Below are 72,089 nucleotides of genomic sequence, written 5' to 3'. Positions count from 1 at the left end.
AGGTACCACCAATGCTGCCTCCGCAAGATCCTGCAAATCCATTGGCAGGATAGGCGCACCAACGTCTGTGTTCTTGCTCAGGCCAGCATCGAAGCTTTGACCACGCTCGATCAGCTCCGATGGACGGGTCACATTGTCCGCATGCCCGATACGAGACTCCCAAAACAAGCGCTCTACGCGGAGCTCTGGCACGGCAAGAGTGTCCCAGGTGGGCAGAGGAAACGCTTCAAGGACACCCTCAAAGCCTCCTTGAAAAAGTGTAACATCCCCACCGACACCTGGGAATCCTTGGCCCAAGACCGCACAAAGTGGAGGAGAAGCATCCGGGAAGGTGCCGAACACCTCGAGTCTCTTTGCCAGGAGCAAGCGGAAGCCAAGCTCAAGGAGCGCATGTCACCCCACCCACCCGCCCCTTCAACCACCATCTGCCCCACCTGTGACAGAGACTGTAGGTCCCGCATTGGACTCATCAGTCACCTGAGAACTCATTTTAATGTGGAAGCAAGTCATCCTTGGTTCCGAGGGACTGCCTAAGAAGAATTGTGGCCTCCTGCTCGTCCTCCTCCTCCTGCTCCTCAGCTGCTCGCTGTAGTTGCTGGCAAGGGCTGTGCCCTCATGATGGCGAGGTTGTGCAGCATACAGCAGACCACCACAAATCTTGACACCCGTACTGCAGGGCTCCTCCAGAGCAGTCCAGGCAGCAGTCCGTTTCAGCACACCAATGGTCTGCTCTGTCAGATTCCGTGCGGCAGCATGGCTCTCATTGTACACATGCTGCCCGCGTGTGGTTGGGTTGTGCACCAGAGTCATGCGCCATGTCATCAGCGGAAAGCCCTTGTCATCCAGTAGTCACCCTCTGGTTTGCCATGGTGGCTCAAATGCAGATGGTACAGTGGATTGCCGCAGAATGAAGGCATCATGACTGTTGCCAGGATACCGGGCATTGACCGGCATGATGCGCTGCGTATCATGCCAGCTAAACGTTGAGGGAGTGGAATCCCTTTCGGTTGCGGTACATCTCAGAGTTGACATGTGCCTGCAAAGTGAGTGCAGTTAATAGCACCCTGCACCATGGGGAAGCCTGCAGTCCTCGTGAAGCCACGTGGTCGCTCCGGCTGCTGCTCTCTGGCAGGATAGAATGAAATGTATTCAGTTCTCTTGGAATACAGAGCCTCGGTGACCTCCCTTATGAAACAGTGCATGGCAAACTGGGAGATGTTGCAAATATCTCCTGTTCAGCCTGGAAGGAGCCCAGTGCATAAAACTTCATGGCCACGGTCACCTTAGCGGCCACTGGCAATGCGGTCCTCGCCCTGCTCCGAGGTTGCAGCTGTGGCTGCAGCAGGTGGCAGATTTCAGTGAGGACGTCCTTACTGTCTTGTTTTGCACACGTTGTACAAAAATAATAACTTGCAGGACAACGGAGTATTACAGTTTAACTCTTTTTTATTAAGCATTAGGTCTGATCTTACTCATAGCAGCACAGTGGGTGAAGCCTGATTTGTATTGAGGGGCCATTGTCTGAGACTAAAGTCTCTACCATGCCATGCCTGGCAAAGGCTGCCTTTAGCTTGTGGATCACAGCTGCAGATGTGGTGCTGTGAAGCTTGTTCAGTTCAAAAAATCTGCTGTAGTAATCAACAGTCACTATGTAGTCCTCGTTGTTCCATGTGAACAGATCCGTTGCCGCGACCTGCCAGGGCCTGTCTGGGATACGGTGAGGTATCATGGGCTATTTGACATTTGATGGGCGGCGTTCTAGACAAATGGAACATTTTCCGACAATGTCCTCAATGTGTTTGCATGTTCCGGGCCAAAACATAATGGCCCAGAAATTCGGGTCGGGGGCTTCCCGTGGGTGCAAGCCCCCGACCTGCACTTACCTTGCGCGCCGGCAGTTGAGCTCTGGGCTCCCGTGGAATTCCGCTCCGGGGCCTGCTCCAACTCCCGGCGCACTGTGCTTGTGTGTCCCAGGGGCATAGTTAGTGCGATGCGTCCCCTGGGATCATGTGAGCCATGGGCAGCCAATCAGAGGAGGGAAAAGCCCATTCATAAGATTGACAGGAAGACCTGTCTAAACTTATGAATATACAGGCCCCAAAATAACAGTAAACCTTCAAATAATTTTTTTAAATCACACTTTTTAAATAAACTATAAATGGCATTAAATAACCATTTTAAACAATAATTTAAATTTTTGAAAAAATAATTTTATAAAAAAACGGGGCTAAAAATAAACTTACCTTGCTTTAACGTATTTAAAAATAATAAACCTGTGGAAAAAATGTTTTCATTTTAATTAATTGACCACTTACCTTTTAAAATGTAGGCCTTACGCCTGGTTTTTACATTTCTAAAATCTAAAGACTTACCCTCACGGAAAAACCTGTTTTAAAAAAAAAAAGAACATAAGTTCAAAGCGCACGCGCAGACCCCCGCGCACACGCGTTCGACCTCTGAACCCCTTCATTCAGAGGAACGGAAGTGCCGGTTTCCCACGCATGCGCAGTGCATGCAAGAAACCGGCACTTCCACCGGGTCCACGTGTGAGTACCCCGTGCGTACTCGCGCGTTGGGACCCGAATTTCTGGGCCATTGTCACGTGCTCTTTGTTTGCATTTTTCCATGCCCATATGTCCAGCATGAATTTTTGTCAACATCTCTTCTCTGAGACTGAGGAATGATGATTTTCTCCCCTTTGAAGACGATTCTGTTGATTTGTGATAGTTCGTCTCTGTGGTTCCAGAATTCAGATATTCTGAGGGCATTTCCTCCTTTCCTCAGGCCATCCTTCATGTATGACTTTGCTCAGCAGTGTGAGTTGTGCATCTTTCTCTGTTCCTGCTCGGATCTCCTTCAGTTTTGAGTCACTCACAGGTAAGCTGTTGTACACCATGTGCACCTGCACATCCATGCCTTCACTGAGGCTGCTGTCTTGGTAGCTAAGAGACTTTCTGGAGAGCGTGTCTGCGACAGGAATGTCTTTGCCTGGACGGTGACTGATGTGAAGTTGTACTTCTGTAGCTGAAGGATCATTCTCTGTAGCCTTGGGGCTGCAGCTAGTGGTTTCCTCATGATTGACTCGAGGGGCTTGTGGTCGGATTCCACAATAACTTGTCGGCCATAGACGTATTGGTGGAAAAGCTTACATCCAAACAGAATTGCATATAGCTCTTTCTCGATTTGAGCATAGTTGATTTCACTGTCTGTGAGAAATCTGGAAGCGTAGCCGATGGGCTTTCCTTCTTGCAGTAATACTGCGCCTAGTCCGTACTTTGACGCGTCCACTTGTAGTCTGAGCTCTTTGTTGGGGTCGAAGTAGGCAAGAACTGGTCCTGGTTCTCTGGTGATTAGGTCTTTCATTTTCTGAAATGCTGTGTCATTGTTTGTCCCACAGGAACTCATTGGATTGTTTGAGCAACTGACACATGGGTGTGTTGATTTCGGAGAGGCTCGGGGCAAACTTGGCTAAGTAGTTAACCATGCCTAGTACTGTCTCTAGCTCTGCGCGGTTCTTCGGCGGCTCCATCTTCTTGATGGCGGAGATTTTCTCTGGATCCGGCTTAATGCCATCAGTTGAGAGGCGATGCCCGAAATAACTGATCTCGGTGGATCCGATTATGCTTTTCTTGGGGTTGAGCCAGATACCTTTCTCCCGTGATCTTTGTAGCATCGCACGGAGGTTCCTGTCATGTTCCTCTCTATTCCTGCCATAGATGAGGATGTCGTCTACGATTGCGACTACTCCATCGAGGCCTTCGTAGGTTTCGTCTATCTTCCACTGGAATTCATCCTGAGCTGAGATAAGACCAAATGGTAAATGCAGAAATCGGTAGCGTCCAAATGGTGTGTTGAACGTTGTTAGCTTAGATGACTCTTCCGTGAGCTTGATAGTCCAGTATCCTGATCGTGCATCCATTACACTGAAGTAACGTGCTCCCACTAGCTTGGGTGTGATGTCATCTAGCGTTGGTAGAGGGTAGTGAGGGCGTTTGATAGCCTTGTTCAAATCTCTGGGGTCGAGACAAACTGAGCTTGCCTGTACGTGGTTTCTCAACCACTACTAACGCGTTGACCCACTCTGTCGGTTCTGTTTCCTGGACGATGATTTCTGTATTCTTCCATGCTCTGCAGCTCCTCCTTCAGGCGACTACGTAGAGCAAGGGGTATCCTTCTTGGTGGGCAAACCACAGGGGTTGCTGCTGGGTAAAGGTGAATAGTGCACTCGCCTGGGAATAGTCCGATCCCTTTGAAAACATTAGCAAGCTCCTCCATGACTGGTTGCTTCTCAACTGGTGCTGTCAATGATAGCACTAGCTTGACGAGATCCATGTCTAAACATGCCTTTAAACCTAGCAGTGGAAGTGCTCGAGTTTCAACAATGTAAAAGTCCAACATCATGTCGCTTTCTTTGTACTTGCATTTCATCACGCATGTGCCTTTTACAATGAGCTGCTCACCCCCATAGCTGGTCAGTCTGCGTGAGGTGGACTGTAGCTCACACTCATCCTTCAAGCTGTGATACTCACTCAGGAATTAACCTGAGCTCCAGAATCGAGTTTAAACTTAAGCTCTGTGCCCTGTTTTCCTATCTCAATATCTGCAAAGGCTTGCTCAGTCTCTGAAATCTGTTTTTTCTGTGACACAGAATCAATAAACAGTTCCTCTGCATTTGGCTCTCTATCTGGCATTTGGCTGTCACTCACTGTGTACTGCTATTACAAAAACAGTCCTGCAAACTTTAGCAAAGTGGTTCCATTTACCACATTTAGCAGATTGCCTTCCTTTGGCAGGGCAATGCTCCTTTTCCCCATGCACCTTGTTTCCACAATATCCACAGTTTATGAAGCGTTTTATGCCTGTGTCGCTCATTTTTAGAACTCTCTCTCTTTCTGTTCTTAAACACGCTCTCTGGGCGGTGTTCTTTGGTGTGTGTCTATTAACTGCGTGCGCTGTCTGTTCACGCGAGCTGCTCATGGTGCCGGTTATGGTTTTCAACTGTGCTTGGGCTATCTCGTGCGATCTAGCTATGTCCATAGCTTTGTCCAGCGTTAGCCCGGACCCAACATTCAAAAGTTTCTCTCTCACTTTAGCTGAATGTATTCCAAACACGATGCGGTCTCTGACCATCTCATCTTTATCTGCATATTCACAGTCTTTTACCAGCAGGTTTAACTCAGTCACGAACTGTTCAAACGACTCACTAGCTCCTTGTACTTTCTCCTGAAACTTGTACCTAGCGAATATCGTATTTGTCTTGGGCATCACATATGATTCAAAACGGTCAAAATAACTTTTCAGTATCTTTGCTTCATCCGCGGTGAGAGACCATGTGTTAAAAATGTCTCTCCCTTTTTCTCCGATCCACAGGAGTAGGTAGCTGCATCCATCTTCCTCCCCTTTGCTTTTCAGCGGACCCGAGAACATCAACTCCACGTATTGCTTGAACTTGCGCCATTCTCCACGTAAGTTCAAAGATCCCCAATCCATTTGAGGCACGGGAGCTCCAACGATGTCCATTTCAAATCCCTTTTCTGACACCATGTCTTGTTTTGCACACTTTGTACAAAAATAATAACTTGCAGGACAACGGAGTATTACAGTTTAACTCTTTTATTAAGCATTAGGTCTGATCTTACTCATAGCAGCACAGTGGGTGAAGCCTGGCATTAGGACCCTTAGCCTGGGTCTTCAAAACAATAGTAGTCCTTACAGATGCCTGCAGGCCAATGACAACTCAGCATGTGATCGCATGTGAATATAATAGGTATTCCTTACAGATGCCTGCGGGCCAATGATAATTCAGTATGCAAATGTTACACTTACTGAAGCACAGATGTGTCTCACACACTGTTTCTCGCTGAGGTTCAGATAGGTGAATTGCTCTCTGAACACTCTGGGTGGATATGGCCTCCTGTTGAGCATGCTTCTCCCCCTCCTCTTCTCTCAGCTTGTTCTGCTCTATGTTGCGTCTGCTCTTTCTCCCAGTCATGCTGTGTTCCAAATAGAATGTCTACTACTGCACCCATGTCTGGGAGCAAGTGGTTTGTGCAAAAGCCTCGAAGTCAGGACCAAGTCCTTCAGCACCTGCCACACCACTCCCTGTAGACTTTAGCAACTTGAAAGAACTCTGGAAACCACCAAATACTCCTACAATCTCAGCAAGAGCCAGTAGAAATCAATCAGCAACTAACCTGTATGTATTTGATGACCCCTTTAAATAGCGCTGCTGGGGCTTCCGCGCTGCTGCTGAACACTTGTTCAGCTGTGTTAGGTGGAGCGTCGAGCTCCAAAATGGTAGTGCTGGCGTCAAATCAGTGTCTATGTCACGATCTGCCTGCTCTGCATACTTCCACTGGATGCTACCTGCACGCGTGCTAACGCCCTCACCAAAATGGCGTAGAGCGCGGCTCGTACCAGAAGTGTGTGCGCGTGGCGCAGACGCCATTTTGAAGCCAAAACGGCGCTCGCAGGTAAGGAGCCGAATTTTGCGGCTGCTCCCTTTACATTCAGCACAGCAGCTTGGCCACAGTTGTTGCTTGGTCAATATACAAGTAGAGCTGATGATCTGAGACTAGAAAAAATGAAATATTGGCCGTGGAAGTAAATGTAACTTCTCTGCAGCACTAACTGTGGAAAGGCGGCGGAGCCAGTTTCAGTACAAAGTAACAGATTCTGCACGTTTCAAGTAAATTTAAAGAAACTTTACCGAATTAAAAAGTAAACAATCGCTTTAGATCTCAAATCTCAAACAAAATACGACATAGTCCTGTAACTGAAATTCTACAAACTCCCTTTACTCTTGATTCTTTTCTTGTGCATTTATCAGTGGTACAATGGGCCAGAATTTGCTGTCAAAAATAACAATGAGGTGAATGGCAATCGCCACTATTTATGCGTAAATAGTACGGCAGCTTCAGGCGAGGGTCAAATACATGGCTAAACTCAAATAGCCAAAAGTTGCTGTCCACATTGCGTCGCTACACCTTTAATTTTGTGAAAATGGCATCTCGCTGTCTGGCTCACCATTGACATGCATTGAATGGCGTGAAGTTGCTGTATTTGCGCGGCAGATACAAACTAAACTCACCACAGAAAGTTAAGTCTTGTCTGAAGTGACACGAGGCTTGGTGTCAGTTCAGGTCAGTGCGTATTTAATTAGGCCTTAGTTCAGGCAGAGGGCGCTCTTTAGCTGTGAGATCCTTTGTGGAAACGTCTGTGAAACCTAGGGTGTCAGAGTCAAGCCCTGCACGTGCTTAAGGAGGCCTACGAGACAAAAAAGGAGTGAAAAAGATGTCTTTTCCACTAGGCATCCTACTGTTTGTGTATTGACTGTACAGTAGGTAGGCTGACCCAGGGAACAATAACAAAGAGTCGGGCACTGTCTAGAGGCTCACCAGGAGGAACAATCACCCACCCCCGAGAGTCTACACGGAGAGGCTGTCTATCCAGAGAATGTCGGAGGAGCTGTGTGTGAGGAGACTACGCTTTTGTAAAGAGGCAATCGGCTGACACTGAAATGTTAAAAGAGGACCTTCCGCCACGTTCTAACTCCGCAGGACCTTGGCAGTGGCCATGAAGATAATCACAGCCCTTACTTTTTATGCATGAGGGTCATTTCAGTCAGGCGCCAGTGACATGTGCAACATCACCCAGAGCGCTGGGATGGCCTGCATTCAGCAGGTCACGGATGCCATATTCCGCAGGGCTTCTGAGTTTATCAGCTGTGATATGTCCCAGCGCAGCAAAGGGAGAGGTCCATCGCATTCCACAGGATCGCTGGATCCCCCAGAGTACAGGGGGCCGTTGATGGAACACATATGTCATTGAAGGCACCCAGTAATGCACCTGTCACATACATCAACAGGAAGGGGTTAGATTTGTTAAATACGATGATCCTTTGCGATGCCCAGCTGGATCATGAATGTCGATGCAGGTCACCGGGGAAGTGCTGCTGATGCTTTCGTCCTTCGACACTCAAACTTGCACGATTCATTCAACCGAGCAAGCATCTGGATGGATCTTAGGCGACGAGGCTTACCTGCTAAATCAGTGTCTGGTGACACCTTACTGCAGCACCAATAGTGCAGCACACGAGCGGTATAACCGTGCACACGCCAAGTAGTGGAGAAGGTAATCTGGAGGTGGAGGCTGAAATCATGCTCCCGGTGCCTGGACAGGTCAGGGGGCATTTTACAGTACTCGTTTGTCAAAGTGGCGAGGATTGCGGTGGCCTGCTGCACTTTGCACAACTTTGCCCTGTGGAGATGGAGGATCCCAACCCGGATGTCACTGGGGTCATTTAAAAAAAAAAAAAAAAAAATTATTCATTGATGGGATGTGGGCGTCGCTGGCTAGGCCTGCATTTAGTGCCCAGCCCTAATTGCCCTTGAGAAGATGGTGGTGAGCTGCCGCCTTGAACTGCTGCAGTCCATATGGTGTAGGTACACCCACAATGCTGTTAGGAAGGGAGTTCCAGGATTTTGGCCCAGCAACAGTGAAGGAAAGGCGATACAGGTCCAAGTCAGGATGGTGTGTGGCTTGGAGGGGAACTTGTAGGTGGTGATGTTCCCATGCGTCTGCTGCCCTTGTCCTTCTAAGTGGTAGAGGTCGCGGGTTTGGAAGGTGCTGTTGAAGGAGCTTTGGCGAGTTGCTGCAGTGCACCTTGTAGATGGTACACACTGCAGCCACAGTGCGCCGGTGGTGGAGGGAGTGAATGTTGAAGGTGGTGGATGGAGTGCCAATCATGTGGGCTGCTTTATCCTGAATGGTGTCGAGCTTCTTGAATGTTGTTGGAGCTGCACTCATCCAGGCAAGTGGAGAGTATTCCATCACACTCCTGACTTGTGCCTTGTAGATGGTGGAAAGGCTTTGGGCAGTCAGGAGGTGAGACACTCGCCGCAGAATTCCCAGCCTCTGGCCTGCTCTTGTAGCCACAGTATTGATATGGCTGGTCCAGTTCAGTTTCTGATCAATGGTAACCCCCAGGATGTTGATAGTGGGGGATTCAGCGATGGTAATGCCATTGAATGTCAAGGGGAGATGGTTCGAGTCTCGCTTGTTGGAGATGGTCATTGCCTGGCACTTGTGTGGTGCGAATGTTACTTGCCACTTGTCAGCCCAAGTCTGAATGTTGTCCAGGTCTTGCTGCATACGGACACGGACTGCGTCAGTATCTGACGAGTCATGACCCCACCCCCTGAGGAAGCCACGGCTGCGGCGGGCAGGACGGCTAGAGAGAAGCTGGTGGCTTTGTCATTGGACACTGATGGAAGTGACAAGATGTCTCCTCCCACTCTTTTCCCCCCCCCCCCCCCCCCCCCGCCTCCCCAGGAAAAAAACACAAGGAGAGATAAGGTTGAAAGGCAAGCAGCGAACTTTTATTGCAGCAGTGTGAACAACACGAGATATTTAGTGCAAAACTTTAAATAAACAGTGCGATACTTAGTCATGTTCAACTTTGGAAGCAATTGTAACGTGGTTAATAGTAACAATTTTCACAGTTCCAAATGACCTCTGACGAAAGATTTAAGAACAGCAGCAATTATAATACTGTAGGAATGGCTAGATTCCTAGCTAAAGGACTGAGGTCGCGTCAGTCTATCAAACAAATGATGTTTAATATTAATCAACAGAGTTTAAAACGAAAACACAGGAGAACTACATTACAGGTCTGTACTCTTTGCTGGCTCCACGAGGACTGGCTAGGGCGGCTCCCCAGCCTGGCGTCATGACGTTCTCCCGTCGCTGGAGGATCACGTGATCAACGTGATGACGTCATAGCGCGGTCCCTTTAAGAATGAGACCAAACGCGATGTACATGCAATGATATGAACAAAGATACAGATTCATTCTGTAGCTAATAATTTGTTAAAGATAATTATGTACATTAGATCAGAGTCCCCATGGTGGCTCTGCCACAATACAATCATAAAAAAAATATAAATATCAATAAATAACACACCAACAATTGAGCGAGCACTGATTTAAAATACTGCTCATTCACTGCCTTTTTATAAAACATTTTTAATAGAATCTTTATAATTAAGCTGCCATCCTGCAGTTAATGACATTTCAAGACACATCTTTTTACTCACCTCTCTATAGCCATTGAGTAAGACTTTTTCTTGGTCAACATCAGACGCACTGTAGAGAGCACTGCACCTCGCAAGTTCCAGTAACTTGCCACCAAATACCTTCAAGATTATACAGGCAACGGCGAGTCTAACTAAAGCCTGGCGCCGTTCATCGCGATTAAATGGGCAAATCTAACAAAGGCCGTGCACTATTCATCATTATTAAACAGGCGCGGACGAGTCTAACTAACGCCGGGCACCGTTCATCATTATTAAACGGGTGAGGACGAGTCTAACTAACGCCGGGCGTTGTTCATCATTACGAAAGGGGCGAGGACGACTCAAACTAATGCTGGGCGTTGTTCATCCTTATTAAACGGGCGAGGACGAATCAAACTAACGCCGGGTGTTGTTCATCCTTATTAAATGGGCGAGGACGAGTCTAACTGACGCCGGGCACCCTTCATCATTATTAAATAGGCGAGGACGAGCCTAACTAATGCCGGGCGTTGTTCATCATTATTAAACGGGCGAGGACGAGTCCAACTAATGCCGGGCGTTGTTCATCATTATTAAATGGGCGAGGACGAGTCTAACTAACGCCGGGCACCGTTCATCATTATTAAATGGGCGAGGGCGAGTCCAACTAACGCCGGGCGTTGTTCATCATTATTTAACGGGCGAGGATGAGTCTAACTCACAGCGGGCACCCTTCATCGTTATTAAATGGGCGAGGACGAGTCTAACTAACGCCGGGCACTGTTCATCATTATTAAACGTGCGAGGACGAGTCTAACTAACGCCGGGCACCGTTCATCATTATTAAACGGGCGAGGATGAGTCGAACTAACGCCGGGCACCGTTCATCATTATTAAACGGGTGAAGACGAGTCTAACTAACGCCGGGCACCGTTCATCATTACTAGACGGGCGAGGACGAGTCTAACTAACGCCAGGCGTTCATCATTTTTAAACGGGCGAGGGCGAGTCTAACTAACGCCAGGCGTTGTTCATCATTATTAAACGGGCGAGGACGAGTCTAACTAACGCCGGGCACCGTTCATCAATATTAAACGGGCGAGGACGAGTCTAACTAACGCCGGGCACCGTTCATCATTATTAAACGGGCGAGGACGAGTCTAACTAACGCAGGGCACCGTATATCATTATTAAACGGGCGAGGACGAGTCTAACTAATGCCGGGCGTTGTTCATCATTATTAAACGGGCGAGGACGAGTCTAACTAACGCCGGGCGTTGTTCATCATTATTAAACCGGCGAGGACGAGTCGAACTAACGCCGGGCACCGTTCATCATTATTAAACGGGCGAGGACGAGTCTAACTAACGCCGGGCACCGTTCATCATTATTAAACGTGCGAGGACGAGTCTAACTAACGCCGGGCAGCCTTCATCATTATTAAACGGGCGAAGACAAGTCTAACTAACGCCGGGCACCGTTCATCATTATTAAACGGGCGAGGAGGAGTCTAACTAACGCCGGGCGTTGTTCATCATTATTAAGCGGGCGAGGGCGAGTCTAACTAACGCCGGGCGTTGTTCATCATTATTAAACGGGCGAAGACGAGTCTAACTAACCCCGGGCGTTGTTCATCATTATTAAACGGGCGAGGACGAGTCTAACTAACGCCGGGCGTTGTTCATCATTATTAAACGGGCGAGGACGAGTCTAACGAACGCCGGGCGTTGTTCATCATTATTAAACGGGCGAGGACGAGTCTAACTAACGCCGGGCATTGTTCATCATTATTAAACGGGCGAGGACGAGTCTAACTAATGCCGGGCGTTGTTCATCATTATTAAACGGGCGAGGGCGAGTCTAACTAACGGCGGGCACTGTTCATCATTATTAAACGGGCGAGGGCGAGTCTAACTAACGCTGGGCACCGTTCATCATTATTAAACAGGCGAGGACGAGTCTAACTAATGCCGGGCACCATTCATCATTATGAAACAGGCGAGGACGAGTCTAACTAACGCCGGGCACTGTTCATCATTATTAAACAGGCGAGGACGAGTCTAACTAACGCCGGGCACCGTTCATCATTATTAAACGGGCGAGGGCGAGTCTCACTAATGCTGGGCACCGTTCATCATTATTAAACGGGCGAGGACGAGTCTAACTAACGCCGGGCACCGTTCATCATTATTAAACGGGCGAGGAGGAGTCTAACTAACACCGGGCGTTGTTCATCATTATTAAACGGGCGAGGATGAGTCTAACTAACGCCGGGCACCGTTCATCATTACTAGACGGGCGAGGGCGAGTCTAACTAATGCCGGGCGTTGTTCATCATTAATAAACGGGCGACGACGAGTCTAACTAACGCTGGGCACCGTTCATCATTATTAAACGGGCGAGGACGAGTCTAACTAACCCCGGGCGTTGTTCATCATTATTAAACGGGCGAGGACGAGTCTAACTAACGCCGGGCACCGTTCATCATTATTAAATGGGCGAGGACGAGTATAACTAATGCCGGGCACCGTTGATCATTATTAAACGGGCGAGGACGAGTCTAACTAACGCCAGGCACCGGTCATCATTATGAAACAGGCGAGGACGAGTCTAACTAACGCCGGGCACCGTTCATCATTATTAAATGGGCGAGGACGAGTCTAACTAACGCCGGGCACTTTTCATCATTATTAAACGGGCGAGGACAAGTCGAACTAACGCCGGGCATTGTTCATCATTATTAAACGGGCGAGGACGAGTCTAACGAACGCCGGGCACCGTTCATCATTATTAAACGGGCGAGGACGAGTCTAACTAACGCTGGGCGTTGTTCATCATTATTAAACGGGCGAGGACGAGTCTAACGAACGCCGGGCACCGTTCATCATTATTAAATGGGCGAGGACGAGTCTAAATAACGCCGGGCACCGTTCATCATTATTGAACGGGCGAGGACGAGTCTAACTAACGCCGGGCACCGTTCATCATTATTAAACGGGCGAGGATGAGTCTAACTAACGCCGGGCACCGTTCATCATTACTAAACGGGCGAGGACGAGTCTAACTAACGCCGGGCACCGTTCATCATTATTAAACGGGCGAGGATGAGTCTAACTAACGCCGGGCACCGTTCATCATTACTAAACGGGCGAGGATGAGTCTAACTAACGCCGGGCACTGTTCATCATTACTAAACGGGCGAGGACGAGTCTAACTAACGCCGGGCACTGTTCATCATTATTGAACGGGCGAGGATGAGTCTAACTAACGCCGGGCACTGTTCATCATTATTGAACGGGCGAGGATGAGTCTAACTAACGCCGGGCACTGTTCATCATTATTAAATGGGCGAGGACGAGTCTAACTAACGCCGGGCACTGTTCATCATTATTAAATGGGCGACGACGAGTCTAACTAACGCCGGGCACTGTTCATCATTACTAAACGGGCGAAGAGGAGTCTAACTAACGGCGGGCACTGTTCATCATTATTAAACGGGCGAGGGCGAGTCTAACTAACGCCGGGCACTGTTCATCATGATTAAACGGGCGAGGGCGAGTCTAACTAACGCCGGGCACTGTTCATCATGATTAAACAGGCGAGGACGAGTCTAACTAACGCCGGGCGTTGTTCATCATGATTAACCGGGCGAGGGCGAGTCTAACTAACGCTGGGCACCGTTCACCATTATGAAACAGGCGAAGACGAGTATAACTAACGCCGGGCAGTGTTCATCATTATTGAACAGGCGAGGACGAGTCTAACTAACGCCGGGCGTTGTTCATCATTATTAAAATGGCGAGGGCGAGTCTAACTAACGCCAGGCGTTGTTCATCATTTTTAAACGGGCGAGGGCGAGTCTAACTAACGCCAGGCGTTGTTCATCATTATTAAACGGGCGAGGACGTGTCTAACTAATGCCGGGCACTGTTCATCATTATTAAACGGGCGAGGACGAGTCTAACTAACGCTGGGCATTGTTCATCATTATTACATGGGCGAGGATGAGTCTAACTAACGGCGGGCGTTGTTCACCATTATTAAACGGGCAAGGACGAGTCTAACTAACGGCGGGCGTTGTTCATCATTATTAAACGGGCGAGGACCAGTCTAACTAACGCCGGGCACCGTTCATCATTACTAGACGGGCGAGGACGAGTCTAACTAACGCCGGGCACCGTTCATCATTATTAAACGGGCGAGGACGAGTCTAACTAACGCAGGGCACCGTTCATCATTATTAAACGGGCGAGGACGAGTCTAACTAACGCAGGGCACCGTATATCATTATTAAACGGGCGAGGACGAGTCTAACTAATGCCGGGCGTTGTTCATCATTATTAAAAGGGCGAGGACGAGTCTAAGTAACGCCGGGCACCGTTCATCATTATTAAACGGGCGAGGGCGAGTCTCACTAACGCCGGGCACTGTTCATCATTATTAAACAGGCGAGGACGAGTCTAACTAACGCTGGGCACCGTTCATCATTATTAAACGGGTGAGGACGAGTCTAACTAACGCCGGGCACCGTTCATCATTATTAAACGGGCGAAGACAAGTCTAACTAACGCCGGGCACCGTTCATCATTATTAAACGGGCGAGGAGGAGTCTAACTAACGCCGGGCACCGTTCATCATTACTAGACGGGCGAGGGCGAGTCTAACTAACGCCGGGCGTTGTTCATCATTATTAAACGGGCGAGGACGAGTCTAACTAACCCCGGGCGTTGTTCATCATTATTAAACGGGCGAGGACGAGTCTAACTAACCCCGGGCGTTGTTCATCATTATTAAACGGGCGAGGACGAGTCTAACGAACGCCGGGCGTTGTTCATCGTTATTAAACGGGCGAGGACGAGTCTAACGAACGCCGGGCGTTGTTCATCATTATTAAACGGGCGAGGACGAGTCTAACTAACGCCGGGCGTTGTTCATCATTATTAAACGGGCGAGGACGAGTCCAACTAACGCCGGGCATTGTTCATCATTATTAAACGGGCGAGGACGAGTCTAACTAACGCCGGGCACAGTTCATCATTATTAAACGGGCGAGGACGAGTCTAACTAACGCTGGGCACCGTTCATCATTATTAAACGGGCGAGGGCGAGTCTAACTAACGGCGGGCACTGTTCATCATTATTAAACGGGCGAGGGCGAGTCTAACTAACGCTGGGCACCGTTCATCATTATTAAACAGGCGAGGACGAGTCTAACTAACGCCGGGCACCGTTCATCATTATTAAACGGGCGAGGGCGAGTCTCACTAACGCCGGGCACTGTTCATCATTATTAAACAGGCGAGGACGAGTCTAACTAACGCCGGGCACCGTTCATCATTATTAAACGGGCGAGGGCGAGTCTCACTAACGCTGGGCACCGTTCATCATTATTAAACGGGCGAGGACGAGTCTAACTAACGCCGGGCACCGTTCATCATTATTAAACGGGCGAGGAGGAGTCTAACTAACGCCGGGCGTTGTTCATCATTATTAAACGGGCGAGGATGAGTCTAACTAACGCCGAGCACCGTTCATCATTACTAGACGGGCGAGGGCGAGTCTAACTAACGCCGGGCGTTGTTCATCATTATTAAACGGGCGAGGACGAGTCTAACTAACGCTGGGCACCGTTCATCATTATTAAACGGGCGAGGACGAGTCTAACTAACCCCGGGCGTTGTTCATCATTATTAAACGGGCGAGGACGAGTCTAACTAACGCCGGGCACCGTTCATCATTATTAAATGGGCGAGGACGAGTATAACTAATGCCGGGCACCGTTCATCATTATTAAACGGGCGAGGACGAGTCTAACTAACGCCAGGCACCGGTCATCATTATGAAACAGGCGAGGACGAGTCTAACTAACGCCGGGCACCGTTCATCATTATTAAATGGGCGAGGACGAGTCTAACTAACGCCGGGCACTTTTCATCATTATTAAACTGGCGAGGACAAGTCTAACTAACGCCGGGCATTGTTCATCATTATTAAACGGGCGAGGACGAATCTAACGAACGCCGGGCACCGTTCATCATTATTAAACGGGCGAGGACGAGTCTAACGAACGCCGGGCACCGTTCATCATTATTAAATGGGCGAGGACGAGTCTAAATAACGCCGGGCACCGTTCATCATTATTGAACGGGCGAGGACGAGTCTAACTAACGCCGGGCACCGTTCATCATTATTAAACGGGCGAGGATGAGTCTAACTAACGCCGGGCACCGTTCATCATTACAAAACGGGCGAGGACGAGTCTAACGAACGCCGGGCACCGTTCATCATTATTAAACGGGCGAGGATGAGTCTAACTAACGCCGGGCACCGTTCATCATTACTAAACGGGCGAGGATGAGTCTAACTAACGCCGGGCACTGTTCATCATTACTAAACGGGCGAGGACGAGTCTAACTAACGCCAGGCACTGTTCATCATTATTGAACGGGCGAGGATGAGTCTAACTAACGCCGGGCACTGTTCAGCATTATTGAACGGGCGAGGATGAGTCTAACTAACGCCGGGCACTGTTCATCATTATTAAATGGGCGAGGACGAGTCTAACTAACGCCGGGCACTGTTCATCATTATTAAATGGGCGAGGACGAGTCTAACTAACGCCGGGCACTGTTCATCATTACTAAACGGGCGAAGAGGAGTCTAACTAACGGCGGGCACTGTTCATCATTATTAAACGGGCGAGGGCGAGTCTAACTAACGCCGGGCACTGTTCATCATGATTAAACGGACGAGGGCGAGTCTAACTAACGCCGGGCACTGTTCATCATGATTAAACAGGCGAGGACGAGTCTAACTAACGCCGGGCGTTGTTCATCATGATTAACCGGGCGAGGGCGAGTCTAACTAACGCTGGGCACCGTTCACCATTATGAAACAGGCGAGGACGAGTATAACTAACGCCGGGCAGTGTTCATCATTATTGAACAGGCGAGGACGAGTCTAACTAACGCCGGGCGTTGTTCATCATTATTAAACTGGCGAGGGCGAGTCTAACTAACGGCAGGCGTTGTTCATCATTTTTAAACGGGCGAGGGCGAGTCTAACAAACGCCAGGCGTTGTTCATCATTATTAAACGGGCGAGGACGTGTCTAACTAACGCTGGGCATTGTTCATCATTATTAAATGGGCGAGGACGAGTCTAACTAATGCCGGGCACTGTTCATCATTATTAAACGGGCGAGGACGAGTCTAACTAACGCTGGGCATTGTTCATCATTGTTACATGGGCGAGGACGAGTCTAACTAACGGCGGGCGTTGTTCACCATTATTAAACGGGCAAGGACGAGTCTAACTAACGGCGGGCGTTGTTCATCATTATTAAACGGGCGAGGACCAGTCTAACTAACGCCGGGCACCGTTCATCATTACTAGACGGGCGAGGACGAGTCTAACTAACGCCGGGCACCGTTCATCATTATTAAACGGGCGAGGACGAGTCTAACTAACGCAGGGCACCGTTCATCATTATTAAACGGGCGAGGACGAGTCTAACTAACGCAGGGCACCGTATATCATTATTAAACGGGCGAGGACGAGTCTAACTAATGCCGGGCGTTGTTCATCATTATTAAACGGGCGAGGACGATTCTAAGTAACGCCGGGCACCGTTCATCATTATTAAACGGGCGAGGGCGAGTCTCACTAACGCCGGGCACTGTTCATCATTATTAAACAGGCGAGGACGAGTCTAACTAACGCTGGGCACCGTTCATCATTATTAAACGGGCGAGGACGAGTCTAACTAACGCTGGGCACCGTTCATCATTATTAAATGGGCGAAGACAAGTCTAACTAACGCCGGGCACCGTTCATCATTATTCAACGGGCGAGGAGGAGTCTAACTAACGCCGGGCACCGTTCATCATTATTAAATGGGCGAGGACGAGTCTAACTAACGCCGGGCACTTTTCATCATTATTATACGGGCGAGGACAAGTCTAACTAACGCCGGGCATTGTTCATCATTATTAAACGGGCGAGGACGAGTCTAACGAACGCCGGGCACCGTTCATCATTATTAAACAGGCGAGGACGAGTCTAACTAACGCTGGGCGTTGTTCATCATTATTAAACGGGCGAGGACGAGTCTAACGAACGCCGGGCACCGTTCATCATTATTAAATGGGCGAGGACGAGTCTAAATAACGCCGGGCACTGTTCATCATGATTGAATGGGCGAGGATGAGTCTAACTAACGCCAGGCACTGTTCATCATTACTAAACGGGCGAAGATGAGTCTAACTAACGGCGGGCGTTGTTCATCATGATTAAACGGGCGAGGGCGAGTCTAACTAACGCCGGGCACAGTTCATCATGATTAAACGGGCGAGGGCGAGTCTAACTAACGCCGGGCACTGTTCATCATGATTAAACAGGCGAGGACGAGTCTAACTAACGCCGGGCGTTGTTCATCATGATTAACCGGGCGAGGGCGAGTCTAACTAACGCTGGGCACCGTTCACCATTATGAAACAGGCGAGGACGAGTATAACTAACGCCGGGCAGTGTTCATCATTATTGAACGGGCGAGGACGAGTCTAACTAACGCCGGGCGTTGTTCATCATTATTAAACTGGCGAGGGCGAGTCTAACTAACGCCAGGCGTTCTTCATCATTTTTAAACAGGCGAGGGCGAGTCTAACTAACGCCAGGCGTTGTTCATCATTATTAAACGGGCGAGGACGTGTCTAACTAACGCTGGGCATTGTTCATCATTATTAAATGGGCGAGGACGAGTCTAACTAATGCCGGGCACTGTTCATCATTATTAAACGGGCGAGGACGAGTCTAACTAACGCTGGGCATTGTTCATCATTATTACATGGGCGAGGACGAGTCTAACTAACGGCGGGCGTTGTTCACCATTATTAAACGGGCAAGGACGAGTCTAACTAACGGCGGGCGTTGTTCATCATTATTAAACGGGCGAGGACCAGTCTAACTAACGCCGGGCGTTGTTCATCATTATTAAACAGGCGAGGACGAGTCTAACTAACGCCGGGCACCGTTCATCATTATTAAACAGGCGAGGACGAGTCTAACTAACGCCGGGCGTTGTTCATCATTATTAAACGGTCGAGGACGAGTCCAACGAACGCCGGGCGTTGTTCATCATTATTAAACAGGCGAGGACGAGTCTAACTAACGCCGGGCACTGTTCATTATTATTAAACAGGCGAGGACGACTCTAAATAACGCCGGGCGTTGTTCATCATTATTAAACAGGCGAGGACGAGTCTAACTAATGCCGGGCGTTGTTCATCATTATTAAACGGGCGAGGACGAGTCTAACTAACGCCGGGCACCGTTCATCATTATTAAACGGGCGAGGACGAGTCTAACTAACGCCGGGCACTGTTCATCATTATTAAACGGGCGAGGACGAGTCTAACTAACGCTGGGCACCGTTCATCATTATTAAACGGGCGAGGACGAGTCTAACTAACGCCGAGCACTGTTCATCATTATTAAACAGGCGAGGACGACTCTAAATAACGCCGGGCGTTGTTCATCATTATTAAACTGGCGAGGGCGAGTCTAACTAACGCCAGGCGTTCTTCATCATTTTTAAACAGGCGAGGGCGAGTCTAACTAACGCCAGGCGTTGTTCATCATTATTAAACGGGCGAGGACGTGTCTAACTAACGCTGGGCATTGTTCATCATTATTAAATGGGCGAGGACGAGTCTAACTAATGCCGGGCACTGTTCATCATTATTAAACGGGCGAGGACGAGTCTAACTAACGCTGGGCATTGTTCATCATTATTACATGGGCGAGGACGAGTCTAACTAACGGCGGGCGTTGTTCACCATTATTAAACGGGCAAGGACGAGTCTAACTAACGGCGGGCGTTGTTCATCATTATTAAACGGGCGAGGACCAGTCTAACTAACGCCGGGCACCGTTCATCATTACTAGACGGGCGAGGACGAGTCTAACTAACGCCGGGCACCGTTCATCATTATTAAACGGGCGAGGACGAGTCTAACTAACGCAGGGCACCGTTCATCATTATTAAACGGGCGAGGACGAGTCTAACTAACGCAGGGCACCGTATATCATTATTAAACGGGCGAGGACGAGTCTAACTAATGCCGGGCGTTGTTCATCATTATTAAACGGGCGAGGACGAGTCTAACTAACGCCGGGCATTGTTCATCATTATTAAACCGGCGAGGACGAGTCTAACTAACGCCGGGCGTTGTTCATCATTATTAAACAGGCGAGGACGAGTCTAACTAACGCCGGGCGTTGTTCATCATTATTAAACGGTCGAGGACGAGTCTAACGAACGCCGGGCGTTGTTCATCATTATTAAACAGGCGAGGACGAGTCTAACTAACGCCGGGCACTGTTCATCATTATTAAACAGGCGAGGACGACTCTAAATAACGCCGGGCGTTGTTCATCATTATTAAACAGGCGAGGACGAGTCTAACTAATGCCGGGCGTTGTTCATCATTATTAAACGGGCGAGGACGTGTCTAACTAACGCCGGGCACCGTTCATCATTATTAAACGGGCGAGGACGAGTCTAACTAACGCCGGGCACTGTTCATCATTATTAAACGGGCGAGGACGAGTCTAACTAACGCTGGGCACCGTTCATCATTATTAAACGGGCGAGGACGAGTCTAACTAACGCCGAGCACTGTTCATCATTATTAAACAGGCGAGGATGACTCTAAATAACGCCGGGCGTTGTTCATCATTATTAAACAGGCGAGGACGAGTCTAACTAATGCCGGGCGTTGTTCATCATTATTAAACGGGCGAGGACGAGTCTAACTAATGCCGGGCAACGTTCATCATTATCAAACGGGCGAGGGCGAGTCTAACTAACGCTGGGCACCGTTCATCATTATTAAACGGGCGAGGACGAGTCTAACCAACGCCGGGCGTTGTTCATCATTATTAAACGGGCGAGGACGAGTCTAACTAATGCCGGGCGTTGTTCATCATTATTAAACGGGCGAGGACGAGTCTAACTAACGCCAGGCACCGGTCATCATTATGAAACAGGCGAGGACGAGTCTAACTAACGCCGGGCACCGTTCATCATTATTAAATGGGCGAGGACGAGTCTAACTAACGCCGGGCACTTTTCATCATTATTAAACGGGCGAGGACAAGTCTAACTAACGCCGGGCATTGTTCATCATTATTAAACGGGCGAGGACGAGTCTAACGAACGCCGGGCACCGTTCATCATTATTAAACGGGCGAGGACGAGTCTAACTAACGCTGGGCATTGTTCATCATTATTAAACGGGCGAGGACGAGTCTAACGAACGCCGGGCACCGTTCATCATTATTAAATGGGCGAGGACGAGTCTAAATAACGCCGGGCACCGTTCATCATTATTGAACGGGCGAGGACGAGTCTAACTAACGCTGGGCACCGTTCATCATTATTAAACGGGCGAGGATGAGTCTAACTAACGCCGGGCACCGTTCATCATTACAAAACGGGCGAGGACGAGTCTAACGAACGCCGGGCACCGTTCATCATTATTAAACGGGCGAGGATGAGTCTAACTAACGCCGGGCACCGTTCATCATTACTAAACGGGCGAGGATGAGTCTAACTAACGCCGGGCACTGTTCATCATTACTAAACGGGCGAGGACGAGTCTAACTAACGCCGGGCACTGTTCATCATTATTGAACGGGCGAGGATGAGTCTAACTAACGCCGGGCACTGTTCATCATTATTGAACGGGCGAGGATGAGTCTAACTAACGCCGGGCACTGTTCATCATTATTAAATGGGCGAGGACGAGTCTAACTAACGCCGGGCACTGTTCATCATTATTAAATGGGCGAGGACGAGTCTAACTAACGCCGGGCACTGTTCATCATTACTAAACGGGCGAAGAGGAGTCTAACTAACGGCGGGCACTGTTCATCATTATTAAACGGGCGAGGGCGAGTCTAACTAACGCCGGGCACTGTTCATCATGATTAAACGGGCGAGGGCGAGTCTAACTAACGCTGGGCACTGTTCATCATGATTAAACAGGCGAGGACGAGTCTAACTAACGCCGGGCGTTGTTCATCATGATTAACCGGGCGAGGGCGAGTCTAACTAACGCTGGGCACCGTTCACCATTATGAAACAGGCGAGGACGAGTATAACTAACGCCGGGCAGTGTTCATCATTATTGAACAGGCGAGGACGAGTCTAACTAACGCCGGGCGTTGTTCATCATTATTAAACTGGCGAGGGCGAGTCTAACTAACGGCAGGCGTTGTTCATCATTTTTAAACGGGCGAGGGCGAGTCTAACTAACGCCAGGCGTTGTTCATCATTATTAAACGGGCGAGGACGCGTCTAACTAACGCTGGGCATTGTTCATCATTATTAAATGGGCGAGGACGAGTCTAACTAATGCCGGGCACTGTTCATCATTATTAAACGGGCGAGGACGAGTCTAACTAACGCTGGGCATTGTTCATCATTATTACATGGGCGAGGACGAGTCTAACTAACGGCGGGCGTTGTTCACCATTATTAAACGGGCAAGGACGAGTCTAACTAACGGCGGGCGTTGTTCATCATTATTAAACGGGCGAGGACCAGTCTAACTAACGCCGGGCACCGTTCATCATTACTAGACGGGCGAGGACGAGTCTAACTAACGCCGGGCACCGTTCATCATTATTAAACGGGCGAGGACGAGTCTAACTAACGCAGGGCACCGTTCATCATTATTAAACGGGCGAGGACGAGTCTAACTAACGCAGGGCACCGTATATCATTATTAAACGGGCGAGGACGAGTCTAACTAATGCCGGGCGTTGTTCATCATTATTAAACGGGCGAGGACGAGTCTAAGTAACGCCGGGCACCGTTCATCATTATTAAACGGGCGAGGGCGAGTCTCACTAACGCCGGGCACTGTACATCATTATTAAACAGGCGAGGACGAGTCTAACTAACGCTGGGCACCGTTCATCATTATTAAACGGGCGAGGACGAGTCTAACTAACGCCGGGCACCGTTCATCATTATTAAATGGGCGAAGACAAGTCTAACTAACGCCGGGCACCGTTCATCATTATTAAACGGGCGAGGAGGAGTCTAACTAACGCCGGGCACTTTTCATCATTATTAAACGGGCGAGGACAAGTCTAACTAACGCCGGGCATTGTTCATCATTATTAAACGGGCGAGGACGAGTCTAACGAACGCCGGGCACCGTTCATCATTATTAAACGGGCGAGGACGAGTCTAACTAACGCTGGGCGTTGTTCATCATTATTAAACGGGCGAGGACGAGTCTAACGAACGCCGGGCACCGTTCATCATTATTAAATGGGCGAGGACGAGTCTAAATAACGCCGGGCACTGTTCATCATGATTGAACGGGCGAGGATGAGTCTAACTAACGCCAGGCACTGTTCATCATTACTAAACGGGCGAAGATGAGTCTAACTAACGGCGGGCGTTGTTCATCATGATTAAACGGGCGAGGGCGAGTCTAACTAACGCCGGGCACAGTTCATCATGATTAAACGGGTGAGGGCGAGTCTAACTAACGCCGGGCACTGTTCATCATGATTAAACAGGCGAGGACGAGTCTAACTAACGCCGGGCGTTGTTCATCATGATTAACCGGGCGAGGGCGAGTCTAACTAACGCTGGGCACCGTTCACCATTATGAAACAGGCGAGGACGAGTATAACTAACGCCGGGCAGTGTTCATCATTATTCAACGGGCGAGGACGAGTCTAACTAACGCCGGGCGTTGTTCATCATTATTAAACTGGCGAGGGCGAGTCTAACTAACGCCAGGCGTTCTTCATCATTTTTAAACAGGCGAGGGCGAGTCTAACTAACGCCAGGCGTTGTTCATCATTATTAAACGGGCGAGGACGTGTCTAACTAACGCTGGGCATTGTTCATCATTATTAAATGGGCGAGGACGAGTCTAACTAATGCCGGGCACTGTTCATCATTATTAAACGGGCGAGGACGAGTCTAACTAACGCTGGGCATTGTTCATCATTATTACATGGGCGAGGACGAGTCTAACTAACGGCGGGCGTTGTTCACCATTATTAAACGGGCAAGGACGAGTCTAACTAACGGCGGGTGTTGTTCATCATTATTAAACGGGCGAGGACCAGTCTAACTAACGCCGGGCACCGTTCATCATTACTAGACGGGCGAGGACGAGTCTAACTAACGCCGGGCACCGTTCATCATTATTAAACGGGCGAGGACGAGTCTAACTAACGCAGGGCACCGTTCACCATTATTAAACGGGCGAGGACGAGTCTAACTAACGCAGGGCACCGTATATCATTATTAAACGGGCGAGGACGAGTCTAACTAATGCCGGGCGTTGTTCATCATTATTAAACCGGCGAGGACGAGTCTAACTAACGCCGGGCGTTGTTCATCATTATTAAACAGGCGAGGACGAGTCTAACTAACGCCGGGCACCGTTCATCATTATTAAACAGGCGAGGACGAGTCTAACTAACGCCGGGCGTTGTTCATCATTATTAAACGGTCGAGGACGAGTCTAACGAACGCCGGGCGTTGTTCATCATTATTAAACAGGCGAGGACGAGTCTAACTAACGCCGGGCACCGTTCATCATTATTAAACGGGCGAGGACGAGTCTAACTAACGCCGGGCACTGTTCATCATTATTAAACGGGCGAGGACGAGTCTAACTAACGCTGGGCACCGTTCATCATTATTAAACGGGCGAGGACGAGTCTAACTAATGCCGAGCACTGTTCATCATTATTAAACAGGCGAGGACGACTCTAAATAACGCCGGGCGTTGTTCATCATTATTAAACAGGCGAGGACGAGTCTAACTAATGCCGGGCGTTGTTCATCATTAGTAAACGGGCGAGGACGAGTCTAACTAACGCCGGGCAACGTTCATCATTATCAAACGGGCGAGGGCGAGCCTAACTAACGCTGGGCACCGTTCATCATTATTAAACGGGCGAGGACGAGTCTAACCAACGCCGGGCGTTGTTCATCATTATTAAACGGGCGAGGACGAGTCTAACTAATGCCGGGCGTTGTTCATCATAATTAAACTGGCGAGGGCGAGTCTAACTAACGCTGGGCATTCTTCATCATTTTTAAACGGGCGAGGACGAGTCTAACTAACGCCGGGCGTTGTTCATCATTATTAAACTGGCGAGGGCGAGTCTAACTAACGCTGGGCGTTGTTCATCATTATTAAACCGGCGAGGACGAGTCTAACTAACGCCGGGCACCGTTCATCATTATTAAATGGGCGAGGACGAGTCTAACTAACGGCAGGCGTTGTTCATCATTTTTAAACGGGCGAGGACGAGTCTAACTAACGCCGGGCACTGTTCATCATTATTAAACGGACGAGGACGAGTCTAACGAACGCCGGGCACCGTTCATCATTATTGAACGGACGAGGACGAGTCTAACTAACGCCGGGCATTGTTCATCATTATTAAACGGGCGAGGATGAGTCTAACTAACGCCGGGCGTTGTTCATCATTATTAAACGGGCGAGGACGAGTCTAACTAACGCCGGGCGTTGTTCATCATTATTAAACGGGCGAGGACGAGTCTAACAAACGCCGGGCGTTGTTCATCATTATTAAACGGGTGAGGTTGAATCTAACTAACGCCGGGCACCGTTCATCATTATAAAACGGGCGAGGGCGAGTCTAACTAACGCCGGGCGTTGTTCATCATTACTAAACGGGCGAAGATGAGTCTAACTAATGCCGGGCACAGTTCATCATTCTTAAACGGGCGAGGACGAGTCTAACTAATGCCGGGCACCGTTCATCATTACTAGACGGGCGAGGACGAGTCTAACTAACGCCGGGCACCGTTCATCATTATTAAACAGGCGAGGACGAGTCTAACTAACGCAGGGCACCGTTCATCATTATTAAACGGGCGAGGACGAGTCTAACTAACGCAGGGCACCGTATATCATTATTAAACGGGCGAGGACGAGTCTAACTAATGCCGGGCGTTGTTCATCATTATTAAACGGGCGAGGACAAGTCTAAGTAACGCCGGGCACCGTTCATCATTATTAAACGGGCGAGGGCGAGTCTCACTAACGCCGGGCACTGTTCATCATTATTAAACAGGCGAGGACGAGTCTAACTAACGCTGGGCACCGTTCATCATTATTAAACGGGCGAGGACGAGTCTAACTAACGCCGGGCACCGTTCATCATTATTAAACGGGCGAAGACAAGTCTAACTAACGCCGGGCACCGTTCATCATTATTAAACGGGCGAGGAGGAGTCTAACTAACGCCGGGCGTTGTTCATCATTATTAAACGGGCGAGGACGAGTCTAACTAACGCCGGGCACCGTTCATCATTACTAGACGGGCGAGGGCGAGTCTAACTAACGCCGGGCGTTGTTCATCATTATTAAACGGGCGAGGACGAGTCTAAAGAACGCCGGGCACCGTTCATCATTATTAAACGGGCGAAGACGAGTCTAACTAACGCTGGGCGTTGTTCATCATTATTAAACGGGCGAGGACGAGTCTAACGAACGCCGGGCACCGTTCATCATTATTAAATGGGCGAGGACGAGTCTAAATAACGCCGGGCACTGTTCATCATGATTGAACGGGCGAGGATGAGTCTAACTAACGCCAGGCACTGTTCATCATTACTAAACGGGCGAAGATGAGTCTAACTAACGGCGGGCGTTGTTCATCATGATTAAACGAGCGAGGGCGAGTCTAACTAACGCCGGGCACAGTTCATCATGATTAAACGGGCGAGGGCGAGTCTAACTAACGCCGGGCACTGTTCATCATGATTAAACAGGCGAGGACGAGTCTAACTAACGCCGGGCGTTGTTCATCATGATTAACCGGGCGAGGGCGAGTCTAACTAACGCTGGGCACCGTTCACCATTATGAAACAGGCGAGGACGAGTATAACTAACGCCGGGCAGTGTTCATCATTATTGAACGGGCGAGGACGAGTCTAACTAACGCCGGGCGTTGTTCATCATTATTAAACTGGCGAGGGCGAGTCTAACTAACGCCAGGCGTTCTTCATCATTTTTAAACGGGCGAGGGCGAGTCTAACTAACGCCAGGCGTTGTTCATCATTATTAAACGGGCGAGGACGTGTCTAACTAACGCTGGGCATTGTTCATCATTATTAAATGGGCGAGGACGAGTCTAACTAATGCCGGGCACTGTTCATCATTATTAAACGGGCGAGGACGAGTCTAACTAACGCTGGGCATTGTTCATCATTATTACATGGGCGAGGACGAGTCTAACTAACGGCGGGCGTTGTTCACCATTATTAAACGGGCAAGGACGAGTCTAACTAACGGCAGGCGTTGTTCATCATTATTAAACGGGCGAGGACCAGTCTAACTAACGCCGGGCACCGTTCATCATTACTAGACGGGCGAGGACGAGTCTAACTAACGCCGGGCACCATTCATCATTATTAAACGGACGAGGACGAGTCTAACTAACGCAGGGCACCGTTCATCATTATTAAACGGGCGAGGACGAGTCTAACTAACGCAGGGCACCGTATATCATTATTAAACGGGCGAGGACGAGTCTAACTAATGCCGGGCGTTGTTCATCATTATAAAACGGGCGAGGACGAGTCTAACTAACGCCGGGCATTGTTCATCATTATTAAACCGGCGAGGACGAGTCTAACTAACGCCGGGCGTTGTTCATCATTATTAAACAGGCGAGGACGAGTCTAACTAACGCCGGGCACCGTTCATCATTATTAAACAGGCGAGGACGAGTCTAACTAACGCCGGGCGTTGTTCATCATTATTAAACGGTCGAGGACGAGTCTAACGAACGCCGGGCATTGTTCATCATTATTAAACAGGCGAGGACGAGTCTAACTAACGCCGGGCACCGTTCATCATTATTAAACGGGCGAGGACGAGTCTAACTAACGCCGGGCACTGTTCATCATTATTAAACGGGCGAGGACGAGTCTAACTAACGCTGGGCACCGTTCATCATTATTAAACGGGCGAGGACGAGTCTAACTAACGCCGGGCACTGTTCATCATTATTAAACAGGCGAGGACGACTCTAAATAACGCCGGGCGTTGTTCATCATTATTAAACAGGCGAGGACGAGTCTAACTAATGCCGGGCGTTGTTCATCATTATTAAACGGGCGAGGACGAGTCTAACTAACGCCGGGCAACGTTCATCATTATCAAACGGGCGAGGGCGAGTCTAACTAACGCTGGGCACCGTTCATCATTATTAAACGGGCGAGGACGAGTCTAACCAACGCCGGGCGTTGTTCATCATTACTAAACGGGCGAGGACGAGTCTAACTAATGCCGGGCGTTGTTCATCATTATTAAACTGGCGAGGGCGAGTCTATCTAATGCTGGGCATTGTTCATCATTATTAAACGGGCGAGGACGAGTCTAACTAACGCCGGGCGTTGTTCATCATTATTAAACTGGCGAGGGCGAGTCTAACTAACGCTGGGCGTTGTTCATCATTATTAAACCGGCGAGGACGAGTCTAACTAACACCGGGCACCGTTCATCATTATTAAATGGGCGAGGACGAGTCTAACTAACGGCAGGAGTTGTTCATCATTTCTAAACGGGCGAGGACGAGTCTAACTAACGCCGGGCACTGTTCATCATTATTAAACGGGCGAGGACGATTCTAACGAACGCCGGGCACCGTTCATCATTATTGAACGGACGAGGACGAGTCTAACTAACGCCGGGCATTGTTCATCATTATTAAACGGGCGAGGACGAGTCTAACTAACGCCGGGCGTTGTTCATCATTATTAAGCGGGCGAGGACGAGTCTAACTAACGCCGGGCGTTGTTCATCATTATTAAACGGGCGAGGACGAGTCTAACAAACGCCGGGCGTTGTTCATCATTATTAAACGGGCGAGGGTGAATCTAACTAACGCCGGGCACCGTTCATCATTATAAAACGGGCGAGGGCGAGTCTAACTAACGCCGGGCGTTGTTCATCATTACTAAACGGGCGAAGATGAGTCTAACTAATGCCGGGCACAGTTCATCATTCTTAAACGGGCGAGGACGAGTCTAACTAATGCCGGGCACCGTTCATCATTACTAAACGGGCGAGGGCAAGTCTAACTAACGCCGGGCGTTGTTAATCATTATTAAACGGGCGAGGACGAGTCTAACTAATGCCGGCCACCGTTCATCATTATTAAATGGGCGAGGACGAGTCTAACGAACGGCAGGCGTTGTTCATCATTTTTAAATGGGCCAGGACGAGTCTAACTAACGCCGGGCACCGTTCATCATTATTAAACGGGCGAGGACGAGTCTAACTAACGCCGGGCGTTTCTCATCATTAATAAACGGGCGAGGACGAGTCTAACTAACGCCGGGCACCGTTCATCATTATTAAACGGGCGAGGACGCGTCTAACTAACTCCGGGCGTTGTTCATCATTATTAAACGGGCGAGGACGAGTCTAACTAACGCCGGGCACCGTTCATCATTATTAAACGGGCGAGGATGAGTCTAACCAACGCCAGGCGTTGTTCATCATTATTAAACGGGCGAGGGCGAGTCTAACTAACGCCGGGCGTTGTTCATCATTATTAAACGGGCGAGGACGAGTCTAACTAACGCCGGACACTGTTCATCATTATTGAACGGGCGAGGACGAGTCTAACTAACGCCGGGCACCGTTCATCATTACTAAACGGGCGAGGACGAGTCTAACTAACGCCGGGCGTTTCTCATCATTATTAAACGGGCGAGGACGAGTCTAACTAACGCCGGGCGTTGTTCATCATTATTAAACGGGCGAGGACGAGTCTAACAAACGCCGGGCGTTGTTCATCATTATTAAACGGGCGGGGGTGAATCTAACTAACGCCGGGCACCGTTCATCATTATAAAACGGGCGAGGGCGAGTCTAACTAACGCCAAGCGTTGTTCATTATTAAACGGGCGAGGACGAGTCTCACTAACGGCGGGCGTTGTTCATCATTATTAAACGGGCGAGGACGAGTCTAACGAACGCCGGGCGTTCTTCATCATTATTAAACAGGCGAGGACGAGTCTAACTAATGCCGGGCGTTGTTCATCATTATTGAACGGGCGAGGACGAGTCTAACTAACGCCGGGCGTTGTTCATCATTATTAAACGGGCGAGGACGAGTCTAACAAACGCCGGGCGTTGTTCATCATTATTAAACGGGCGGGGGTGAATCTAACTAACGCCGGGCACCGTTCATCATTATAAAACGGGCGAGGGCGAGTCTAACTAACGCCGAGCGTTGTTCATTATTAAACGGGCGAGGACGAGTCTCACTAACGGCGGGCGTTGTTCATCATTATTAAACGGGCGAGGACGAGTCGAACGAACGCCGGGCGTTCTTCATCATTATTAAACGGGCGAGGACGAGTCTAACTAACGCCGGGCGTTGTTCATCATTATTAAACAGGCGAGGACGAGTCTAACTAACGCTGGGCATTGTTCATCATTATTAAACGGGCGAGGACGAGTCTAACTAACGCCGGGCGTTGTTCATCATTATTAAACCGGCGAGGACGAGTCTAACTAACGCCGGGCACTGTTCATCATTATTAAACCGGCGAGGACGAGTCTAACTAACGCCGGGCATTGTTCATCATTATTAAACTGGCGAGGACGAGTCTAACTAACGCCGGGCGTTGTTAATCATTATTAAACTGGCGAGGACGAGTCTAACTAACACTGGGCACCGTTCATCATTATTAAACGAGCGAGGACGAGTCTAACTGACGCCGGGCGTTGTTCATCATTTTTAAACGGGCGAGGACGAGTCTAACTAATGCCGGGCGTTGTTCATCATTATTAGCGGGCGAGGATGAGTCTAACTAATGCCGGGCGCTGTTCATCATTATTAATCGGGCGAGGACGAGTTTAACTAACTCCGGGCGTTGTTCATCATTATTAAACAAGCGAAGATGAGTCTAACTAACGCTGGGCATTGTTCATCATTATTCCACGGGCGAGGACGAGTCTAACTAACGCCGGGCACCGTTCATCACTATTAAACGGGCGAGGACGAGTCTAACGAACGCCGGGCGTTGTTCATCATTATTACATGGGCGAGGATGAGTCTAACTAACGCTGGGCGTTGTTCATCATTATTAAACTGGCGAGGACGATTCTAAATAATGCCGGGCGTTGTTCATCATTATTAAACGGGCGAGGACGAGTCTAACTAACGCCGGGCACCGTTCATCATTATTAAACGGGCGAGGACGAGTCTAACTAATGCGGGGCACTGTTCATCATTATTAAACGGGCGAGGACGAGTCCAACTAACGCCGGGCACTGTTCATCATTATTAAACGGGCGAGGACGAGTCTAACTAACGCCGGGCACCGTTCATCATTATTAAACGGGCGAGGACGAGTCCAACTAACGCCGGGCACAGTTCATCATTACTAAACGGGCGAAATGAGTCTAACTAATGCCGGGCACCATTCATCATTATTAAACGGGCAAGGACGAGTCTAACTAACGCCGGGCACCGTTCATCATTATTAAGCGGGCGAGGACGAGTCTAACGAACGCCGGGCGTTGTTCATCATTATTAAACGGGCGAGGACGAGGCTAACTAACGCCGGGCGTTGTTCATCATTATTAAACGGGCGAGGACGAGTCTAACGAACGCCGGGCACCGTTCATCATTATTGAACGGACGAGGACGAGTCTAACTAACGCCGGGCATTGTTCATCATTATTAAACGGACGAGGACGAGTCTAACTAACGCTGGGCGTTGTTCATCATTATTAAACGGGCGAGGACGAGTCTAACTAACGCCGGGCGTTGTTCATCATTATTAAACGGGCGAGGACGAGTCTAACAAACGCCGGGCGTTGTTCATCATTATTAAACGGGCGAGGGTGAATCTAACTAACGCCGGGCACCGTTCATCATTATAAAACGGGCGAGGGCGAGTCTAACTAACGCCGGGCGTTGTTCATCATTACTAAACGGGCGAAGATGAGTCTAACTAATGCCGGGCACAGTTCATCATTCTTAAACGGGCGAGGACGAGTCTAACTAATGCCGGGCACCGTTCAGCATTACTAAACGGGCGAGGGCGAGTCTAACTAACGCCGGGCGTTGTTAATCATTATGAAACAGGCGAGGACGAGTCTAACTAATGCCGGGCGTTGTTCATCATTATTAAGCGGGCGAGGGCGAGTCTAACTAACGCCGGGCGTTGTTCATCATTATTAAACCGGCGAGGACGAGTCTAACGAATGCCGGCCACCGTTCATCATTATTAAATGGGCGAGGACGAGTCTAACGAACGGCAGGCGTTGTTCATCATTTTTAAACGGGCCAGGACGAGTCTAACTAACGCCGGGCACCGTTCATCATTATTAAACGGGCGAGGACGAGTCTAACTAACGCCGGGCGTTTCTCATCATTATTAAACGGGCGAGGACGAGTCTAACTAACGCCGGGCACCGTTCATCATTATTAAACGGGCGAGGACGCGTCTAACTAACTCCGGGCGTTGTTCATCATTATTAAACGGGCGAGGACGAGTCTAACTAACGCCGGTCACCGTTCATCATTATTAAACGGGCGAGGACGAGTCTAACCAACGCCAGGCGTTGTTCATCATTATTAAACGGGCGAGGGCGAGTCTAACTAACGCCGGGCGTTGTTCATCATTATTAAACGGGCGAGGACGAGTCTAACTAACGCCGGACACTGTTCATCATTATTGAACGGGCGAGGACGAGTCTAACTAACGCCGGGCACCGTTCATCATTACTAAACGGGCGAGGACGAGTCTAACTAACGCTGGGCACCGTTCATCATTATTAAACAGGCGAGGACGAGTCTAACTAACGCCGGGCACCGTTCATCATTATTAAACGGGCGAGGACGAGTCTAACTAACGCCGGGCGTTGTTCATCATTATTAAACGGGCGAGGACGAGTCTAACTAACGCCGAGCGTTGTTCATTATTAAACGGGCGAGGACGAGTCTAACTAAAGGCGGGCGTTGTTCATCATTATTAAACGGGCGAGGACGAGTCTAACTAACGCCGGGCGTTGTTCATCATTATTAAACAGGCGAGGACGAGTCTAACTAATGCCGGGCGTTGTTCATCATTATTGAACGGGCGAGGACGAGTCTAACTAACGCCGGGTGTTGTTCATCATTATTAAACGGGCGAGGATGAGTCTAACTAACGCCGGGCATTGTTCATCATTATTAAACGGGCGAGGACGAGTCTAACTAATGCCGGGCGTTGTTCATCATTATTAAACTGGCGAGGGCGAGTCTAACTAACGCCGGGCATTGTTCATCATTATTGAACGGGCGAGGACGAGTCTAACTAACGCCGGGCGTTGTTCATCATTATTAAACTGGCGAGGACGAGTCTAACTAACGCCGGGCACTGTTCATCATTATTAAACGGGCGAGGACGAGTCTAACTAACGCCGGGCACCGTTCATCATTATTGAACGGGCGAGGACGAGTCTAACTAACGCCGGGCGTTGTTCATCATTATTAAACGGGCGAGGACGAGTCTAACTAACACCGGGCGTTGTTCATCATTATTAAACGGGCGAGGACGAGTCTAACAAACGCCGGGCGTTGTTCATCATTATTAAACGGGCGAGGGCGAGTCTAACTAACGCCGGGCACCGTTCATCATTATAAAACGGGCGAGGACGAGTCTAACTAACGCCGGGCGTTGTTCATCATTATTGAACGGGCGAGGACGAGTCTAACAAACGCCGGGCGTTGTTCATCATTATTAAACGGGCGAGGGCGAGTCTAATTAACGCCGGGCACCGTTCATCATTACTAACCGGGCGAGGGCGAGTCTAACTAACGCCGGGCGTTGTTCATCATTATTAAACGGGCGAGGACGTGTCTAACTAATGCCGGGCACCGTTCATCATTATTAAACGGGAGAGGACGAGTCGAACTAATGCCGGGCGTTGTTCATCATTATTAAACAGGCGAGGATGAGTCGAACTAATGCCGGGCGTTGTTCATCATTATTAAACGGGCGAGGACGAGTCTAACTAACGCCGGGGACCGTTCATCATTATTAAACAGGCGAGGACGAGTCTAAATAACGCCGGGCGTTGTTCATCATTATTAAACAGGCGAGGACGAGTCCAACTAATGCCGGGCGTTGTTCATCATTATTAAACGGGCGAGGACGAGTCTAACTAACGCCGGGCACCGTTCATCATTACTAGACGGGCGAGGACGAGTCTAACTAACGCCGGGCACCATTCATCATTATTAAACGGACGAGGACGAGTCTAACTAACGCAGGGCACCGTTCATCATTATTAAACGGGCGAGGACGAGTCTAACTAACGCAGGGCACCGTATATCATTATTAAACGGGCGAGGACGAGTCTAACTAATGCCGGGCGTTGTTCATCATTATAAAACGGGCGAGGACGAGTCTAACTAACGCCGGGCATTGTTCATCATTATTAAACCGGCGAGGACGAGTCTAACTAACGCCGGGCGTTGTTCATCATTATTAAACAGGCGAGGACGAGTCTAACTAACGCCGGGCACCGTTCATCATTATTAAACAGGCGAGGACGAGTCTAACTAACGCCGGGCGTTGTTCATCATTATTAAACGGTCGAGGACGAGTCTAACGAACGCCGGGCATTGTTCATCATTATTAAACAGGCGAGGACGAGTCTAACTAACGCCGGGCACCGTTCATCATTATTAAACGGGCGAGGACGAGTCTAACTAACGCCGGGCACTGTTCATCATTATTAAACGGGCGAGGACGAGTCTAACTAACGCTGGGCACCGTTCATCATTATTAAACGGGCGAGGACGAGTCTAACTAACGCCGGGCACTGTTCATCATTATTAAACAGGCGAGGACGACTCTAAATAACGCCGGGCGTTGTTCATCATTATTAAACAGGCGAGGACGAGTCTAACTAATGCCGGGCGTTGTTCATCATTATTAAACGGGCGAGGACGAGTCTAACTAACGCCGGGCAACGTTCATCATTATCAAACGGGCGAGGGCGAGTCTAACTAACGCTGGGCACCGTTCATCATTATTAAACGGGCGAGGACGAGTCTAACCAACGCCGGGCGTTGTTCATCATTACTAAACGGGCGAGGACGAGTCTAACTAATGCCGGGCGTTGTTCATCATTATTAAACTGGCGAGGGCGAGTCTATCTAATGCTGGGCATTGTTCATCATTATTAAACGGGCGAGGACGAGTCTAACTAACGCCGGGCGTTGTTCATCATTATTAAACTGGCGAGGGCGAGTCTAACTAACGCTGGGCGTTGTTCATCATTATTAAACCGGCGAGGACGAGTCTAACTAACACCGGGCACCGTTCATCATTATTAAATGGGCGAGGACGAGTCTAACTAACGGCAGGAGTTGTTCATCATTTCTAAACGGGCGAGGACGAGTCTAACTAACGCCGGGCACTGTTCATCATTATTAAACGGGCGAGGACGATTCTAACGAACGCCGGGCACCGTTCATCATTATTGAACGGACGAGGACGAGTCTAACTAACGCCGGGCATTGTTCATCATTATTAAACGGGCGAGGACGAGTCTAACTAACGCCGGGCGTTGTTCATCATTATTAAACGGGCGAGGACGAGTCTAACTAACGCCGGGCGTTGTTCATCATTATTAAACGGGCGAGGACGAGTCTAACAAACGCCGGGCGTTGTTCATCATTATTAAACGGGCGAGGGTGAATCTAACTAACGCCGGGCACCGTTCATCATTATAAAACGGGCGAGGGCGAGTCTAACTAACGCCGGGCGTTGTTCATCATTACTAAACGGGCGAAGATGAGTCTAACTAATGCCGGGCACAGTTCATCATTCTTAAACGGGCGAGGACGAGTCTAACTAATGCCGGGCACCGTTCATCATTACTAAACGGGCGAGGGCAAGTCTAACTAACGCCGGGCACCGTTCATCATTACTAAACGGGCGAGGGCAAGTCTAACTAACGCCGGGCGTTGTTAATCATTATTAAACGGGCGAGGACGAGTCTAACTAATGCCGGCCACCGTTCATCATTATTAAATGGGCGAGGACGAGTCTAACGAACGGCAGGCGTTGTTCATCATTTTTAAATGGGCCAGGACGAGTCTAACTAACGCCGGGCACCGTTCATCATTATTAAACGGGCGAGGACGAGTCTAACTAACGCCGGGCGTTTCTCATCATTAATAAACGGGCGAGGACGAGTCTAACTAACGCCGGGCACCGTTCATCATTATTAAACGGGCGAGGACGCGTCTAACTAACTCCGGGCGTTGTTCATCATTATTAAACGGGCGAGGACGAGTCTAACTAACGCCGGGCACCGTTCATCATTATTAAACGGGCGAGGATGAGTCTAACCAACGCCAGGCGTTGTTCATCATTATTAAACGGGCGAGGGCGAGTCTAACTAACGCCGGGCGTTGTTCATCATTATTAAACGGGCGAGGACGAGTCTAACTAACGCCGGACACTGTTCATCATTATTGAACGGGCGAGGACGAGTCTAACTAACGCCGGGCACCGTTCATCATTACTAAACGGGCGAGGACGAGTCTAACTAACGCCGGGCGTTTCTCATCATTATTAAACGGGCGAGGACGAGTCTAACTAACGCCGGGCGTTGTTCATCATTATTAAACGGGCGAGGACGAGTCTAACAAACGCCGGGCGTTGTTCATCATTATTAAACGGGCGGGGGTGAATCTAACTAACGCCGGGCACCGTTCATCATTATAAAACGGGCGAGGGCGAGTCTAACTAACGCCGAGCGTTGTTCATTATTAAACGGGCGAGGACGAGTCTCACTAACGGCGGGCGTTGTTCATCATTATTAAACGGGCGAGGACGAGTCTAACGAACGCCGGGCGTTCTTCATCATTATTAAACAGGCGAGGACGAGTCTAACTAATGCCGGGCGTTGTTCATCATTATTGAACGGGCGAGGACGAGTCTAACTAACGCCGGGCGTTGTTCATCATTATTAAACGGGCGAGGACGAGTCTAACAAACGCCGGGCGTTGTTCATCATTATTAAACGGGCGGGGGTGAATCTAACTAACGCCGGGCACCGTTCATCATTATAAAACGGGCGAGGGCGAGTCTAACTAACGCCGAGCGTTGTTCATTATTAAACGGGCGAGGACGAGTCTCACTAACGGCGGGCGTTGTTCATCATTATTAAACGGGCGAGGACGAGTCGAACGAACGCCGGGCGTTCTTCATCATTATTAAACGGGCGAGGACGAGTCTAACTAACGCCGGGCGTTGTTCATCATTATTAAACAGGCGAGGACGAGTCTAACTAACGCTGGGCATTGTTCATCATTATTAAACGGGCGAGGACGAGTCTAACTAACGCCGGGCGTTGTTCATCATTATTAAACCGGCGAGGACGAGTCTAACTAACGCCGGGCACTGTTCATCATTATTAAACCGGCGAGGACGAGTCTAACTAACGCCGGGCATTGTTCATCATTATTAAACTGGCGAGGACGAGTCTAACTAACGCCGGGCGTTGTTAATCATTATTAAACTGGCGAGGACGAGTCTAACTAACACTGGGCACCGTTCATCATTATTAAACGAGCGAGGACGAGTCTAACTGACGCCGGGCGTTGTTCATCATTTTTAAACGGGCGAGGACGAGTCTAACTAATGCCGGGCGTTGTTCATCATTATTAAACGGGCGAGGATGAGTCTAACTAATGCCGGGCGCTGTTCATCATTATTAATCGGGCGAGGACGAGTTTAACTAACTCCGGGCGTTGTTCATCATTATTAAACAAGCGAAGATGAGTCTAACTAACGCTGGGCATTGTTCATCATTATTCCACGGGCGAGGACGAGTCTAACTAACGCCGGGCACCGTTCATCACTATTAAACGGGCGAGGACGAGTCTAACGAACGCCGGGCGTTGTTCATCATTATTACATGGGCGAGGATGAGTCTAACTAACGCTGGGCGTTGTTCATCATTATTAAACTGGCGAGGACGATTCTAAATAATGCCGGGCGTTGTTCATCATTATTAAACGGGCGAGGACGAGTCTAACTAACGCCGGGCACCGTTCATCATTATTAAACGGGCGAGGACGAGTCTAACTAATGCGGGGCACTGTTCATCATTATTAAACGGGCGAGGACGAGTCCAACTAACGCCGGGCACTGTTCATCATTATTAAACGGGCGAGGACGAGTCTAACTAACGCCGGGCACCGTTCATCATTATTAAACGGGCGAGGACGAGTCCAACTAACGCCGGGCACAGTTCATCATTACTAAACGGGCGAAATGAGTCTAACTAATGCCGGGCACCATTCATCATTATTAAACGGGCAAGGACGAGTCTAACTAACGCCGGGCACCGTTCATCATTATTAAGCGGGCGAGGACGAGTCTAACGAACGCCGGGCGTTGTTCATCATTATTAAACGGGCGAGGACGAGGCTAACTAACGCCGGGCGTTGTTCATCATTATTAAACGGGCGAGGACGAGTCTAACGAACGCCGGGCACCGTTCATCATTATTGAACGGACGAGGACGAGTCTAACTAACGCCGGGCATTGTTCATCATTATTAAACGGACGAGGACGAGTCTAACTAACGCTGGGCGTTGTTCATCATTATTAAACGGGCGAGGACGAGTCTAACTAACGCCGGGCGTTGTTCATCATTATTAAACGGGCGAGGACGAGTCTAACAAACGCCGGGCGTTGTTCATCATTATTAAACGGGCGAGGGTGAATCTAACTAACGCCGGGCACCGTTCATCATTATAAAACGGGCGAGGGCGAGTCTAACTAACGCCGGGCGTTGTTCATCATTACTAAACGGGCGAAGATGAGTCTAACTAATGCCGGGCACAGTTCATCATTCTTAAACGGGCGAGGACGAGTCTAACTAATGCCGGGCACCGTTCAGCATTACTAAACGGGCGAGGGCGAGTCTAACTAACGCCGGGCGTTGTTAATCATTATGAAACAGGCGAGGACGAGTCTAACTAATGCCGGGCGTTGTTCATCATTATTAAGCGGGCGAGGGCGAGTCTAACTAACGCCGGGCGTTGTTCATCATTATTAAACCGGCGAGGACGAGTCTAACGAATGCCGGCCACCGTTCATCATTATTAAATGGGCGAGGACGAGTCTAACGAACGGCAGGCGTTGTTCATCATTTTTAAACGGGCCAGGACGAGTCTAACTAACGCCGGGCACCGTTCATCATTATTAAACGGGCGAGGACGAGTCTAACTAACGCCGGGCGTTTCTCATCATTATTAAACGGGCGAGGACGAGTCTAACTAACGCCGGGCACCGTTCATCATTATTAAACGGGCGAGGACGCGTCTAACTAACTCCGGGCGTTGTTCATCATTATTAAACGGGCGAGGACGAGTCTAACTAACGCCGGTCACCGTTCATCATTATTAAACGGGCGAGGACGAGTCTAACCAACGCCAGGCGTTGTTCATCATTATTAAACGGGCGAGGGCGAGTCTAACTAACGCCGGGCGTTGTTCATCATTATTAAACGGGCGAGGACGAGTCTAACTAACGCCGGACACTGTTCATCATTATTGAACGGGCGAGGACGAGTCTAACTAACGCCGGGCACCGTTCATCATTACTAAACGGGCGAGGACGAGTCTAACTAACGCTGGGCACCGTTCATCATTATTAAACAGGCGAGGACGAGTCTAACTAACGCTGGGCACCGTTCATCATTATTAAACGGGCGAGGACGAGTCTAACTAACGCCGGGCGTTGTTCATCATTATTAAACGGGCGAGGACGAGTCTAACTAACGCCGAGCGTTGTTCATTATTAAACGGGCGAGGACGAGTCTAACTAAAGGCGGGCGTTGTTCATCATTATTAAATGGGCGAGGACGAGTCTAACTAACGCCGGGCGTTGTTCATCATTATTAAACAGGCGAGGACGAGTCTAACTAATGCCGGGCGTTGTTCATCATTATTGAACGGGCGAGGACGAGTCTAACTAACGCCGGGTGTTGTTCATCATTATTAAACGGGCGAGGATGAGTCTAACTAACGCCGGGCATTGTTCATCATTATTAAACGGGCGAGGACGAGTCTAACTAATGCCGGGCGTTGTTCATCATTATTAAACTGGCGAGGGCGAGTCTAACTAACGCCGGGCATTGTTCATCATTATTAAACGGGCGAGGACGAGTCTAACTAACGCCGGGCGTTGTTCATCATTATTAAACTGGCGAGGACGAGTCTAACTAACGCCGGGCACTGTTCATCATTATTAAACGGGCGAGGACGAGTCTAACTAACGCCGGGCACCGTTCATCATTATTGAACGGGCGAGGACGAGTCTAACTAACGCCGGGCGTTGTTCATCATTATTAAACGGGCGAGGACGAGTCTAACTAACACCGGGCGTTGTTCATCATTATTAAACGGGCGAGGACGAGTCTAACAAACGCCGGGCGTTGTTCATCATTATTAAACGGGCGAGGGCGAGTCTAACTAACGCCGGGCACCGTTCATCATTATAAAACGGGCGAGGACGAGTCTAACTAACGCCGGGCGTTGTTCATCATTATTGAACGGGCGAGGACGAGTCTAACAAACGCCGGGCGTTGTTCATCATTATTAAACGGGCGAGGGCGAGTCTAATTAACGCCGGGCACCGTTCATCATTACTAACCGGGCGAGGGCGAGTCTAACTAACGCCGGGCGTTGTTCATCATTATTAAACGGGCGAGGACGTGTCTAACTAATGCCGGGCACCGTTCATCATTATTAAACGGGAGAGGACGAGTCGAACTAATGCCGGGCGTTGTTCATCATTATTAAACAGGCGAGGATGAGTCGAACTAATGCCGGGCGTTGTTCATCATTATTAAACGGGCGAGGACGAGTCTAACTAACGCCGGGGACCGTTCATCATTATTAAACAGGCGAGGACGAGTCTAAATAACGCCGGGCGTTGTTCATCATTATTAAACAGGCGAGGACGAGTCCAACTAATGCCGGGCGTTGTTCATCATTATTAAACGGGCGAGGACGAGTCTAACTAACGCCGGGCACCGGTCATCATTATTCAACGGGCGAGGACGAGTCTAACTAACGCCGGGCGTTGTTCATCATTATTAAACGGGCGAGGACGAGTCTAACAAACGCCAGGCGTTGTTCATCATTATTAAACGGGCGAGGGCGAGTCTAACTAACGCCGGGCACCGTTCATCATTATTAAACGGACGAGGGCGAGTCTAACTAATGCCGGGCACCGTTCAGCATTACTAAACGGGCGAGGGCGAGTCTAACTAACGCCGGGCGTTGTTCATCATTACTAAACAGGCGAAGATGAGTCTAACTAATGCCGGGCACCGTTCATCATTATTAAACGGGCGAGGACGAGTCTAACTAATGCCGGGCACCGTTCATCATTACTAAACGGGCGAGGGCGAGTCTAACTAACGCCGGGCGTTGTTCATCATTATTAAACGGGCGAGGACGTGTCTAACTAATGCCGGGCACCGTTCATCATTATTAAACAGGCGAGGATGAGTCTAACCAATGCCGGGCGTTGTTCATCATTATTAAACGGACGAGGACGAGTCTAACTAACGCCGGGAACCGTTCATCATTGTTAAACAGGCGAGGACGAGTCTAACTAACGCCGGGCGTTGTTCATCATTATTAAACGGGCGAGGACGAGTCTAACTAACGCCGGGGACCGTTCATCATTATTAAACAGGCGAGGACGAGTCTAAATAACGCCGGGCGTTGTTCATCATTATTAAACAGGCGGGGACGAGTCTAACTAATGCCGGGCGTTGTTCATCATTATTAAACGGGCGAGGACGAGTCTAACTAACGCCGGGCACCGGTCATCATTATTCCACGGGCGAGGACGAGTCTAACTAACGCCGGGCACCGTTCATCACTATTAAACGGGCGAGGACGAGTCTAACGAACGCCGGGCGTTGTTCATCATTATTACATGGGCGAGGATGAGTCTAACTAACGCTGGGCGTTGTTCATCATTATTAAACTGGCGAGGACGATTCTAAATAATGCCGGGCGTTGTTCATCATTATTAAACGGGCGAGGACGAGTCTAACTAACGCCGGGCACCGTTCATCATTATTAAACGGGCGAGGACGAGTCTAACTAATGCGGGGCACTGTTCATCATTATTAAACGGGCGAGGACGAGTCCAACTAACGCCGGGCACTGTTCATCATTATTAAACGGGCGAGGACGAGTCTAACTAACGCCGGGCACCGTTCATCATTATTAAACGGGCGAGGACGAGTCCAACTAACGCCGGGCACAGTTCATCATTACTAAACGGGCGAAATGAGTCTAACTAATGCCGGGCACCATTCATCATTATTAAACGGGCAAGGACGAGTCTAACTAACGCCGGGCACCGTTCATCATTATTAAGCGGGCGAGGACGAGTCTAACGAACGCCGGGCGTTGTTCATCATTATTAAACGGGCGAGGACGAGGCTAACTAACGCCGGGCGTTGTTCATCATTATTAAACGGGCGAGGACGAGTCTAACGAACGCCGGGCACCGTTCATCATTATTGAACGGACGAGGACGAGTCTAACTAACGCCGGGCATTGTTCATCATTATTAAACGGACGAGGACGAGTCTAACTAACGCTGGGCGTTGTTCATCATTATTAAACGGGCGAGGACGAGTCTAACTAACGCCGGGCGTTGTTCATCATTATTAAACGGGCGAGGACGAGTCTAACAAACGCCGGGCGTTGTTCATCATTATTAAACGGGCGAGGGTGAATCTAACTAACGCCGGGCACCGTTCATCATTATAAAACGGGCGAGGGCGAGTCTAACTAACGCCGGGCGTTGTTCATCATTACTAAACGGGCGAAGATGAGTCTAACTAATGCCGGGCACAGTTCATCATTCTTAAACGGGCGAGGACGAGTCTAACTAATGCCGGGCACCGTTCAGCATTACTAAACGGGCGAGGGCGAGTCTAACTAACGCCGGGCGTTGTTAATCATTATGAAACAGGCGAGGACGAGTCTAACTAATGCCGGGCGTTGTTCATCATTATTAAGCGGGCGAGGGCGAGTCTAACTAACGCCGGGCGTTGTTCATCATTATTAAACCGGCGAGGACGAGTCTAACGAATGCCGGCCACCGTTCATCATTATTAAATGGGCGAGGACGAGTCTAACGAACGGCAGGCGTTGTTCATCATTTTTAAACGGGCCAGGACGAGTCTAACTAACGCCGGGCACCGTTCATCATTATTAAACGGGCGAGGACGAGTCTAACTAACGCCGGGCGTTTCTCATCATTATTAAACGGGCGAGGACGAGTCTAACTAACGCCGGGCACCGTTCATCATTATTAAACGGGCGAGGACGCGTCTAACTAACTCCGGGCGTTGTTCATCATTATTAAACGGGCGAGGACGAGTCTAACTAACGCCGGTCACCGTTCATCATTATTAAACGGGCGAGGACGAGTCTAACCAACGCCAGGCGTTGTTCATCATTATTAAACGGGCGAGGGCGAGTCTAACTAACGCCGGGCGTTGTTCATCATTATTAAACGGGCGAGGACGAGTCTAACTAACGCCGGACACTGTTCATCATTATTGAACGGGCGAGGACGAGTCTAACTAACGCCGGGCACCGTTCATCATTACTAAACGGGCGAGGACGAGTCTAACTAACGCTGGGCACCGTTCATCATTATTAAACAGGCGAGGACGAGTCTAACTAACGCCGGGCACCGTTCATCATTATTAAACGGGCGAGGACGAGTCTAACTAACGCCGGGCGTTGTTCATCATTATTAAACGGGCGAGGACGAGTCTAACTAACGCCGAGCGTTGTTCATTATTAAACGGGCGAGGACGAGTCTAACTAAAGGCGGGCGTTGTTCATCATTATTAAATGGGCGAGGACGAGTCTAACTAACGCCGGGCGTTGTTCATCATTATTAAACAGGCGAGGACGAGTCTAACTAATGCCGGGCGTTGTTCATCATTATTGAACGGGCGAGGACGAGTCTAACTAACGCCGGGTGTTGTTCATCATTATTAAACGGGCGAGGATGAGTCTAACTAACGCCGGGCATTGTTCATCATTATTAAACGGGCGAGGACGAGTCTAACTAATGCCGGGCGTTGTTCATCATTATTAAACTGGCGAGGGCGAGTCTAACTAACGCCGGGCATTGTTCATCATTATTAAACGGGCGAGGACGAGTCTAACTAACGCCGGGCGTTGTTCATCATTATTAAACTGGCGAGGACGAGTCTAACTAACGCCGGGCACTGTTCATCATTATTAAACGGGCGAGGACGAGTCTAACTAACGCCGGGCACCGTTCATCATTATTGAACGGGCGAGGACGAGTCTAACTAACGCCGGGCGTTGTTCATCATTATTAAACGGGCGAGGACGAGTCTAACTAACACCGGGCGTTGTTCATCATTATTAAACGGGCGAGGACGAGTCTAACAAACGCCGGGCGTTGTTCATCATTATTAAACGGGCGAGGGCGAGTCTAACTAACGCCGGGCACCGTTCATCATTATAAAACGGGCGAGGACGAGTCTAACTAACGCCGGGCGTTGTTCATCATTATTGAACGGGCGAGGACGAGTCTAACAAACGCCGGGCGTTGTTCATCATTATTAAACGGGCGAGGGCGAGTCTAATTAACGCCGGGCACCGTTCATCATTACTAACCGGGCGAGGGCGAGTCTAACTAACGCCGGGCGTTGTTCATCATTATTAAACGGGCGAGGACGTGTCTAACTAATGCCGGGCACCGTTCATCATTATTAAACGGGAGAGGACGAGTCGAACTAATGCCGGGCGTTGTTCATCATTATTAAACAGGCGAGGATGAGTCGAACTAATGCCGGGCGTTGTTCATCATTATTAAACGGGCGAGGACGAGTCTAACTAACGCCGGGGACCGTTCATCATTATTAAACAGGCGAGGACGAGTCTAAATAACGCCGGGCGTTGTTCATCATTATTAAACAGGCGAGGACGAGTCCAACTAATGCCGGGCGTTGTTCATCATTATTAAACGGGCGAGGACGAGTCTAACTAACGCCGGGCACCGGTCATCATTATTCAACGGGCGAGGACGAGTCTAACTAACGCCGGGCGTTGTTCATCATTATTAAACGGGCGAGGACGAGTCTAACAAACGCCAGGCGTTGTTCATCATTATTAAACGGGCGAGGGCGAGTCTAACTAACGCCGGGCACCGTTCATCATTATTAAACGGACGAGGGCGAGTCTAACTAATGCCGGGCACCGTTCAGCATTACTAAACGGGCGAGGGCGAGTCTAACTAACGCCGGGCGTTGTTCATCATTACTAAACAGGCGAAGATGAGTCTAACTAATGCCGGGCACCGTTCATCATTATTAAACGGGCGAGGACGAGTCTAACTAATGCCGGGCACCGTTCATCATTACTAAACGGGCGAGGGCGAGTCTAACTAACGCCGGGCGTTGTTCATCATTATTAAACGGGCGAGGACGTGTCTAACTAATGCCGGGCACCGTTCATCATTATTAAACAGGCGAGGATGAGTCTAACCAATGCCGGGCGTTGTTCATCATTATTAAACGGACGAGGACGAGTCTAACTAACGCCGGGAACCGTTCATCATTGTTAAACAGGCGAGGACGAGTCTAACTAACGCCGGGCGTTGTTCATCATTATTAAACGGGCGAGGACGAGTCTAACTAACGCCGGGGACCGTTCATCATTATTAAACAGGCGAGGACGAGTCTAAATAACGCCGGGCGTTGTTCATCATTATTAAACAGGCGGGGACGAGTCTAACTAATGCCGGGCGTTGTTCATCATTATTAAACGGGCGAGGACGAGTCTAACTAACGCCGGGCACCGGTCATCATTATTCAACGGGCGAGGACGAGTCTAACTAGCGCCGGGCAACGTTCATCATTATCAAATGGGCGAGGGCGTGTCTAACTAACGCTGGGCACCGTTCATCATTATTAAACGGGCGAGGACGAGTCTAACCAACGCCGGGCGTTATTCATCATTATTAAACGGGCGAGGACGAGTCTAACTAATGCCGGGCGTTGTTCATCATTATTAAACTGGCGAGGGCGAGTCTAACTAACGCCGGGCATTGTTCATCATTATTAAACGGGCGAGGATGAGTCTAACTAACGCCGGGCGTTGTTCATCATTATTAAACTGGCGCGGGCGAGTCTAACTAACGCTGGGCGTTGTTCATCATTATTAAACCGGCGAGGACGAGTCTAACTAACGCCGGGCACCGTTCATCATTATTAAATGGGCGAGGACGAGTCTAACTAACTGCAGGCGTTGTTCATCATTTTTAAACGGGCGAGGACGAGTCTAACTAACGCCGGGCAATGTTCATCATTATTAAACGGGCGAGGACGAGTCTAACTAACGCCGGGCACTGTTCATCATTATTGAACGGGCGAGGACGAGTCTAACTAACGCCGGGCGTTGTTCATCATTATTAAGCGGGCGAGGACGAGTCTAACTAACGCCGGGCGTTGTTCATCATTATTAAACGGGCGAAGATGAGTCTAACTAATGCCGGGCACCGTTCATCATTACTAAACGGGCGAGGGCGAGTCTAACTAACGCCGGGCGTTGTTAATCATTATTAAATGAGCGAGGACGAGTCTAACTAACGCCGGGCACCGTTCATCATTATTGAACGGGCGAGGACGGGTCTAACTAACGCCGGGCACCGTTCATCATTATTAAAAGGGCGAGGACGAGTCTAACTAATGCCGGGCGTTGTTCATCATTATTAAGCGGGCGAGGGCGAGTCTAACTAACGCCGGGCGTTGTTCATCATTATTAAACCGGCGAGGACGAGTCTAACTAATGCCGGCCACCGTTCATCATTATTAAATGGGCGAGGACGAGTCTAACTAACGGCGGGCGTTGTTCATCATTTTTAAACGGGCCAGGACGAGTCTAACTAACGCCGGGCACCGTTCATCATTATTAAACGGGCGAGGACGTGTCTAACTAACGCCGGGCGTTTCTCATCATTATTAAACGGGCGAGGACGAGTCTAACTAACGCCGGGCGTTTCTCATCATTATTAAACGGGCGAGGACGAGTCTAACTAACGCCGGGCGTTTCTCATCATTATTAAACAGGCGAGGACGAGTCTAACTAATGCAGGGCACCGTTCATCATTATTAAACGGGCGAGGACGAGTCTAACTAACTCCGGGCGTTGTTCATCATTATTAAACGGGCGAGGACGAGTCTAACTAACGCCGGGCGTTGTCCATCATTATTAAACCGGCGAGGATGAGTCTAACTAACGCCAGGCACCGTTCATCATTGTTAAATGGGCGAGGACGAGTCTAACTAACGGCAGGCGTTGTTCCTCATTTTTAAACGGGCGAGGACGAGTCTAACTAACGCCGGGCACCGTTCATCATTATTAAACGGGCGAGGACGAGTCTAACTAACGCCGGGCGTTGTTCATCATTATTGAACGGGCGAGGACGAGTCTAACTAACGCCGGGCACCGTTCATCATTATTAAACGGGTGAGGACGAGTCTAACTAACGCCAGGCGTTGTTCATCATTATTGAACGGGCGAGGACGAGTCTAACTAACGCCGGGCACCGTTCATCATTACTAAATGGGCGAAATGAGTCTAACTAATGCCGGGCGTTGTTCATCATTATTAAACGGGTGAGGACGATTCTAACTAACGCCGGGCGTTGTTCATCATTATTAAACGGGCGAGGACGAGTCTAACTAATGCCGGGCGTTGTTCATCATTATTAAACGGGCGAGGACGAGTCTAACGAACGCCGGGCGTTGTTCATCATTATTAAACGGGCGAGGACGAGTCTAACTAACGCCGGGCGTTGTTCATCATTATTAAACGGGCGAGGACGAGTCTAACTAACGCCGGGCACTGTTCATCATTATGAAAAAGGCGAGGACGAGACTAACGAACGCCGGGCGTTGTTCATCATTATTAAACGGGTGAGGATGTGTCTAACTAACGCCGGGCGTTGTTCATCATTATTAAACGGGCGAGAACGAGTCTAACTAACGCCGGGCGTTTTTCATCATTATTAAACGGGCGAGGACGAGTCTAACTAACGCCGGGCACCGTTCATCATTATTCAACGGGCGAGGACGAGTCTAACTAACGCCGGGCACCGGTCATCATTATTCAAAGGGCGAGGACGAGTCTAACTAACGCCAGGCATTGTTCATCATTATTAAATGGGCGAGGACAAGTCTAACTAATGCCGGGTGTTGTTCATCATTATTAAACGGGCGAGCACGAGTCTAACTAACGCCGGGCGTTGTTCATCATTATTAAACAGGCGAGGACGAGTCTAACTAACGCTGGGCGTTGTTCATCATTATTAAACGGGCGAGGACGAGTCTAACTAACGCCGGGCGTTGTTCATCATTATTAAACCGGCGAGGACGAGTCTAACTAACGCCGGGCACTGTTCATCATTATTAAACCGGCGAGGACGAGTCTAACTAACGCCGGGCATTGTTCATCATTATTAAACTGGCGAGGACGAGTCTAACTAACGCCGGGCGTTGTTAATCATTATTAAACTGGCGAGGACGAGTCTAACTAACGCTGGGCACCGTTCATCATTATTAAACGAGCGAGGACGAGTCTAACTAACGCCGGGCGTTGTTCATCATTTTTAAACGGGCGAGGACGAGTCTAACTAATGCCGGGCGTTGTTCATCATTATTAAACGGGCGAGGATGAGTCTAACTAATGCCGGGCGTTGTTCATCATTATTAATCGGGCGAGGACGAGTTTAACTAACGCCGGGCGTTGTTCATCATTATTAAACAAGCGAAGACGAGTCTAACTAACGCTGGGCATTGTTCATCATTATTCCACGGGCGAGGACGAGTCTAACTAACGCCGGGCACCGTTCATCATTATTAAACGGGCGAGGACGAGTCTAACTAACGCCGGGCGTTGTTCATCATTATTACATGGGCGAGGATGAGTCTAACTAACGCTGGGCGTTGTTCATCATTATTAAACTGGCGAGGACGATTCTAAATAATGCCGGGCGTTGTTCATCATTATTAAACTGGTGAGGACGAGTCTAACTAACGCCGGGCACCGTTCATCATTACTAAACGGGCGAGGACGAGTCTAACTAACGCCGGGCACCGTTCATCATTATTAAACGGGCGAGGACGAGTCTAACTAATGCCGGGCACTGTTCATCATTATTAAACGTGCGAGGACGAGTCCAACTAACGCCGGGCACCGTTCATCATTGTTAAATGGGCGAGGACGAGTCTAACTAACGGCAGGCGTTGTTCCTCATTTTTAAACGGGCGAGGACGAGTCTAACTAACGCCGGGCACCGTTCATCATTATTAAACGGGCGAGGACGAGTCTAACTAACGCCGGGCGTTGTTCATCATTATTGAACGGGCGAGGACGAGTCTAACTAACGCCGAGCACCGTTCATCATTATTAAACGGGCGAGGACGAGTCTAACTAACGCCAGGCGTTGTTCATCATTATTGAACGGGCGAGGACGAGTCTAACTAACGCCGGGCACCGTTCATCATTACTAAATGGGCGAAATGAGTCTAACTAATGCCGGGCGTTGTTCATCATTATTAAACGGGTGAGGACGATTCTAACTAACGCCGGGCGTTGTTCATCATTATTAAACGGGCGAGGACGAGTCTAACTAATGCCGGGCGTTGTTCATCATTATTAAACGGGCGAGGACGAGTCTAACGAACGCCGGGCGTTGTTCATCATTATTAAACGGGCGAGGACGAGTCTAACTAACGCCGGGCGTTGTTCATCATTATTAAACGGGCGAGGACGAGACTAACGAACGCCGGGCGTTTTTCATCATTATTAAACGGGCGAGGACGAGTCTAACTAACGCTGGGCACCGTTCATCATTATTCAACGGGCGAGGACGAGTCTAACTAACGCCGGGCACCGGTCATCATTATTCAAAGGGCGAGGACGAGTCTAACTAACGCCAGGCATTGTTCATCATTATTAAATGGGCGAGGACAAGTCTAACTAATGCCGGGTGTTGTTCATCATTATTGAATGGGCGAGCACGAGTCTAACTAACGCCGGGCGTTGTTCATCATTATTAAACAGGCGAGGACGAGTCTAACTAACGCTGGGCGTTGTTCATCATTATTAAACGGGCGAGGACGAGTCTAACTAACGCCGGGCGTTGTTCATCATTATTAAACCGGCGAGGACGAGTCTAACTAACGCCGGGCACTGTTCATCATTATTAAACCGGCGAGGACGAGTCTAACTAACGCCGGGAATTGTTCATCATTATTAAACTGGCGAGGACGAGTCTAACTAACGCCGGGCGTTGTTAATCATTATTAAACTGGCGAGGACGAGTCTAACTAACGCTGGGCACCGTTCATCATTATTAAACGAGCGAGGACGAGTCTAACTAATGCCGGGCGTTGTTCATCATTATTAAACGGGCGAGGATGAGTCTAACTAATGCCGGGCGTTGTTCATCATTATTAAACGGGCGAGGATGAGTCTAACTAATGCCGGGCGTTGTTCATCATTATTAAACAAGCGAAGACGAGTCTAACTAACGCTGGGCATTGTTCATCATTATTCCACGGGCGAGGACGAGTCTAACTAACGCCAGGCACCGTTCATCATTATTAAACGGGCGAGGACGAGTCTAACTAACGCCGGGCGTTGTTCATCATTATTACATGGGCGAGGATGAGTCTAACTAACGCTGGGCGTTGTTCATCATTATTAAACTGGCGAGGACGATTCTAAATAATGCCGGGCGTTGTTCATCATTATTAAACTGGTGAGGACGAGTCTAACTAACGCCGGGCACCGTTCATCATTACTAAACGGGCGAGGACGAGTCTAACTAACGCCGGGCACCGTTCATCATTATTAAACGGGCGAGGACGAGTCTAACTAATGCCGGGCACTGTTCATCATTATGAAACGTGCGAGGACGAGTCCAACTAACGCCGGGCACTGTTCGTCATTATTAAACGGGCGAGGAAGAGTCTAACTAACGCCGGGCACCGTTCATCATTATTAAACGGGCGAGGACGAGTCTAACTAACGCCGGGCGTTGTTCATCATTATTACATGGGCGAGGATGAGTCTAACTAACGCTGGGCGTTGTTCATCATTATTAAACTGGCGAGGACGATTCTAAATAATGCCGGGCGTTGTTCATCATTATTAAACTGGTGAGGACGAGTCTAACTAACGCCGGGCACCGTTCATCATTACTAAACGGGCGAGGACGAGTCTAACTAACGCCGGGCACCGTTCATCATTATTAAACGGGCGAGGACGAGTCTAACTAATGCCGGGCACTGTTCATCATTATGAAACGTGCGAGGACGAGTCCAACTAACGCCGGGCACTGTTCGTCATTATTAAACGGGCGAGGAAGAGTCTAACTAACGCCGGGCACCGTTCATCATTATTAAACGGGCGAGGACGAGTCTAACTAACGCCGGGCACTGTTCATCATTATTCAACGGGCGAGGACGAGTCTAACTAACGCCGGGCGTTGTTCATCATTATTAAATGGGCGAGGGCGAGTCCAACTAACGCCGGGCACAGTTCATCATTACTAAACGGGCGAAATGAGTCTAACTAATGCCGGGCACCGTTCATCATTATTAAACGGGCAAGGACGAGTCTAACTAACGCCGGGCACCGTTCATCATTATTAAACGGGCGAGGATGATTCTAACTAACGCCGGGCGTTGTTCATCATTATTAAAGTGGCGAGGACGAGTCTAACTAACGCCGGGCATTGTTCATCATTATTGAATGGGCGAGGACGAGTCTAACTAACGCCAGGCATTGTTCATCATTATTAAACCGGCGAGGACGAGTCTTAACTAACGCCAGGCGCCGTTCATCATTATTAAACCGGCGAGGACGAGTCTAACTAACGCCGGGCGTTGTTAATCATTTTTAAAGTGGCGAGGACGAGTCTAACTAACACTGGGCACCGTTCATCATTATTAAACGAGCGAGGACGAGTATAACTAACGCCGGGCACTGTTCATCATTATTGAATGGGCGAGGACGAGTCTAACTAACGCTGGGCACCGTTCATCATTATTAAACGAGCGAGGACGAGTCTAACTAAAGCCGGGCGTTGTTCATCATTATTAAACGGGCGAGGGCGAGTCTAACTGACGCCGGGCGTTGTTCACCATTATTAAACCGGCGAGGACGAGTCTAACTAACGCCGGGCACTGTTCATCATTATTAAACCGGCGAGGACGAGTCTAACTAACGCCGGGAATTGTTCATCATTATTAAACTGGCGAGGACGAGTCTAACTAACGCCGGGCGTTGTTAATCATTATTAAACTGGCGAGGACGAGTCTAACTAACGCTGGGCACCGTTCATCATTATTAAACGAGCGAGGACGAGTCTAACTAATGCCGGGCGTTGTTCATCATTATTAAACGGGCGAGGATGAGTCTAACTAATGCCGGGCGTTGTTCATCATTATTAAACGGGCGAGGATGAGTCTAACTAATGCCGGGCGTTGTTCATCATTATTAAACAAGCGAAGACGAGTCTAACTAACGCTGGGCATTGTTCATCATTATTCCACGGGCGAGGACGAGTCTAACTAACGCCAGGCACCGTTCATCATTATTAAACGGGCGAGGACGAGTCTAACTAACGCCGGGCGTTGTTCATCATTATTACATGGGCGAGGATGAGTCTAACTAACGCTGGGCGTTGTTCATCATTATTAAACTGGCGAGGACGATTCTAAATAATGCCGGGCGTTGTTCATCATTATTAAACTGGTGAGGACGAGTCTAACTAACGCCGGGCACCGTTCATCATTACTAAACGGGCGAGGACGAGTCTAACTAACGCCGGGCACCGTTCATCATTATTAAACGGGCGAGGACGAGTCTAACTAATGCCGGGCACTGTTCATCATTATGAAACGTGCGAGGACGAGTCCAACTAACGCCGGGCACTGTTCGTCATTATTAAACGGGCGAGGAAGAGTCTAACTAACGCCGGGCACCGTTCATCATTATTAAACGGGCGAGGACGAGTCTAACTAACGCCGGGCACTGTTCATCATTATTCAACGGGCGAGGACGAGTCTAACTAACGCCGGGCGTTGTTCATCATTATTAAATGGGCGAGGGCGAGTCCAACTAACGCCGGGCACAGTTCATCATTACTAAACGGGCGAAATGAGTCTAACTAATGCCGGGCACCGTTCATCATTATTAAACGGGCAAGGACGAGTCTAACTAACGCCGGGCACCGTTCATCATTATTAAACGGGCGAGGATGATTCTAACTAACGCCGGGCGTTGTTCATCATTATTAAAGTGGCGAGGACGAGTCTAACTAACGCCGGGCATTGTTCATCATTATTGAATGGGCGAGGACGAGTCTAACTAACGCCAGGCATTGTTCATCATTATTAAACCGGCGAGGACGAGTCTTAACTAACGCCAGGCGCCGTTCATCATTATTAAACCGGCGAGGACGAGTCTAACTAACGCCGGGCATTGTTCATCAATATTGAATGGGCGAGGACGAGTCTAACTAACGCCAGGCATTGTTCATCATTATTAAACCGGCGAGGACGAGTCTAACTAACGCCGGGCATTGTTCATCATTATTAAACCGGCGAGGACGAGTCTAACTAACGCCGGGCGTTGTTAATCATTTTTAAAGTGGCGAGGACGAGTCTAACTAACACTGGGCACCGTTCATCATTATTAAACGAGCGAGGACGAGTATAACTAACGCCGGGCACTGTTCATCATTATTGAATGGGCGAGGACGAGTCTAACTAACGCTGGGCACCGTTCATCATTATTAAACGAGCGAGGACGAGTCTAACTAAAGCCGGGCGTTGTTCATCATTATTAAACGGGCGAGGGCGAGTCTAACTGACGCCGGGCGTTGTTCACCATTATTAAACCGGCGAGGACGAGTCTAACTAACGCCGGGCGTTGTTCATCATTATTAAACGGGCCAGGACGAGTCTAACTAATGCTGTGCACTGTTCACCATTATTAAACAGGCGAGGACGAGTCTAACTAACGCTGGGTGTTGTTCATCATTATTAAACCGGCGAGGACGAGTCCAACTAACGCCGGGCACTGTTCATCATTATTAAACGGGCGAGGACGAGTCCAACTAACGCCGGGCACTGTTCATCATTATTAAACGGGCAAGGACGAGTCTAACTAACGCCGGGCACCGTTCATCATTATTAAACGGGCGAGGATGATTCTAACTAACGCCGGGCGTTGTTCATCATTATTAAAGTGGCGAGGACGAGTCTAAGTAACGCCGGGCATTGTTCATCATTATTGAATGGGCGAGGATGAGTCTAACTAACGCCAGGCATTGTTCATCATTATTAAACCGGCGAGGACGAGTCTTAACTAACGCCAGGCGCCGTTCATCATTATTAAACCGGCGAGGACGAGTCTAACTAACGCCGGGCATTGTTCATCATTATTGAATGGGCGAGGACGAGTCTAACTAACGCCAGGCATTGTTCATCATTATTAAACCGGCGAGGACGAGTCTAACTAACGCCGGGCATTGTTCATCATTATTAAACCGGCGAGGACGAGTCTAACTAATGCCGGGCGTTGTTCATCATTATTAAGCGGGCGAGGGCGAGTCTAACTAACGCCGGGCGTTGTTCATCATTATTAAATGGGCGAGGGCGAGTCCAACTAACGCCGGGCACAGTTCATCATTACTAAACGGGCGAAATGAGTCTAACTAATGCCGGGCACCGTTCATCATTATTAAACGGGCAAGGACGAGTCTAACTAACGCCGGGCACCGTTCATCATTATTAAACGGGCGAGGATGATTCTAACTAACGCCGGGCGTTGTTCATCATTATTAAAGTGGCGAGGACGAGTCTAACTAACGCCGGGCATTGTTCATCATTATTGAATGGGCGAGGACGAGTCTAACTAACGCCAGGCATTGTTCATCATTATTAAACCGGCGAGGACGAGTCTTAACTAACGCCAGGCGCCGTTCATCATTATTAAACCGGCGAGGACGAGTCTAACTAACGCCGGGCATTGTTCATCAATATTGAATGGGCGAGGACGAGTCTAACTAACGCCAGGCATTGTTCATCATTATTAAACCGGCGAGGACGAGTCTAACTAACGCCGGGCATTGTTCATCATTATTAAACCGGCGAGGACGAGTCTAACTAACGCCGGGCGTTGTTAATCATTTTTAAAGTGGCGAGGACGAGTCTAACTAACACTGGGCACCGTTCATCATTATTAAACGAGCGAGGACGAGTATAACTAACGCCGGGCACTGTTCATCATTATTGAATGGGCGAGGACGAGTCTAACTAACGCTGGGCACCGTTCATCATTATTAAACGAGCGAGGACGAGTCTAACTAAAGCCGGGCGTTGTTCATCATTATTAAACGGGCGAGGGCGAGTCTAACTGACGCCGGGCGTTGTTCACCATTATTAAACCGGCGAGGACGAGTCTAACTAACGCCGGGCGTTGTTCATCATTATTAAACGGGCCAGGACGAGTCTAACTAATGCTGTGCACTGTTCACCATTATTAAACAGGCGAGGACGAGTCTAACTAACGCTGGGTGTTGTTCATCATTATTAAACTGGCGAGGACGAGTCCAACTAACGCCGGGCACTGTTCATCATTATTAAACGGGCGAGGACGAGTCCAACTAACGCCGGGCACTGTTCATCATTATTAAACGGGCAAGGACGAGTCTAACTAACGCCGGGCACCGTTCATCATTATTAAACGGGCGAGGATGATTCTAACTAACGCCGGGCGTTGTTCATCATTATTAAAGTGGCGAGGACGAGTCTAAGTAACGCCGGGCATTGTTCATCATTATTGAATGGGCGAGGATGAGTCTAACTAACGCCAGGCATTGTTCATCATTATTAAACCGGCGAGGACGAGTCTTAACTAACGCCAGGCGCCGTTCATCATTATTAAACCGGCGAGGACGAGTCTAACTAACGCCGGGCATTGTTCATCATTATTGAATGGGCGAGGACGAGTCTAACTAACGCCAGGCATTGTTCATCATTATTAAACCGGCGAGGACGAGTCTAACTAACGCCGGGCATTGTTCATCATTATTAAACCGGCGAGGACGAGTCTAACTAATGCCGGGCGTTGTTCATCATTATTAAGCGGGCGAGGGCGAGTCTAACTAACGCCGGGCGTTGTTCATCATTATTAAACCGGCGAGGACGAGTCTAACTAATGCCGGCCACCGTTCATCATTATTAAATGGGCGAGGACGAGTCTAACTAACGGCAGGCGTTGTTCATCATTTTTAAACGGGCCAGGACGAGTCTAACTAACGCCGGGCACCGTTCATCATTATTAAACGGGCGAGGACGAGTCTAACTAACGCCGGGCGTTTCTCATCATTATTAAACGGGCGAGGACGAGTCTAACTAACGCTGGGCGTTTCTCATCATTATTAAACAGGCGAGGACGAGTCTAACTAATGCAGGGCACCGTTCATCATTATTAAACGGGCGAGGACGAGTCTAACTAACTCCGGGCGTTGTTCATCATTATTAAACGGGCGAGGACGAGTCTAACTAACGCCGGGCACCGTTCATCATTATTAAACGGGCGAGGACGAGTCTAACTAACGCCGGGCGTTGTCCATCATTATTAAACTGGCGAGGATGAGTCTAACTAACGCCGGGCACCGTTCATCATTATTAAACCGGCGAGGACGAGTCTAACTAACGCCGGGCATTGTTCATCATTATTAAACCGGCGAGGACGAGTCTAACTAACGCCAGGCGTTGTTAATCATTATTAAAGTGGCGAGGACGAGTCTAACTAACACCGGGCACCGTTCATCATTATTAAACGAGCGAGGACGAGTATAACTAACGCCGGGCACTGTTCATCATTATTGAATGGGCGAGGACGAGTCTAACTAACGCTGGGCACCGTTCATCATTATTAAACGAGCGAGGACGAGTCTAACTAAAGCCGGGCGTTGTTCATCATTATTAAACGGGCGAGGGCGAGTCTAACTAACGCCGGGCGTTGTTCATCATTATTAAACGGACGAGGACGAGTCTAACTAACGCCGGGAACCGTTCATCATTGTTAAACAGGCGAGGACGAGTCTAACTAACGCCGGGCGTTGTTCATCATTATTAAACGGGCGAGGACGAGTCTAACTAACGCCGGGGACCGTTCATCATTATTAAACAGGCGAGGACGAGTCTAAATAACGCCGGGCGTTGTTCATCATTATTAAACAGGCGGGGACGAGTCTAACTAATGCCGGGCGTTGTTCATCATTATTAAACGGGCGAGGACGAGTCTAACTAACGCCGGGCACCGGTCATCATTATTCAACGGGCGAGGACGAGTCTAACTAGCGCCGGGCAACGTTCATCATTATCAAATGGGCGAGGGCGTGTCTAACTAACGCTGGGCACCGTTCATCATTATTAAACGGGCGAGGACGAGTCTAACCAACGCCGGGCGTTATTCATCATTATTAAACGGGCGAGGACGAGTCTAACTAATGCCGGGCGTTGTTCATCATTATTAAACTGGCGAGGGCGAGTCTAACTAACGCCGGGCATTGTTCATCATTATTAAACGGGCGAGGATGAGTCTAACTAACGCCGGGCGTTGTTCATCATTATTAAACTGGCGCGGGCGAGTCTAACTAACGCTGGGCGTTGTTCATCATTATTAAACCGGCGAGGACGAGTCTAACTAACGCCGGGCACCGTTCATCATTATTAAATGGGCGAGGACGAGTCTAACTAACTGCAGGCGTTGTTCATCATTTTTAAACGGGCGAGGACGAGTCTAACTAACGCCGGGCAATGTTCATCATTATTAAACGGGCGAGGACGAGTCTAACTAACGCCGGGCACTGTTCATCATTATTGAACGGGCGAGAACGAGTCTAACTAACGCCGGGCGTTGTTCATCATTATTAAGCGGGCGAGGACGAGTCTAACTAACGCCGGGCGTTGTTCATCATTATTAAACGGGCGAAGATGAGTCTAACTAATGCCGGGCACCGTTCATCATTACTAAACGGGCGAGGGCGAGTCTAACTAACGCCGGGCGTTGTTAATCATTATTAAATGAGCGAGGACGAGTCTAACTAACGCCGGGCACCGTTCATCATTATTGAACGGGCGAGGACGGGTCTAACTAACGCCGGGCACCGTTCATCATTATTAAAAGGGCGAGGACGAGTCTAACTAATGCCGGGCGTTGTTCATCATTATTAAGCGGGCGAGGGCGAGTCTAACTAACGCCGGGCGTTGTTCATCATTATTAAACCGGCGAGGACGAGTCTAACTAATGCCGGCCACCGTTCATCATTATTAAATGGGCGAGGACGAGTCTAACTAACGGCGGGCGTTGTTCATCATTTTTAAACGGGCCAGGACGAGTCTAACTAACGCCGGGCACCGTTCATCATTATTAAACGGGCGAGGACGTGTCTAACTAACGCCGGGCGTTTCTCATCATTATTAAACGGGCGAGGACGAGTCTAACTAACGCCGGGCGTTTCTCATCATTATTAAACGGGCGAGGACGAGTCTAACTAACGCCGGGCGTTTCTCATCATTATTAAACAGGCGAGGACGAGTCTAACTAATGCAGGGCACCGTTCATCATTATTAAACGGGCGAGGACGAGTCTAACTAACTCCGGGCGTTGTTCATCATTATTAAACGGGCGAGGACGAGTCTAACTAACGCCGGGCGTTGTCCATCATTATTAAACCGGCGAGGATGAGTCTAACTAACGCCAGGCACCGTTCATCATTGTTAAATGGGCGAGGACGAGTCTAACTAACGGCAGGCGTTGTTCCTCATTTTTAAACGGGCGAGGACGAGTCTAACTAACGCCGGGCACCGTTCATCATTATTAAACGGGCGAGGACGAGTCTAACTAACGCCGGGCGTTGTTCATCATTATTGAACGGGCGAGGACGAGTCTAACTAACGCCGGGCACCGTTCATCATTATTAAACGGGCGAGGACGAGTCTAACTAACGCCAGGCGTTGTTCATCATTATTGAATGGGCGAGGACGAGTCTAACTAACGCCGGGCACCGTTCATCATTACTAAATGGGCGAAATGAGTCTAACTAATGCCGGGCGTTGTTCATCATTATTAAACGGGTGAGGACGATTCTAACTAACGCCGGGCGTTGTTCATCATTATTAAACGGGCGAGGACGAGTCTAACTAATGCCGGGCGTTGTTCATCATTATTAAATGGGCGAGGACGAGTCTAACGAACGCCGGGCGTTGTTCATCATTATTAAACGGGCGAGGACGAGTCTAACTAACGCCGGGCGTTGTTCATCATTATTAAACGGGCGAGGACGAGTCTAACTAACGCCGGGCACTGTTCATCATTATGAAAAAGGCGAGGACGAGACTAACGAACGCCGGGCGTTGTTCATCATTATTAAACGGGTGAGGATGTGTCTAACTAACGCCGGGCGTTGTTCATCATTATTAAACGGGCGAGAACGAGTCTAACTAACGCCGGGCGTTTTTCATCATTATTAAACGGGCGAGGACGAGTCTAACTAACGCCGGGCACCGTTCATCATTATTCAACGGGCGAGGACGAGTCTAACTAACGCCGGGCACCGGTCATCATTATTCAAAGGGCGAGGACGAGTCTAACTAACGCCAGGCATTGTTCATCATTATTAAATGGGCGAGGACAAGTCTAACTAATGCCGGGTGTTGTTCATCATTATTAAACGGGCGAGCACGAGTCTAACTAACGCCGGGCGTTGTTCATCATTATTAAACAGGCGAGGACGAGTCTAACTAACGCTGGGCGTTGTTCATCATTATTAAACGGGCGAGGACGAGTCTAACTAACGCCGGGCGTTGTTCATCATTATTAAACCGGCGAGGACGAGTCTAACTAACGCCGGGCACTGTTCATCATTATTAAACCGGCGAGGACGAGTCTAACTAACGCCGGGCATTGTTCATCATTATTAAACTGGCGAGGACGAGTCTAACTAACGCCGGGCGTTGTTAATCATTATTAAACTGGCGAGGACGAGTCTAACTAACGCTGGGCACCGTTCATCATTATTAAACGAGCGAGGACGAGTCTAACTAACGCCGGGCGTTGTTCATCATTTTTAAACGGGCGAGGACGAGTCTAACTAATGCCGGGCGTTGTTCATCATTATTAAACGGGCGAGGATGAGTCTAACTAATGCCGGGCGTTGTTCATCATTATTAATCGGGCGAGGACGAGTTTAACTAACGCCGGGCGTTGTTCATCATTATTAAACAAGCGAAGACGAGTCTAACTAACGCTGGGCATTGTTCATCATTATTCCACGGGCGAGGACGAGTCTAACTAACGCCGGGCACCGTTCATCATTATTAAACGGGCGAGGACGAGTCTAACTAACGCCGGGCGTTGTTCATCATTATTACATGGGCGAGGATGAGTCTAACTAACGCTGGGCGTTGTTCATCATTATTAAACTGGCGAGGACGATTCTAAATAATGCCGGGCGTTGTTCATCATTATTAAACTGGTGAGGACGAGTCTAACTAACGCCGGGCACCGTTCATCATTACTAAACGGGCGAGGACGAGTCTAACTAACGCCGGGCACCGTTCATCATTATTAAACGGGCGAGGACGAGTCTAACTAATGCCGGGCACTGTTCATCATTATTAAACGTGCGAGGACGAGTCCAACTAACGCCGGGCACCGTTCATCATTGTTAAATGGGCGAGGACGAGTCTAACTAACGGCAGGCGTTGTTCCTCATTTTTAAACGGGCGAGGACGAGTCTAACTAACGCCGGGCACCGTTCATCATTATTAAACGGGCGAGGACGAGTCTAACTAACGCCGGGCGTTGTTCATCATTATTGAACGGGCGAGGACGAGTCTAACTAACGCCGAGCACCGTTCATCATTATTAAACGGGCGAGGACGAGTCTAACTAACGCCAGGCGTTGTTCATCATTATTGAACGGGCGAGGACGAGTCTAACTAACGCCGGGCACCGTTCATCATTACTAAATGGGCGAAATGAGTCTAACTAATGCCGGGCGTTGTTCATCATTATTAAACGGGTGAGGACGATTCTAACTAACGCCGGGCGTTGTTCATCATTATTAAACGGGCGAGGACGAGTCTAACTAATGCCGGGCGTTGTTCATCATTATTAAACGGGTGAGGACGAGTCTAACGAACGCCGGGCGTTGTTCATCATTATTAAACGGGCGAGGACGAGTCTAACTAACGCCGGGCGTTGTTCATCATTATTAAACGGGCGAGGACGAGACTAACGAACGCCGGGCGTTTTTCATCATTATTAAACGGGCGAGGACGAGTCTAACTAACGCTGGGCACCGTTCATCATTATTCAACGGGCGAGGACGAGTCTAACTAACGCCGGGCACCGGTCATCATTATTCAAAGGGCGAGGACGAGTCTAACTAACGCCAGGCATTGTTCATCATTATTAAATGGGCGAGGACAAGTCTAACTAATGCCGGGTGTTGTTCATCATTATTAAACGGGCGAGCACGAGTCTAACTAACGCCGGGCGTTGTTCATCATTATTAAACAGGCGAGGACGAGTCTAACTAACGCTGGGCGTTGTTCATCATTATTAAACGGGCGAGGACGAGTCTAACTAACGCCGGGCGTTGTTCATCATTATTAAACCGGCGAGGACGAGTCTAACTAACGCCGGGCACTGTTCATCATTATTAAACCGGCGAGGACGAGTCTAACTAACGCCGGGAATTGTTCATCATTATTAAACTGGCGAGGACGAGTCTAACTAACGCCGGGCGTTGTTAATCATTATTAAACTGGCGAGGACGAGTCTAACTAACGCTGGGCACCGTTCATCATTATTAAGCGAGCGAGGACGAGTCTAACTAATGCCGGGCGTTGTTCATCATTATTAAACGGGCGAGGATGAGTCTAACTAATGCCGGGCGTTGTTCATCATTATTAAACGGGCGAGGATGAGTCTAACTAATGCCGGGCGTTGTTCATCATTATTAAACAAGCGAAGACGAGTCTAACTAACGCTGGGCATTGTTCATCATTATTCCACGGGCGAGGACGAGTCTAACTAACGCCAGGCACCGTTCATCATTATTAAACGGGCGAGGACGAGTCTAACTAACGCCGGGCGTTGTTCATCATTATTACATGGGCGAGGATGAGTCTAACTAACGCTGGGCGTTGTTCATCATTATTAAACTGGCGAGGACGATTCTAAATAATGCCGGGCGTTGTTCATCATTATTAAACTGGTGAGGACGAGTCTAACTAACGCCGGGCACCGTTCATCATTACTAAACGGGCGAGGACGAGTCTAACTAACGCCGGGCACCGTTCATCATTATTAAACGGGCGAGGACGAGTCTAACTAATGCCGGGCACTGTTCATCATTATGAAACGTGCGAGGACAAGTCCAACTAACGCCGGGCACTGTTCGTCATTATTAAACGGGCGAGGAAGAGTCTAACTAACGCCGGGCACCGTTCATCATTATTAAACGGGCGAGGACGAGTCTAACTAACGCCGGGCACTGTTCATCATTATTCAACGGGCGAGGACGAGTCTAACTAACGCCGGGCGTTGTTCATCATTATTAAATGGGCGAGGGCGAGTCCAACTAACGCCGGGCACAGTTCATCATTACTAAACGGGCGAAATGAGTCTAACTAATGCCGGGCACCGTTCATCATTATTAAACGGGCAAGGACGAGTCTAACTAACGCCGGGCACCGTTCATCATTATTAAACGGGCGAGGATGATTCTAACTAACGCCGGGCGTTGTTCATCATTATTAAAGTGGCGAGGACGAGTCTAACTAACGCCGGGCATTGTTCATCATTATTGAATGGGCGAGGACGAGTCTAACTAACGCCAGGCATTGTTCATCATTATTAAACCGGCGAGGACGAGTCTTAACTAACGCCAGGCGCCGTTCATCATTATTAAACCGGCGAGGACGAGTCTAACTAACGCCGGGCATTGTTCATCAATATTGAATGGGCGAGGACGAGTCTAACTAACGCCAGGCATTGTTCATCATTATTAAACCGGCGAGGACGAGTCTAACTAACGCCGGGCATTGTTCATCATTATTAAACCGGCGAGGACGAGTCTAACTAACGCCGGGCGTTGTTAATCATTTTTAAAGTGGCGAGGACGAGTCTAACTAACACTGGGCACCGTTCATCATTATTAAACGAGCGAGGACGAGTATAACTAACGCCGGGCACTGTTCATCATTATTGAATGGGCGAGGACGAGTCTAACTAACGCTGGGCACCGTTCATCATTATTAAACGAGCGAGGACGAGTCTAACTAAAGCCGGGCGTTGTTCATCATTATTAAACGGGCGAGGGCGAGTCTAACTGACGCCGGGCGTTGTTCACCATTATTAAACCGGCGAGGACGAGTCTAACTAACGCCGGGCGTTGTTCATCATTATTAAACGGGCCAGGACGAGTCTAACTAATGCTGTGCACTGTTCACCATTATTAAACAGGCGAGGACGAGTCTAACTAACGCTGGGTGTTGTTCATCATTATTAAACCGGCGAGGACGAGTCCAACTAACGCCGGGCACTGTTCATCATTATTAAACGGGCGAGGACGAGTCCAACTAACGCCGGGCACTGTTCATCATTATTAAACGGGCAAGGACGAGTCTAACTAACGCCGGGCACCGTTCATCATTATTAAACGGGCGAGGATGATTCTAACTAACGCCGGGCGTTGTTCATCATTATTAAAGTGGCGAGGACGAGTCTAAGTAACGCCGGGCATTGTTCATCATTATTGAATGGGCGAGGATGAGTCTAACTAACGCCAGGCATTGTTCATCATTATTAAACCGGCGAGGACGAGTCTTAACTAACGCCAGGCGCCGTTCATCATTATTAAACCGGCGAGGACGAGTCTAACTAACGCCGGGCATTGTTCATCATTATTGAATGGGCGAGGACGAGTCTAACTAACGCCAGGCATTGTTCATCATTATTAAACCGGCGAGGACGAGTCTAACTAACGCCGGGCATTGTTCATCATTATTAAACCGGCGAGGACGAGTCTAACTAATGCCGGGCGTTGTTCATCATTATTAAGCGGGCGAGGGCGAGTCTAACTAACGCCGGGCGTTGTTCATCATTATTAAATGGGCGAGGGCGAGTCCAACTAACGCCGGGCACAGTTCATCATTACTAAACGGGCGAAATGAGTCTAACTAATGCCGGGCACCGTTCATCATTATTAAACGGGCAAGGACGAGTCTAACTAACGCCGGGCACCGTTCATCATTATTAAACGGGCGAGGATGATTCTAACTAACGCCGGGCGTTGTTCATCATTATTAAAGTGGCGAGGACGAGTCTAACTAACGCCGGGCATTGTTCATCATTATTGAATGGGCGAGGACGAGTCTAACTAACGCCAGGCATTGTTCATCATTATTAAACCGGCGAGGACGAGTCTTAACTAACGCCAGGCGCCGTTCATCATTATTAAACCGGCGAGGACGAGTCTAACTAACGCCGGGCATTGTTCATCAATATTGAATGGGCGAGGACGAGTCTAACTAACGCCAGGCATTGTTCATCATTATTAAACCGGCGAGGACGAGTCTAACTAACGCCGGGCATTGTTCATCATTATTAAACCGGCGAGGACGAGTCTAACTAACGCCGGGCGTTGTTAATCATTTTTAAAGTGGCGAGGACGAGTCTAACTAACACTGGGCACCGTTCATCATTATTAAACGAGCGAGGACGAGTATAACTAACGCCGGGCACTGTTCATCATTATTGAATGGGCGAGGACGAGTCTAACTAACGCTGGGCACCGTTCATCATTATTAAACGAGCGAGGACGAGTCTAACTAAAGCCGGGCGTTGTTCATCATTATTAAACGGGTGAGGGCGAGTCTAACTGACGCCGGGCGTTGTTCACCATTATTAAACCGGCGAGGACGAGTCTAACTAACGCCGGGCGTTGTTCATCATTATTAAACGGGCCAGGACGAGTCTAACTAATGCTGTGCACTGTTCACCATTATTAAACAGGCGAGGACGAGTCTAACTAACGCTGGGTGTTGTTCATCATTATTAAACCGGCGAGGACGAGTCCAACTAACGCCGGGCACTGTTCATCATTATTAAACGGGCGAGGACGAGTCCAACTAACGCCGGGCACTGTTCATCATTATTAAACGGGCAAGGACGAGTCTAACTAACGCCGGGCACCGTTCATCATTATTAAACGGGCGAGGATGATTCTAACTAACGCCGGGCGTTGTTCATCATTATTAAAGTGGCGAGGACGAGTCTAAGTAACGCCGGGCATTGTTCATCATTATTGAATGGGCGAGGATGAGTCTAACTAACGCCAGGCATTGTTCATCATTATTAAACCGGCGAGGACGAGTCTTAACTAACGCCAGGCGCCGTTCATCATTATTAAACCGGCGAGGACGAGTCTAACTAACGCCGGGCATTGTTCATCATTATTGAATGGGCGAGGACGAGTCTAACTAACACCAGGCATTGTTCATCATTATTAAACCGGCGAGGACGAGTCTAACTAACGCCGGGCATTGTTCATCATTATTAAACCGGCGAGGACGAGTCTAACTAATGCCGGGCGTTGTTCATCATTATTAAGCGGGCGAGGGCGAGTCTAACTAACGCCGGGCGTTGTTCATCATTATTAAACCGGCGAGGACGAGTCTAACTAATGCCGGCCACCGTTCATCATTATTAAATGGGCGAGGACGAGTCTAACTAACGGCAGGCGTTGTTCATCATTTTTAAACGGGCCAGGACGAGTCTAACTAACGCCGGGCACCGTTCATCATTATTAAACGGGCGAGGACGAGTCTAACTAACGCCGGGCGTTTCTCATCATTATTAAACGGGCGAGGACGAGTCTAACTAACGCTGGGCGTTTCTCATCATTATTAAACAGGCGAGGACGAGTCTAACTAATGCAGGGCACCGTTCATCATTATTAAACGGGCGAGGACGAGTCTAACTAACTCCGGGCGTTGTTCATCATTATTAAACGGGCGAGGACGAGTCTAACTAACGCCGGGCACCGTTCATCATTATTAAACGGGCGAGGACGAGTCTAACTAACGCCGGGCGTTGTCCATCATTATTAAACTGGCGAGGATGAGTCTAACTAACGCCGGGCACCGTTCATCATTATTAAACCGGCGAGGACGAGTCTAACTAACGCCGGGCATTGTTCATCATTATTAAACCGGCGAGGACGAGTCTAACTAACGCCAGGCGTTGTTAATCATTATTAAAGTGGCGAGGACGAGTCTAACTAACACCGGGCACCGTTCATCATTATTAAACGAGCGAGGACGAGTATAACTAACGCCGGGCACTGTTCATCATTATTGAATGGGCGAGGACGAGTCTAACTAACGCTGGGCACCGTTCATCATTATTAAACGAGCGAGGACGAGTCTAACTAAAGCCGGGCGTTGTTCATCATTATTAAACGGGCGAGGGCGAGTCTAACTAACGCCGGGCGTTGTTCATCATTATTGAACGGGCGAGGACGAGTCTAACTAACGCCGGGCACCGTTCATCATTATTAAACGGGCGAGGACGAGTCTAACTAACGCCGGGCGTTGTTCATCATTATTGAACGGGCGAGGATGAGTCTAACTAACGCCGGGCACCGTTCATCATTACTAAATGGGCGAAATGAGTCTAACTAATGCCGGGCGTTGTTCATCATTATTAAATGGGTGAGGACGATTCTAACTAACGCCGGGCGTTGTTCATCATTATTAAACGGGCGAGGACGAGTCTAACTAATGCCGGGCGTTGTTCATCATTATTAAACGGGCGAGGACGAGTCTAACGAACGCCGGGCGTTGTTCATCATTATTAAACGGGCGAGGACGAGTCTAACTAACGCCGGGCATTGTTCATCATTATTAAACGGGCGAGGACGAGTCTAACTAACGCCGGGCACTGTTCATCATTATGAAAAAGGCGAGGACGAGACTAACGAACGCCGGGCGTTGTTCATCATTATTAAACGGGTGAGGATGTGTCTAACTAACGCCGGGCGTTGTTCATCATTATTAAACGGGCGAGGACGAGTCTAACTAACGCCGGGCGTTTTTCATCATTATTAAACGGGCGAGGACGAGTCTAACTAACGCCGGGCACCGTTCATCATTATTCAACGGGCGAGGACGAGTCTAACTAACGCCGGGCACCGGTCATCATTATTCAAAGGGCGAGGACGAGTCTAACTAACGCCAGGCATTGTTCATCATTATTAAATGGGCGAGGACAAGTCTAACTAATGCCGGGTGTTGTTCATCATTATTAAACGGGCGAGGACGAGTCTAACTAACGCCGGGCGTTGTTCATCATTATTAAACAGGCGAGGACGAGTCTAACTAACGCTGGGCATTGTTCATCATTATTAAACGGGCGAGGAGGAGTCCAACTAACGCCGGGCGTTGTTCATCATTATTAAACCGGCGAGGACGAGTCTAACTAACGCTGGGCACTGTTCATCATTATTAAACCGGCGAGGACGAGTCTAACTAACACCGGGCATTGTTCATCATTATTAAACTGGCGAGGACGAGTCTAACTAACGCCGGGCGTTGTTAATCATTATTAAACTGGCGAGGACGAGTCTAACTAACGCTGGGCACCGTTCATCATTATTAAACGAGCGAGGATGAGTCTAACTAACGCCGGGCGTTGTTCATCATTTTTAAACGGGCGAGGACGAGTCTAACTAATGCCGGGCGTTGTTCATCATTATTAAACGGGCGAGGATGAGTCTAACTAATGCCGGGCGTTGTTCATCATTATTAATCGGGCGAGGACGAGTTTAACTAACGCCGGGCGTTGTTCATCATTATTAAACAAGCGAAGACGAGTCTAACTAACGCTGGGCATTGTTCATCATTATTCCACGGGCGAGGACGAGTCTAACTAACGCCGGGCACCGTTCATCATTATTAAACGGGCGAGGACGAGTCTAACTAACGCCGGGCGTTGTTCATCATTATTACATGGGCGAGGATGAGTCTAACTAACGCTGGGCGTTGTTCATCATTATTAAACTGGCGAGGACGATTCTAAATAATGCCGGGCGTTGTTCATCATTATTAAACGGGCGAGGACGAGTCTAACTAACGCCGGGCACCGTTCATCATTATTAAACGGGCGAGGACGAGTCTAACTAATGCCGGGCACTGCTCATCATTATTAAACGGGCGAGGACGAGTCCAACTAACGCCGGGCACTGTTCATCATTATTAAACGGGCGAGGACGAGTCTAACTAACGCCGGGCACCGTTCATCATTATTAAACGGGCGAAGACGAGTCTAACTAACGCCGGGCACCGTTCATCATTATTGAACGGGCGAGGACGAGTCTAACAAACGCCGGGCGTTGTTCATCATTATTAAACGGGCGAGGACGAGTCTAACTAACGCCGGGCGTTGTTCATCATTATTAAACGGGCGAGGACGAGTCTAACTAACGCCGGGCGTTGTTCATCATTATTAAACGGGCGAGGACAAGTCTAACAAACGCCGGGCGTTGTTCATCATTATTAAACGGGCGAGGGCGAGTCTAACTAACACCGGGCACCGTTCATCATTATAAAACGGGCGAGGGCGAGTCTAACTAACGCCGGGCACCGTTCATCATTATTAAACGGGCGAGGACGAGTCTAACTAATGCCGGGCACCGTTCATCATTATTAAACGGGCGAGGGCGAGTCTAACTAACGCCGGGCACCGTTCATCATTATTAAACTGGCGAGGGCGAGTCTAACTAACGCCGGGCGTTGTTAATCATTATTAAACGGGCGAGGACGAGTCTAACTAACGCTGGGCACCGTTCATCATTATTAAACGAGCGAGGACGAGTCTAACTAACGCCGGGCACCGTTCATCATTATTGAACGGGCGAGGACGAGTCTAACTAACGCTGGGCACCGTTCATCATTATTAAACGGGCGAGGACGAGTCTAACTAATGCCGGGCGTTGTTCATCATTATTAAGCGGGTGAGCGCGAGTCTAACTAACGCCGGGCGTTGTTCATCATTATTAAACCGGCGAGGACGAGTCTAACTAATGCCGGGCGTTTCTCATCATTATTAAACGGGCGAGGACGAGTCTAACTAACACCGGGCACCGTTCATCATTATTAAACGGGCGAGGACGAGTCTAACTAACTCCGGGCATTGTTCATCATTATTAAACGGGCGAGGACGAGTCTAACTAACGCCGGGCACCGTTCATCATTATTAAACGGGCGAGGACGAGTCTAGCTAACGCCGGGCGTTGTCCATCATTAGTAAACCGGCGAGGACGAGTCTAACTAACGCCGGGCACCGTTCATCATTATTTAACGGGCGAGGACGAGTCTAACTAACGCCGGGCACCGTTCATCATTACTAAATGGGCGAAATGAGTCTAACTAATGCCGGGCGTTGTTCATCATTATTAAACGGGTGAGGACGATTCTAACTAACGCCGCGCGTTGTTCATCATTATTAAACGGGCGAGGACGAGTCTAAGTAATGCCGGGCGTTCATCATTATTAAACGGGCGAGGACGAGTCTAACGAACGCCGGGCGTTGTTCATCATTATTAAACGGGCGAGGACGAGTCTAACTAACGCCGGGCACCGTTCATCATTATTAAATGGGCGAGGACGAGTCTAACTTGTGCCGGGTGTTGTTCATCATTATTAAACGGGCGAGGACGAGTCCAACTAACGCCGGGCGTTGTTCATCATTATTAAACCGGCGAGGACGAGTCTAACTAACGCTGGGCACTGTTCATCATTATTAAACCGGCGAGGACGAGTCTAACTAACACCGGGCATTGTTCATCATTATTAAACTGGCGAGGACGAGTCTAACTAACGCCGGGCGTTGTTAATCATTATTAAACTGGCGAGGACGAGTCTAACTAACGCTGGGCACCGTTCATCATTATTAAACGAGCGAGGATGAGTCTAACTAACGCCGGGCGTTGTTCATCATTTTTAAACGGGCGAGGACGAGTCTAACTAATGCCGGGCGTTGTTCATCTTTATTAAACGGGCGAGGATGAGTCTAACTAATGCCGGGCGTTGTTCATCATTATTAATCGGGCGAGGACGAGTTTAACTAACGCCGGGCGTTGTTCATCATTATTAAACAAGCGAAGATGAGTCTAACTAACGCTGGGCATTGTTCATCATTATTCCACGGGCGAGGACGAGTCTAACTAACGCCGGGCACCGTTCATCATTATTAAACGGGCGAGGACGAGTCTAACTAACGCCGGGCATTGTTCATCATTATTACATGGGCGAGGATGAGTCTAACTAACGCTGGGCGTTGTTCATCATTATTAAACTGGCGAGGACGATTCTAAATAATGCCGGGCGTTGTTCATCATTATTAAACGGGCGAGGACGAGTCTAACTAACGCCGGGCACCGTTCATCATTATTAAACGGGCGAGGACGAGTCTAACTAATGCCGGGCACTGCTCATCATTATTAAACGGGCGAGGACGAGTCCAACTAACGCCGGGCACTGTTCATCATTATTAAACGGGCGAGGACGAGTCTAACTAACGCCGGGCACCGTTCATCATTATTAAACGGGCGAAGACGAGTCTAACTAACGCCGGGCACCGTTCATCATTATTGAACGGGCGAGGACGAGTCTAACAAACGCCGGGCGTTGTTCATCATTATTAAACGGGCGAGGACGAGTCTAACTAACGCCGGGCGTTGTTCATCATTATTAAACGGGCGAGGACGAGTCTAACTAACGCCGGGCGTTGTTCATCATTATTAAACGGGCGAGGACAAGTCTAACAAACGCCGGGCGTTGTTCATCATTATTAAACGGGCGAGGGCGAGTCTAACTAACACCGGGCACCGTTCATCATTATAAAACGGGCGAGGGCGAGTCTAACTAACGCCGGGCACCGTTCATCATTATTAAACGGGCGAGGACGAGTCTAACTAATGCCGGGCACCGTTCATCATTATTAAACGGGCGAGGGCGAGTCTAACTAACGCCGGGCACCGTTCATCATTATTAAACTGGCGAGGGCGAGTCTAACTAACGCCGGGCGTTGTTAATCATTATTAAACGGGCGAGGACGAGTCTAACTAACGCTGGGCACCGTTCATCATTATTAAACGAGCGAGGACGAGTCTAACTAACGCCGGGCACCGTTCATCATTATTGAACGGGCGAGGACGAGTCTAACTAACGCTGGGCACCGTTCATCATTATTAAACGGGCGAGGACGAGTCTAACTAATGCCGGGCGTTGTTCATCATTATTAAGCGGGTGAGCGCGAGTCTAACTAACGCCGGGCGTTGTTCATCATTATTAAACCGGCGAGGACGAGTCTAACTAATGCCGTGCGTTTCTCATCATTATTAAACGGGCGAGGACGAGTCTAACTAACACCGGGCACCGTTCATCATTATTAAACGGGCGAGGACGAGTCTAACTAACTCCGGGCATTGTTCATCATTATTAAACGGGCGAGGACGAGTCTAACTAACGCCGGGCACCGTTCATCATTATTAAACGGGCGAGGACGAGTCTAGCTAACGCCGGGCACCGTTCATCATTATTGAACGGGCGAGGACGAGTCTAACTAACGCCGGGCACCGTTCATCATTACTAAATGGGCGAAATGAGTCTAACTAATGCCGGGCGTTGTTCATCATTATTAAACGGGTGAGGACGATTCTAAC

The sequence above is a fragment of the Somniosus microcephalus genome, chromosome 12, assembly GCF_052327205.1.
Source record: "Somniosus microcephalus isolate GS21.2 chromosome 12, FLI_Smic_1.0, whole genome shotgun sequence".
In the NCBI taxonomy this organism is placed as follows: Eukaryota; Metazoa; Chordata; class Chondrichthyes; order Squaliformes; family Somniosidae; genus Somniosus; species Somniosus microcephalus.
Note: the sequence above shows the minus strand (reverse complement) of the source record.